Source organism: Lactuca sativa, chromosome 9, assembly GCF_002870075.4.
Source record: "Lactuca sativa cultivar Salinas chromosome 9, Lsat_Salinas_v11, whole genome shotgun sequence".
Classification (NCBI taxonomy): Eukaryota; Viridiplantae; Streptophyta; class Magnoliopsida; order Asterales; family Asteraceae; genus Lactuca; species Lactuca sativa.
Window position 1 is genome coordinate 124,727,460 of NC_056631.2, and position 72,089 is coordinate 124,799,548.

A 72,089-nucleotide genomic window follows, 5' to 3' on the forward strand; every position below is an offset into this window, starting at 1 on the left:
AAGATTCATGGATAGAAGTGTGTTAAATCACTAGATTAAGTGATATACTAAATTAAACGGGCTAGAAACACTTACTAGATGAAGATCTTGAAGAATTCTTTGGATTATACCACTTTCCTTTAGCGTTTACAGCCGTAAACTCCTTGTTTAGGCCGTAAACTCTAAACTTTTGATGTGTCGGGACTTTATTGTTGCACAATAAACCCTAGGGCATCCCCTCTCCTGATATCTCCTAAGTTGTTAATCCTAAAATACTCAAACTTATTCCAAAAAGCTTGAAAGCTTCCAGAAACTGTTTTGACTTCTATTGAATTGACATATTGTGCAGAATAGAAATTTTGAGTTGTCACATCGTACCTCTGAGCCGCTCTAGTAGAGTTAGTGTTCCACTTGTGTTATATGGTTTCCATATAACATCTAAGGGTGATACATTTATCAGTGATAGCACACTGATAAATCTGGATGAACCTAATAACTACAAGGAAGGCATGGCAGGCCCTGAGTTTGCTAAATGGAAAGAGGCTATGGACAGCGAGATTCAGTCTGTGTATGACAATCAAGTTTGGAACTTGGTTGACGATATACCGGGTCATAAGACAGTCGAGTGCAAATGGATCTTCAAGAAGAAGACCGACATGCATGGGAATGTAAACACATATAAGGCGCGACTGGTTTCGAATGGCTTTACTCAAACTCCAGGAGTTGACTATGTTGAGACCTTCTCACCAGTGGCGAAGATTAAGTCTATTATGGTTATGCTAGCTATAGCTGCATTTCATGATTATGAAATATGGAAAATGGATGTCAAAATCGCTTTCCTTAATGGAAAGTTAGCTGAGGATGTTTACATGAGTCAGCCAAAGGGTTTTGTCAATGTAAAGTATCCTAATAGAGTGTGTAAGCTTGAGATATCCATTTATGGATTGAAACAAGCATCTCGCAGATGGAATCTTTGTTTCGATGAGAAAGTTAAAGAGTTTAGTATTTCGAGAAGCAAGGATGAGTCCTATATGTATGTCAAGGCTAGTGGGAGTACAGTTAGCTTCCTGGTGCTGTATGTGGATGACATACTTCTCATAGGAACTGATATCCCAACTTTGCAGGAGGTTAAGTCCTGGCTTGGGAAGTGTTTTGCTATGAAGAACCTTGGAGAAGCTGCCTATATTCTGGGGATAAGGATATTGAGAGACAGGAGTAAAAGACTAATTGGACTTAGTCAAAGTACCTACTTGGAAAAGGTGTTGAAAAGGTTCAGCATGATGGATTCCAAGAAAGGTGACTTACCCATCCAAGGCAATACCAAACTGAGTATAACTCAGAGTCCGAGTACAGAGGTTGAGATAGTTGAGATCAGTCGCGTACCATATGCTTCCGCAGTTGGTTCGATCATGTATGTTACGACTTGTACTCGCCCTGATGTGGCCTTTGCTTTGAGCATCGTCAAGAGATATCAAGGGAATCCTGGTAAGGCTCACTGGACTACATTAAAGAACATTCTCAAGTACCAGCGGAGGACTATGGACTGGGTCCTTACCGTCGGTGAGCGTGATGACTTGAGAGTAACAAGGTATAGTGACACCAGCTTTCAGACCGACAGAGATAATTTCTGCTCTCATTCGGTCTGGGTATTTACCCTTAATGGAGGAGCAATAACTTTGAAAAGTTCCAATCAAGAGACAGTAACCGATTCAACATGTGAATTAGAGTACATAGCAGCAAGCGAGGCGGCAATATGGCTGAAGAACTTCATCGGAGACCTTGCAGTTGTACCAGCTATAAAGGAGCCTATGGAGATTTTCTGTGACAGCGAGAGTGCGGTTGCCTTAGCCAAGGAACCAAGGGATCATGGTAGATCCACACACATCTACAGAAAATATCACTTCATAAGACATTAAATAGAAGAAGGACTCCTCGTAGCAAAGAGGGTATCATCAGAGGAGAACCCAGCAGATCCCCTCACAAAGGGACTGAGCAGGGTTAAGCACTTACAGCATGCGAGGCGCATCGGGATGAAGGACGATATTAGTTTTAATGATTAAATATAATTTTAGAAACTTTTAATAGTTGAAATGTAATTGACATTTGATGATTAAATAAAAGGTGTTTTTTATTTATAAATAATGTTACTATCTTGTGTCAATCATTTAATATTATTTCATTTTACATGTTTTGAATTCCACAATAATTATATTATTCAAACTATCCATAGTCGATCATACTTTGGAAGTAGGTATTGAGGCAAGAATGTCATGAATTTGGCTTGTAGATTGTTTGAAGTGTATTAGACATAGCAAAGTTTGCTACAACATTCATGAGTGCTCATAAGGTCTAAGTATTGGATTAAGCCCATGCTCACTAGTATCACTTCATGGAATTTATCTCGAGTGATCGTGAGATGATAATATCATATAAGTCTTCAAACCAAGATATATGAGCTGTTGACTATGAGTAACTTGATGTTATAAAACGCACTATTGTGTATGATTTAACAAGTAGTCGGTGCAAGCACTTGGAGGATTAAAAGTGATATCTTAGGCCCCTCGATGGTTTTGTTTTGACTTATGTGATGGGCCTGGTAAGAACTCAATTGATGTGTTCGATTAAGTTCTATGTCAAACAAATTGGAAATCAAGAAACAAACTGCTAGAAAATAAGTATGACATTGTTCCATGTATTTGTTTGGCTAATATCTTGAAGAACAGAGGATTATACGATCCCTTATCTAAATGGCATGTCAAAATTTGACAGAGGCTTTTAAGAGCTACGATTGCTAGTCGGTTCCTGAAGTCGTACTGGAAGCTATAGTTATTATACTTATCCAAGTGGGAGACTATTAGATAAGGTGTCTAAGTCGATAACTATAATTGGTATGTACTTGACCCGAGAGTAGCATGGTCCATTTAGGATGCATTTCACCAGAACAATTTGACGTGATGGACTTTTGAGAAGAGGATATTTATGATTTATTAATATATTATAAGTTCTAATATATTAATATGAAATCATATTATTTAACTGATATTGATCAAGAATTAATTTGGAATTAATTTAGTGATCAAAAGAGACTAAATAAATGTACGGGGATTGATTTGGTAATCAATGATTCTTATAGTGTGGGGCGATGGTTATTTAGGATGGGCTATAAGTCCATGGATAGTCCATGGAGGTTTAACCCATGGAGCCTAAGTAATATGAAAGGTCATGTCCATTAGGGTTTATATGGATGTAACCCTAGACTTTGTCACATTATAAAAGAAGCCCCTTAGCTCCTAAAATCGACACTAGTGGTTCAAGAAGATCATAAGAGCCAATTTTTGTGCGAGTCACTCTCTCTCAAGTCATCCATTGTTGGTGGTGTTTTGTGAAGCATTTGAGGCATCACATTTGGGGTTCTAGGCTCTTAAAGGTCCAAGTTAACAAGATACAAGAAAAAGTAAGTCATCTAACTAGTTTTTGTTATTCAAGTACCCATGCTTTGTTTGCTAGTTAGGATAATGCTTTGGAAAATCAAATTGCATGTATAATTAGAGAAAACATAGATCCAAAGCATTTAGGGTTGCATGTGCACCATAAGGTTGTTAGAGTGCTCAAAACTCATCAGTAAGACCACTGAGAATGCCAATAAGGAAAACTCAGAAAGTTTTCTTCTGTCCCAAGTCACCAAAAAGGAGATACTTTCAACCGAGCCCTCATTCAACTCCTACTGCCAACATCATGATAAAATGACCACGCAAAGGGAAACATATAGGTTTCCCTTCCATACCTAAGGCATTATGTTACACCTTAAATGTATGCATTTAGAATTATTTTCAAGGAACCCATTCATTAACAAAAGAAAGGTGTATATATTTTGCTTGAAAGCTTGATGAAGAAGCATAAGAAAAAAATCATATTATAGAAAAAGGCCCATGTAGCTCAGTTGCATACAAATAATGAATGAAAAAATGTATGTTCCAATTTAGATTTCATGTCTTAAGCCCCATCCAGGTAACACATCGGTAGAGAATTCTCCCATATAGATCAACATATAGTCTGTTGTAGGTTTAAATCCTACTCAAGAGAGAGAGAGGGGGATATATATATATATATATATATATATATATATATATATATATATATAGAGAGAGAGAGAGAGAGAGAGAGAGGATATAGAGAGCTACGAATGGGCCTTTCCTAGCTTATTTTTTATCAGTTTAGTCTTTGGAAGAAAGCACTATAGAACAAATGGGTGTTTCGGGTCTAATATAAGTAATTTATTAATGTACAACAATTACACACCTATTAAACTTAAACATGGTTGAGACCCTATAGTATAGCCCAATATTGTTTGTATATATTCCTATTAATGAGAAGATATGTGTTATAGGGAAGATGCATTTTACAACTTGGTATCGAAGCATATTCGTGTATAAGCCCTAACTGCTTATTTAGATTTCCCATTTTAAGCCCCACCAAGGACCAAGTATGGTTCTTGTCAAGAGAATTCAACTCATCTTCCAATGAAGCTCTACCTTTATCTGCCAAACGGTTTAGACACCGATTTCTGAAATGACTTTCTTATTGTAGTTCCAACATGTAATATCCTTTTTGTCTTTGATTGATCTCTCTTTCTTGGCTTCGATCTTCTTCTGCCACTGCTTCCGCTGTTGGAAATTTAAATTGCAAGCTAGAGCTTAGAAACGAATATGCTTCGATACTAAGTTATAATTGTATCTTCCTATAACATATATATCTTCTCATCTACTCTAATAAATAAAAAAAAAAATTCTTGCATGTCATCCTCTCATTCATTTTATCATATATCATTTTTTGGGTAATTTAAATTATTTTTTCCACATGACATTATATGGTTTTTCCAACTTTATTAAATTCTACATAATATTGATGTGCAATAATTGTAATAAATGTTATAATAAATGGATATCAATTTTATTAATTCAATTTTTCCTTCTAATTTCAAAAATTGCTAAATTAGTTTAATGACTTAATTTACTAGAATTCAACAATTAGTACCTAAGACATGGTAAAATTCAATTTGACTTTGATTTTATGGTATGTACAAACAAGTTCTCGAATAATTAGTTTAATGACATAATTATCTTATAGATTATATTAAGTTATAACCAATTTACTTTTTTTTAAAAATTTAATATTAACTTATTTTTAATTTTATTTTATTTTTAGACTACCCTAGAAACAAACTATTAGTTTTACATATACATGAAATGGAAAAATGTTAAATGTGGTTTTGAAAACTTTAATGTCCCATTTAGTATATTTAAAAAAGGGATAATGAGTAAACTAATCATTATAAATGAGCATTTTAAAGAAAATACTTATTTTTTCAGTTTTGAAAAATGACTACTTCCTCTCGAATGCCTCATTTCAGATTTGATCTTCAAATTTCAAAGTTCTTTATTTTCCAAATTGTTTTCCAAAGAAATTTCTATGGTTAGGTCCAAAATATTTATTTCGAAGTGTTTAATGTCATAGTTTTTCAATATAATATCTGATTTCATATATTGCATAGAGTTCACATTTACTATATTTGTTAAGCTTTTTGTTATATATAAGTTAAAAATATTTTTTTGCTCGAAATTTTGGAACTGTTCATCATTTGTTCTTGAAATTCTGAAATTTTTGAGACAATCAGTGTTCACTCTAGTTGTATGTTGCATTGTTTAGGGTTAAAAACATAGATGAATTAAAATTAGTAATTTTAAACAATGGCGGTAAACTTATCAATATGACATCTATTGTTGAAATACTTGCTTATTCATTATTTTATTTAGAATATGTCAATAGTTTTTTATTAGTATAAACCGAAGTATTTATTTATTCGTTATTTCAGTTGTATTTATTCTAAATTTTTTACTTTAAAAATACTTAATGTTTAAACATTTATATTTAATATTTTTTTAATAAACTCACCCAGCTGCGATAACTAGTTAATGGGAATATATACAAACAATATTAGGCTATACACGAGAGGCCCTCAAACATGTTTAACCGTTTACTTATATTTGATAATGATGCTAAAGTTCCATACATAATTTAGTTGTTGCTTACAAGTTAAAAGGTATGTTCTACTAGAACAAATCATTATTTTTCTAATTTGTTTATTTTGTCGAGAATTTGTATTTTGGTTTCCTTTTTATAATAGTCTTTAGAATTGTTGAATCGTAGTTTTTGATGAGTAGGAAAATAAATAGAGCTAATCTCCATTTTCAAAAATCTTCATTTCTTTTTACAAGGTTTGGAATTGGATCGTTCCTCTTTCCTTTTATTAGAGACTAAAGCAGTGGTTCTTTTATCTTGTATTTTCGTTCTAAGTGAGAAACCTTAGTTTCTTTTTCGGGTTCATTTTCATTATTTCTTCCACCAGTTTTTTTTTCCAGCACTACCTTTCATATCATTGAATCTCTGACTTCCGCATATTAATCCCAGACAACCTACATGCTTACCCATTTCCATCACTAATTTTTCGAATAGTCCTGTTAATAAAATTACGCACTCTTTTTTTTTTGGCACCGAATGGAATCCATTGCTGATATACACAAGTAACACAGCTCAAAAATAATTTTGATAACTGAGTGAAGTCAAAGGAATCCTTGAATATGTTTATATATCTATATGTACACTCAATCTGAATGAATCACAAGGAAAACTATGTTTTTATTGTTGTTTACAATAATATGATGAATTTGAATTTCTGTTGCTAATGTCCAAACCTGGAATGACATTGTTTGTTTACATCTTGTGACCAGCATCGGCTGAGTTGAATGTTTTGTACTCGGCTGCAAGAAGATCAGTTGGATGATTGCCATGAAACCCTCCAAACTGATAATACGATGATAATAACCGTGGAAGAATCTCATCAATCTTTCCAGAATGTTCATCATGCCGATCCATCTCAATAAGATCCTACACATGTAATATGTAAAAACCACACATTCAGGAGAATGAGAGGGAGAGGGAAAAAAAGACCAATTTGCCCCACTACTACCTGTACGGCTTTGTTGTTGAAAAGTGGCAAAAACTTATGTCGACAATACAAGTTGAAAAGGGCAGTGAAGATGATGAGTACAAAGGCAAGGGTTGATGCAGTGCCAAAATTTTTCATTCCAAAGATAATTGAAGCTACTGCTTGCATCACTATTAAAGAAAAGATTGCAGCATTATGTGCAATTGGCCAATAACTTCCATTCGTATTGTATCTGGTGATATAGACGTTTAGGAGCTGCAACACATCAAATTCCATACAAATTAAGATCCATGAGTTTCATACCTATCTATTCTAGAACTAGTACTTGGTTTTCATCTAAAGAGCTAAATGCATTTTTTTTGTATCATCTTACTTCCATTTATTTCTATTACAACGTTGTACTTTCAACTTCTTCTTATAAGGACATTGTACATTGAAAAATATATCGAATTTTAGATATGAAAGCATTTGATTAGGACATTATCATTTGAAAAAATTTACCCATATAGAAATGAAAATATATTTAAATTTGGATGGCATTACTAAAATTAATATACAATGTTGTAATAGGAAGAATTGAAAGTAGGATGCTATGATAAACAATTCAATGAAAATACGCTGCCATTTCTTGCATTTAAATATTTAATCCTAATCTAAGTCCACAAAGAATATAAAGAAAAATGTAAGGCAAACTATGTTTTCCTATTTCATACGTGTTTACATCTTGCTTAAAGATCCATGAATACTACTACGTAAACATTGAAGCAAACCATGTTTTCCCATTTCATATTTAAAAACATTTACCATATTTACTGGGTTAAATACAAGAAATAGCAACGTACTTTTACTGATTTGTTTATTGTAGCATCCTATTTCCTTTTCTTCTAATTACAACATTGGCCTTTGAAAAATCTACCTAGTCATAGCAACATCATCCATTACAAAGCAATATTCACTGCTATAGATGGGTAGCTTTTTCAAAATATGTCCTAATAAGAAAAATATTATAAGTCTAATTTTATACATGGTTAGATTTTCAAAGTACAACACTTGAATGAGAAAAAACTGAAACTGCAGTGATCTAATAAAAAAATATATATATGAAATAGGATGCTATAATAAATAAATCAATGAAAGTATGTTTCTGTTTCTTGCATTTAGCCCTATTTTCTAACCCGTCTTAACATCAATTAGTTTCAAATCTATATTTTGTGTTAGTTGGATTAATCTAGACCACAAAATGTCGTTTTTCTCATTAAATGAAAGTATGTTGCTATTTTAGACAAAAGAGACTAAAATGTCATAGTTTTCTCTTTCCTGAGTTGATTCATAAGTATGCTACATAGAACTGGAGTTTATATCAAATCTTAAGAGTTGATTAGTGTTTTAACACATTACTCTCCACTCATTTGTCATAGATTATAGGACATAAAAGAAGAACCTGTATTACGTTTAATGTGCATGAGATGATGTGATTAGGAAAAATATTGTAATTTTTTATCCAACCCAAAAAAATGGGACATGGACTTGCTCTCGATCTTTCATTCATGTGCGCAAAATATGTGATTGCCCTTCTCATCCTCATCTAAATGCAAATGATGAGGTCATTCACATCTTTTTCATAAACAAGAGATTCATTGCCCCAAACTATTTGGGTCAAACAAAAAATTGCAATTTGTTATCTCACCTAAAAAGGTGGGACAAGGACTTGGGACTTACTCTTGATCTTTGGTCTGTGCAAAATACATAAATACCCTCCTCATCTACATCTATGTGTGTAAGATGAGGAGGGCATTAACGTCTTTTTCCGATCACCAATGCTCATTAAGAGGCCATATGTTGTATACCCACAAAGTCATTTAATATAAGCACCAAAGTCTATAGCTTAGATTATTCTAAGGTGGAAATGAAGTGGGAACCTGATTTCTGTAGACAAAATACGCGAAGAAGTAGTAAACAAGCAGGAAAGGTAATATCAATGGTGCCAAAATGCAGAATGTGAATCCAAGGAGTCCAAATAGAAGGGCCCTTGGAACTTCAGTGTGGTAAGGGAAAGTGTAGAGGTCACCATAGCCCTCTTTCCTCAACAGAACAATCTGATAGATCCAGTTAATTATAAGGACAAATGGTTGCATCAATTCATATGCCAAACTCGCCCATCCTGTGGTCATAATGTATGTCATAAAGAAGGGCGCCTGTAAAAAAAATATATGAAACAAAGAATTGGATAAGGGATTGTATTTTGTTAGCTAACTAGACAAAGTAAGTATCAACCTCGAGATTTAGGGTGGGCTGTTATATTCTACTTTCATTTTTCCTATTAAAAATTGTACTTTCAAGGATCTAACCAATTATAGCAATGCCATCGAAATACAAAGCAATTTTCATTGCTATAATTGGAAGGATTTTTCAAATTACGATTTAATAAGCAAAAATTTGAAATGGAATATTGTATTAGAAATAAATGGAATAGTGATGCTATAATACACATATAATTTAATACGTTGTTATTTCTTGAACTTACATGCAAATCTATCAAACAATGTCCATGGGGGGTCGTAATAGTCCATACAAGGCCTTTCTTAACTTACATACTTATGCTTTGTCAAATTCTTTTCATATCGTGGTAGCAGGTCCATATAAATTTCTTACAACAATTTCTTTTCTGTAAACATGCATTTTGTATGTTAAATGCACCAAATTGTAGCCATAATTAGTTTCCAATGATAACAAGATTCTCATTATGTTGGATCATTTCAATCAGGGAAACATCTCAAGGTATGATGTTCTAAAAGGAAGAAATTAAAGCAAAAACGGATATTTATAAGTAATCAATGAAGACACACAGCGAATTGTTCCAACAATCATTTGTGAAGTATACTCAAAGGGCCCATCAATCAATAGGGGAAAATGCAGGAAACAACAACATACTTAAATTTCGTAACCAAAAATGAGCAATGTACTTTGTTTCTTATTGATATTAGCAATGTACTTACATTTTTTTTTTAACATTAACAACCATATCTTCACCAATAATAAAATTATATAACTTAAAATTTGTAAATTTCTTAAAATTTTTATGTTACATATTGCTATTTTCTATAAAGTAATTAAGTACTGCATTATATGTGTAAGGAATTTTAAGTATGTTGCTATTATGTGTAGAGAAATGTTGGTATGTTGCTATTACAGCTATCACATGTTTAAGATCACCTATTGCTAAAAATGGGAAACGGCAAGCAAGTTACGATTATGGGTAAAGAGGTGCACCTACATTGCTATTACCTGTGAAAGGTAAAATAAATTGTCTATATTGGTAAAAAGAATAAAGTAAACGACTATTTCCTACAATTTGCCCTAATCAGTAAATATATGATGGAGAAAATAGATTAGAAAGAAATTTTACCTGCCCAGGGATCAAATTGCCAAGAAGAGTAGCCATGTCTTTTAGACCAGTAACAGTAAGTTTACCCATGCGATCCCACCAACTACCGGTGAAAAGGTTATAGAAGAAAATATTCCAAAAAAAGAAAATAATACATTTGCAGCAAGCACTCTGTTTCCTTGAACTACGGGAGACAGTTCCTTCGAGTGTAGCAAACATCAGCATTATCGGTGGCACGATTAAAACAAAACAAGTCAGCACAAGACTTGGCAGATACCCCGAAACTATATTTGCATATTTCCTGCAACATTCATAAATTACATTGGTTAAAATAAAAAAGTAAGGTGCGTTGTTATTTCCTACAATTAGAACTAAACATATTTACTAATTTCATACGTAAAGTTTTTTTTATGAATGTTTTGTTCTATAATTATACTACACCATAAAATACAAACAGGTTGTGTTTGTTATATGGGCTCATCTTGATAGGACTGAACAAGGTTTTTAGGGTCATCTTCAAGGCCTAAATGCAAGATATAACAATGTATATTTATTTATATATATGTATTATAACATCATACTCCTATTACTTTCTATCATTGCGTTGTACTTTAACTTTTTCTTGTTAAGGCATTGTTGTTTTGAAATTCTATCGATTATAGCAACGGACATTGAATTTTTTTTCTTATTAGGACATTATATTTTGAAAAATTTACTCATGTTATAGCTTTGTATTTGGATGTCATTTGGGTAGATATTTAAAGTGCAATGTTGTACTATAAAGAAATGAAAGTAAGATGCTATAACAAACAAATATGAAAGACATTGTTATTTCATGCCTTTAACCCTATTTCCAATAAGGATAAGGACGGAATTAATGTCATGCAAAGACAAGGGATCGAGAATGAGTCGGTTTTGAATCATGCTACATATGTTTTCATGACAAATTCAAAATCCAACTCTGAATATCATTTATATCTTAACGCAAACTAGATATGGTTATTTTATTTATTTGTTTTAATTATATTTTCTTTGGGGGGGGGGGGGGGGGGGGGGGGGATATTTTTTTCTTGGCGACCATGGCTATAATATAATACATGTTATTTGGTTAAATGCAAAAAATAGCAACATAGTTTTATTAGAGAATCTTACTTTCATTGCTTTTAATTACAACATTATGCTTCAAAAATAACTACCCATTTATAGCAATGTCATTCAAAAATAACTACCAATTTATACAAATGTTGTAATAGAGAGAAATAAAAGTATGATGCTATAATACACAAGTAAATGAAAGTTGCATTGCTATTTCTTCCATTTAGCTAGATAATAATTTATATTATTGTACAAGTGTTTTGGGATCAATAGAAGAAATAGAAATATACATTCCTTTACTCGTTCATTATAGCATCCTACTTTCATCTTTTCTAAAAATAACATTATAGCTACAACGTTTCCCTTATTAAAGCATTGCATTTTGACAAATCTACCTAATTCAACTTTTTTTCGTATTAGGATATTGTGCATTGAAAAGCATATCTAAATAGAGCAATGGCAATTAACTTGATTTGGATGTCATTGCTATACTTGGGTAGATATTTTGATGCATAATGTCCTCACATATTGAAAATGGAAAGTATACAGTAATAACTGATAGATTTTTCAAAGTACAATGCCTTAGCAAGAAAAAAATTGAGAGTAAAAATCTTGTAATAGAAAGAAACAAATGTAGGATGCTACAATACACAATTAAAAGGAAGTGCATTAGCCCAATAATAATTGCATTCTCATAATTGTTTTTCCGGTAAAATCAAGAGATAGTAATTTCATTTGTCTTAGTATATTCTTTCCTTATTAGAGCATTGTATAGTGAAAAAAAATCCACCTAGAGTATTGTACTTCGAGTTTTTTTTTTTTTTTTTTTTTTTTTTTTTTTTTTTTTGTTATTATGACATTGTACTTTGAAAAAGCAAAAAAATTGTAGCAATTAAATTAATTTGTATTTGGATGTAATTTCTATAATTAGGTAGATTTGTCAATGTACAATGCTCTAATATAGAGGAAATGAAAGTAGAATGCCATAATACATAAATAAATGAAAGTACGTTAGCATTAATCCCTGTGTTTTCAACCAAGTTTCATGGAAGCTTACGTACGTTTCTGATATCCCTCTGAGGAATGGAAAAGTGTCTTCGAGTTGATCAAGATTAACAAGACCTTGAACTAATGTTGTAGGCAAAAGAAACCACACACTGAAGATAATGGTGCCTATAAACACCGATGTTTTACGGATCCAAAGCATTCTATAAGGTAGACAAAGGTTTTCCCAGTAAACATCATGTGGTTCAGGAGCAAAGTCTATAACCCATAACATTGGATCATATGATTGGATGGTTTTTGAAGCCACCATAGCTGCATATCGTGTTCTGAAAAACACAAACGCTGCTGCACACTCCTGTATAATCATGGGAAATCATTAAATATAAGAAATACTAATTGTATCTTTTTCTTGATTTATTCATTATAACATCCTACTTTTTTTTTCTATTACAATGAGAAATCAATAACATGATGACTTAATTTGCTACTTTCTACAAGAAGCACTGTCAAATGCAAGATAAACACAAAGTCTAAATCTCATTAATTAACAGGAAAGTTAGAAACTCCACACAAATAATACACTTTCTTTTCAGTGTAATTTCTATAACAATACTTTCATTTCTTTCTCTAATAGCATTATATTTTTAACATTTTCCCTAGTAAGGCATTATCCTGATAAGCCCCAAACCTTTCTAGTCTACAAAAGGAAGAACAAGAAGCCCAAGAAGGATGCAGCCCAGTAATCCCATTCAAATGAAGTCCAATTTACTTTTTAAGCGTTTGTCTTTTATTGTTTTGCTTAGCTGGATTGATATCCATTAAGGTAGTTCCCTCACCATTACGGTAGTTACCTCACCATTTTGTTTAGCCGAATTTATGACATTTCAATATAAAAAAGGAAAAAAAAAATTCAACAAGAATAAACAAAAAAAAAGGTAAATAAGATTTCAGCAACATATAATCAAGATTTCAGCAAGAAAAAAGAAGAAGAGGTTGGAAGGGCAATGCAAGTGCTGCATCAAACAGAACACGCGCATAGGTTTTTTACTTTGAAGACTTCTAAAAAACAAACAACTGCGAGATTAAAAGTGTTGCGTGTGTGCTGCGACGCACAAAAATAAGAGGTCCCAAGAGGTTTTTTATAAAAAAAAACAAACAGCACCTCAGTGTCTAGTCTTTCCTGTCCTAACATGATGAAATTACCAGGAGTAGTTAAGGCACAACCAGTTATAGCACTGATTGATCTCGAAGCCACACAAAATTTTATCGCCACTATGCTGGGTGACTAGATTAGGACTTCTAGTCAAGGACACGGAACCCTACGGGGCACGGATGGGTACCGACGACTACAACAGGTCGACATCATCAAGGAGTTCTTGTCTTTGAGACTAGGAAGTTGAAACATTATCTTGGGATTGAAATGGTTGGAAACCTTGGGAGCTACTCAAAAAAACCGGAAGACCTAGACAATGGAATTCAATATTGGGGGAAAGAGGGTGAAGGTCCAAGGAGACCCATTAGTAGGAAAATCCCTAGGATCTCTAAGGTCTATAGAGAGGGAAATCAAACGCAAGAGTGAAGGGTACGTGGTGGAACTGTGAAACTCAAAAGTCCATGTAACATCTATTAAGGAAGATCCAACTTTTCTTAACCATCTCCAACATCGTTTCCATAAGATCTTTGAGGAACTTGTTGGAATGCCCCCTAGAAGACACATTGAGCATACAATCACTCTTCAAGAAGGTACTCCTCCGATTAATGTATGTCGTTATCGCTACCCCTATTATCAAAAATAAGAAATAGAATGTATGATTCGGGAGATGTTGTCGGTTGGAATAATTCAAGCTAGTACCAGTCCCTATTCCAGCCCGAGTCGTGAGGCTCACGAAATATGCCAATTTTGTCCCCATAAAACATCCATTCACAGCAGCCACTGTTACATACTGTTTTGTTAAATAAGTAGTCTGTATTCATGGGTTTCCCTTTCGATAATCAGTGACCAGGATTAAATCTTCTTGAGCCACTTTTAGACGGAATTGCTCAAATTGCACGGAGTGAACTTGAAACGAAGCACGGCGTACCATCCTCAAACGGAAGACCAACCGGAGGTGGTGAATAGGTGTTTGGAAATGTATCTAAGCTTCTTTTGTTGTGAAAAGCCCAAGAGATGGTCAAGATGGTTAGCTTGGAAATAATTCTTCATTTCATTCAGCTACAAAATATAACCCATTTCAGGCACTTTATGGGCGAGACCCCCCCACCCATCATTCGATTTCAAGTTCAACAAACCCCTATCGATGCGATTGATGATTTGTGAATGAGTTTATTGAGAGCTCAATAGAAAATGCAACAATCAGCTGATAAGAAAAGGAAAGAAATGCACTATCAAGGAGATTGGGTTTATTTGAAGCTAAATCCTTATCGACAACAAATTTTGGCAAAAACAAAGTTTGAAATACTAGTTGGCCGCTACTATAGCCCTTATTGAATTCAGTAGAAGGTGGGGAAGGTGGTGTATACACTCAAATTTCCCCATTGAGCTCTCATACACCCCGCCTTCCATGTGTCGCAGTTACGTCTATGGAACGGTGAACAAACCAACAAAATTACCATTCCAGCTCAAAGAAGATCTACATCTATTGGTTCAACCAGAAGAAGTGAAAGGGGTAAGGCCTTCTAAGGGAAGCTTATCGAATGAAAAGGAGGTTCTAATTCAATGGAAAGGGTTGACCGAGTTTGAAGCCACCTTGGAGGATTGAGAGAGGACCCACAATTTTCGACTTTTCACCTTGAGGACAAGGTAAGAGTTTGGGACGTCGATGTTGATAAGCCTCCAACCTTTCTAGTCTACAAAATGAAGAATAGGAAGCCCAAGAAGGATGCAGCCCAGTAATTCCATTCAAATGAAGTCCAGTTTACTTTTTAAGCTTTTGTCTTTTATTATTTTGTTTAGCTGGATTGATATTCGTTAAGGTAGTGTCCTCAACATTTTGTGTTGGTCAGTGTAGCAGTGGAAACCACCTTTTTGGTCTGGTTTGGTGAGGTGGCACCCTGTCTAGTATTTATATATGTTTTTCTTTTTCTATAAAGGCAGAGAAGAATATTAAAGAGTTGAATCCTTGGATAGCCCAATCCTCTCGAATGATTGGAACTATCTATCTTTGAGTGTTCCCCTTATACATTCTACTGATCTATTGTTTTGGTAATTATGAGAATCAAGGTGCTTACCATTTCCTTAGTAAGGCATTGTATTTCAAATCTGGCCACTTTAAATTTTATTTATTAGGACATTATACTTTGAACAATTTACCTAATTATAGGAGAAACTGCTGCTCTATATTATAATGGCATTGCTATAATTTGGTCGATTATTCGAAGTAAGAATTTATGATAGGAAAAGATGAAGGTAACATGTTTAATAAACAAGTAATGTACGTATGTTGTTATTAAGTGCATTGAAAAAAAAACTCATCCAAAAAATAAGAGTAAAATTCAAGATAAAGCAATATACTTTCATTGATTTGTTTATTATAGCACCATACTTCAATTTTTTTTTTTCCTTTTACAACACTTTACTTTTAAAAATCTACCCAAGTATAGCAATATCGTCCATATACAAAGCAAGTTTCACTGCTATAATTGGGTGGAATTTTCAAATTAAAATGTGCTAATAAGAGAAAAATTGAAAGTACAATGCGATAACTAGATAGATTTATCAAAGTACAATACCTTAATCAGAAAAGATCTGAAAGTATAATCTTCTGGTAAAAATAAATGGAACTAGGAAGCTATAATACACAAATAAATGGAATTAGGTTGTTGTTTCTTGCATTTAGCCCTAAAACAAAAAGATACTCCAATAAACGAGGTACAATAAGAGATATGTTGCTAGGGTTAAATGCAAGAAATAATAGTGTAATTTCATTGATATTTTCATTATAACATCCTACTTTTGTGTCTTCTTATTACAACATTGTACTTTAAAAAATCTACCTAGTCAACGTCACCAAAATGCAAAGCAATTTTCACTGCTATAATTAGGTAGAAATTTAAAGTACAATGATACGATTTTAAGATTTTTCCAAGTATAATGATGTATTAATAGAGAAAAAACTGAAGGTATAATGTTGTAATAGAAAGAAATGATAGTAGGATGCTACAAAACATGATTAAATGAATGTACGTCGCTATTTCTTGCATATAGCCTTATGTTGCTCTTTTAGGTTTACTATTATATTACAATGTATAATGAAAATAAAGAGATTTATAAGTAACCGAAGAAATGCGTTATATTTCTTTTCATCTCAAAACTAAATATATAATGCTTTCTACCGGTAATTAAGTTCACTTTCAATTTTGAAAATTCAGACCTAGCTAGCATATCTTTCAAGATACAAAATTAATATCGATGTTTTAGCTTTTTAGCTGTGATATTTTATTTTATTTTATTTTTGGAAATCTTTAGAAGGTCTGAAAACCTTACTCTACAACTAAAATAGTTTTTGTCAGTTTTACATTTAAAGAACAAAACTGAACAAAACAAAACAAGTTGTAATGCATTTGACATTCATTGGACTTAGACCTGGGCTGATGTCAATAGGACAGAATTTGCATATTTTGTCCCTCCCTAAAAGGTAGGACATGTACTCATCGAAGATCTCTCATCGATGAAAAAGACAAAAATGTCCCCCTCATCCTCATCATAAAAAACTAGCACTAAAATACAAGTCCAGATTGTAACCTAACAAAACATCTTTTTGATAGGACAAGTCGTTTTGGCCATGTTTATCAGCGCCACAAATAAGGGTACATATAAAAAGCATTAGTTATGGAAAAGATTATTCATAATTAATGTATTTTATATTTTGCAACGAGAAATATTATGTATAATGAATATATTTCACATTTAATTACGGTAATATTTCTTATAATTGATGTTTCTTATTTGTGCCCTTAAAGCACATGTTACAAATTTTTTATATTTAATTAAGAATAGGATTTCCTTAATAGTTATCTTTTTATTTTGGTAGGTTTTTAGTTTTGGTAAAGTACGTGTTGACATACATTATAAGTATGCACTTAGGATCCTTTTTATGATTATGGAATAAACATTTTGAGTCTTTGGACTTAGGGACGCCTCGAAATACAGGAACCTTTTTTGGGTTTCTTTCTTTCTTTTTATTTATTTATTTATTTTTATTTTTTCTGTTTTGTATCACTTTTCTTTGGTTTAAAGTAGCAAGTAGTAAAAGAGGATAAAAATTAAAAAAAATAGCATTAAAACATAAGATAATTCAAAAATTCTGACCTCTTTCCCGTCTTTCCCATCTTTCCCATCTTTCCCATCTGATTTTTTTGGAGTCTTATGTTTCTTGACATCAATTTCTGTTTCAGCAGTAATCATTTTAACAGAGTTTACACGGTCTCCACATGTGTCACACCCTTCTCCCGTTCCCGTTCCGTCTGTAGAAGTTTGTTGACCACTAGCTAGGTCATTATACATCTTCTCTGCATCCATCTGCATCAACAAGCTATACGTCAAACATCGCCACTAGGATAAAAGGCCAAAATACATAAAACCCATTATATTACACCCACCATTTTTACTATATTTCACTTTCATCACCTAAGTTTTACAGTATAATTTTTTACATGTTCACCACTTTCACCTGCTATGACCTATCGTAATGCTCTATAGGTCATAATAAAAAAAAATTGTCAAAATTTTCACTAAAGCCACCAAACTTTGACAAAACATACAGAAAATTGTGAAACTTTAGAGTGTAATTTTCTCATTTGTTAAATATTCTTACCATCAATCTCTGAATTGTACCAGATCGATAAACCATTTGGTGTGCCAGGTAACTTGATTCATAATAACTCCCAAAGTGCTTGCTTACAGTATCACTGTATGCTTCTCCAGGACACCATGGGATACCCCGAACAAGAACTGTAAAGTGACTTGGCTTTGTTGGAAACCGGATTACTTGCTCCAGCCTCAACCGTGCTACACTCTTAAACTCCTATAATACCAAATTCTTATCTTTTTAGTCACTATATAAAAATGTCACAAAACCATAGTCTCTACTCTAGTCAGCATTCTTACAATGTATAGAAGAACATAAGCACATATAGATACAACATAGAGCGCGAAGAAATGAGCCCACAGCCTAAGAAGAAAATAAAAACATAAGTTAAAAAAATCATAGGTATGTTTATACTTTTATATATAGATTGATAAAGCATATACCCTTTTGAACCTGCTTGGACATTTCTAATAGTGAACATGTCCATCTGTGCTTCAGCATCCCTCTCTTGTATCGCTTGCCCAAACAAGTTTACTGGAAGCACGATAAATATGCAAAGAACAGAAGCAATAGAAAAAATGCGTATGCTGCAACAATTTCATGGAAAACTTTAATAACAAGATAAACTTGAAGATGAATAAGAAATAATATATAATGTAATATGATATAATATGACCTAAAAACAATCATCTTGATGAAAACAAGGCCATCTATACCACCACAACGATAAATGTCATCATCTGATGCTTCCCATGCCTTAACCAACCAGCCTGCAGATGGGACAAGTCTCTGACCAAAGTAATAAGTCTTTTGTTCTGGCTTCAGCTGTGCAAGCCTCTGCCCAAAGTATACTTTTAAATTAATCGGTTGCTTTCTCAATATCGAATATAGCGAGAAAAATCCCACACAAATCACGATATTGAAACCAGCAGAAGTTAGTAAAGCTGGTAAGATCATCTCCTCGCTCTTGTTTCTTAAACCAATCAACTAACATCAAATGAAAAGCTTCCAAATCCAACTTTTTTTATATTGAATTTCTGCTCACGCCTACAAAACATCCATGTTAGATTCACAAAAACTTACAAACTTACAACAACCCATTACACTAAATCTTGTATGGGTAAATGAAAGAGACTAAATGAGCATTTTACCTTTATATTTTGGAAAATGGAGGAAATGAAGATAAGTAAAGGGTTAATGTCTTAATAAAGATTAAGTGTTTAACCCATTAAGCTCATTAAATAATAATAATAAAAAAAAGAAACAACCCGTAATTCACATTGGAATTCTTCTTTTATCATAAAAAAATAGCACAATTGAGTGTCATGTAACATAAAATAGTCAACATTTAGTTATTTGATGTGAGAATATATCTTAAAGTTTTTGAAGAACCTAAAAACTTATTGGTCAAGGGGGAAAATATCAGCGTTATATTAGCATCTTGAACCAGTTGATACAAGCTAGAATCAATCTTTAGGAAAAAACCAATATTAATAGAAATCTGAAACACAAAATCAAAAGTCGATTTTCACAATCAAATTCTACCTTTATCCAACTTACTTACAATTTCTTAAATATATCAACCCCAATTCAAACTTTTTCGCCACCATAAATTTCGAAATAGCAAGCAACTTATGCATGTTAAATATAAAAAATTCTCGAAGGAAGCAATATTCAGAAGAAAATGCAATGGATATAAAATGGAATTCATAGCCTCATACCTGAAAGGAAGCGATTGATTACTTGCATGAGAAAAACAAGAAAAACAATCAGGTCGAATTTAACCACAATTTCCTTTGAGCTTCCGTTGGGTCGTCCTAACTTCAAATCCAGGGAAAAAGATCGATTGCGATTGTTTAAAAAGAAAACAGGGATTAATGATTTCAAAGAAAATCAAAATACCATGAAATTGCTTTGGAAAAAGCAAAAGTGGAAACAAATTATGCAAGAAATCGAAGGAGAATAAGAACATACGGAAAAGGGAATTGGGGTCAAGGATTTGTTAATTTCCGTTGTTAATCTACAGCGGAAACCCCAAAAGAGAAAAATTGAGAACTATTAACGAAACAAGAAAATCGCGGGGAATCGTAATCACGTTCGAATATCATTGGTTGTCCATGAACACATCAGATTAGGAACATAACTACCAAAAAAAGCCCATCATGTTTGATATATTACAGAAACAACCCTCCAAAATCAAAGTATTACAATTTACAACAATAACATTTTCTTACAAAAATTAAAAGTAAAAGCTTTTACAAGTTGGGTCTTTCTACAAACACCTTACGTTACCCTAGAGAACAATATCATTTATACATACCGCTACCATTGCATGTTTCTATGAAGATAAGACTTTGGACCAACAATTCTATGCCAAGAGGGCTAAAGCAATCATATATCTTTTATACAACTAACGATCTGTCCCACAGTCAAACGAAGATAACTTAAATACCCACTTTAAACCCAAAGATTTTCTTGAAACACAAGTTGAGCTCTCATAAGGTCTATGTCGACAAAAGGTCTCCACAAAGGCCTTCATCCTTTGCGTTGAAACATATAGCATTTCCTCTGATACATTCGCGAAACATATCCGAAACCACCCAGGTTCGCTACAATGACAAGAAGCTCCTGGAGAGATATTCAACCTAATATCAAAAAGAATCTTGTTCCATAGCACGAATTCGGCCTCAAATGTGTTGGAGCTTAACAAATGCCTCAGATCCACCCAACAAAACAATCCGGCATTGCTTCTCAAACATGGAATCCCGATCATTTTCAACTTTGAAACCACCATTTTGTGTCTTCTTTTTAGGCGTTTTGTGTTTTCTTTCATGTAACATTTCATGAATTTCTTGTCACCAAGAATCTTGGAGACAAGATGTTGAGTTTGGGATGAGATGAGCCCAAAGCTAGACATTCTGGTTGCTGCAGATATGACCATTTCATTGTAGGAATAAATCATACCAATTCGAAACCCTGAGAGTCCTAAATCTTTGGAGAGACTATAAACAACATGAACAAAATTCCCAAAATCTTGGAGGTTTCGTTGATGTAATACATCAAGTATGCTTATGAAGTTTGGAGAGGTGAAAACAGTTGCGGAAAATATTTCGTCACTTATAATATGGATTGATTTCGTCATGCAGAAGTTAATAACGATATCAAATTCTTGTTTGCTCATGGTTGTGCCCAAAGGGTTTGAAGGGTTTGTGATGAAAACCCCTTTTACGTTTAGATTAAGTTGGTTGTGTGCTTGCTTGTATGCTTCTTCTAAGGCAGACTTGGTGATCCTGAAATGGTTTGAGCTCCAACACTTGATAGGAACGATTTCGACCCCCGTTCGCCACTTTAAATCTCTATCGTATCTACAAAGAAAACACATGACCATGTCGACGTTAGATTATCTCCGACCATACTTGTAGAGTAACAAAATGAAATCTTATCCGTTCACACTCTAAAACCCAAAATAGTTTGATGTTGATAGATGTTGACACATGTTGCACTATTTATGTTACAACACGCATGCAACAAATTTGATTTCATAAACTGCTAAAATATTTAATATAAACAATAAAATATAAATTTACGCAACATATCTTATTATAAAATTATCATCCAAAGCTTAAAGACGAGTTCAATACTAAAAATAATATTTAAAACATCTTTTATATATATATATATATATATATATATATATATATATATATATATATATATATATATATATATATATATATATATATATATATATATATATATATATATATATATATATATATATCACTTTTGTTTTAGCAAGGTTTCGTTACATCAATAAATCAAGTAGTAATGAATTATATGTAGTTCAACGAAGTTGTATAATAATAACAACAATATACAAAACGGGTCATGTTGGAATGAACATTTTAATCAAAAACTTGAGGATTCAAACATCGAATGTGTGATCAATGTTAAAAAAATGTTTTAAAATAGTAAAACTAAATCGTGTATTGTTATTGGAAAAATAAGTTAATGCTATAAAAATCACTGTGGTCTATATTTGCATGTGGAGTTAATGTTGGAGAATATGGCGTCAAACATCAATAAGTGAACATTTGTTTCAAAAGATGTATATAAGTGTGATTACCCAGGATAATATGGTGTGGGGATAAGGAACGCATCACCAGGTTCAGCAAGACAAAAGATTAGGGTCTCGTTTGCAGAAGTTGAACCAGCAGTAAGAACAATCTTGTTTGGATCCATTCTTACTCTCTTCCCTCTGATTTCTTCCATGAATTCTGCTAATTCCTGAATTAAAAGTAGAAAAAACTATATATATATATATATATATATATATATATATATATATATATATATATATATATATATATATATATATATATATATATATATATATATATATATATATATATATATTGTAATTGAAAATGAAAATAAAAATAAATGTATAATTTATAAAAATCCTAAAAATAAATTAAGTTAGAAGTTTAATTATAAGAACATTAAAAAATTACAAATATGTTATATGATATAAAACGAACTAGTATTATGTTTTTGGATATTTATTATGGGATTTTCTAATATGTGCTCTAAAGGCACATATAAAAAGTATTAATTAATCATAATTATTACCATAATTAAATGTTAAATACATTAATTATAAGAAATATTACCATAATTATACTTTTTAATTAATCACAATTATTACCATAATTAAATGTTAAATACATTAATTATAAGAAATATTACCATAATTAAATATAAGATTCACTAATAATCTCTATAATTGATGCATTTCACATCTAATTATAGTAATAATTATCATTAATTAGTAGTTCTTATATGTGCCCTTAGGCACATATTAGAAAATCCCATCTATTATATATGTATGTGTGTAGGAGACGTACTTTCTTCAAAGTTGGCAAGCCGTGATAATCTTGAAACACAGCCAAGTCCTTAAATATGGAAACTTCTTTTTCTTTGAATCCAGTAACATCTGAGTTCCTTGCTAGCCATGATTCAAGAAGATCCATCGACAACTGCATTATTATATAGAGTTATATGTTTTTTATTGCTAGTAATATATATATATATATATATATATATATATATATATATATATATATATATATATATATATATATATATATATATATATATATATATATATATATATATATATAATATGTTGTTTTTAATGTTAATAAAATGTTTGACGGAAACCGAAATGTCACTTTCAAGAACCATAACAGATTAATGGAGATTGGCCAACGTAATTTCTTTATCAAAACCATCATTATGAACCATACTTCAGAATATTATCTATCATGCATGCCTACGACCTTCATTAGTTCATGTATACAATAATACATACTTGGAACAAAAAACTATACAGTTTCAGTAAAGAATACCTGATTTTCGGCAAGACCCATTTGGATGATACCAGAAGGGTTATGAACATGATCGTAAGGGTTCTTCTCGTATTCTTGTAACCCAACAAAATACGACGAGTCTTCTCCATGCGAATCGCATGAAGCTTTTTTTGACAACATTTTTTCTCAGTCTGTGAATGCTACTTAATTTTAATCTCTGGTTCTTTATGTTTGGGGGACAAAGACTAGATACTTGAAGAAACCTAGGTTTTTTGTTTCTTTTGTTGTGGGATTGTGTGGAATTAGTATGGATATAAGTGTATATATATAGGTGAACCATGCCACTTATCTTGATGTAATAATTACTTTCGCTATATTTACCGTTAAATATAGAATAGAAAGCATATTAAATTTAATAATTTAATGGAATTTACTTTAAATAACAAAGTCGTGATGGAAATTGTTTTTACGATTTATAGCATATTATCTTAACGGTTCAAATAAATGTGTGAATAATGAAAACAAATTCTAACCTACCATTTGTGTTATCTAGGATTTTATTAATTTAAAAAATCGAAAGGGCAAATGATCAAAGAATCATTACATCTATTTCAAATTAAGTATACAAACATATCTGAGTTCCATTAATAAAAAATTAAATATCTTATACTTACGTAAAGTATATACTTCTACATATATAACATGAATTCCAATCAATTAGCTGCACATTATAAATTTTTCTTTCACCATTTTTTAAAATAACAATAAATTTATAATGAATACAAATATATAGATTGAAATTTAAATTCATGTTTTCTACCTTAAATATATAAATAATTTCATATTCATGAAAATGATAACTTATTCAAAAGATAAACATTAAATGATGAACATATTTAAAAGATGAATATTAACACGATGATCATTAATTAGTACGATAAACATATTAAAACTTATGAAAATTAAAACGATTAACATATTCAAACTATAAACATTAAAACAATGAACTATTTCAAATGATAATCATTAATTAAAATGATGAACACTAAAACGATGAACATATTAAAACAAACATGAATATATTCAATTTGTAATAAGCAAAAATTAATATCGTCACACACTTTTATTCTGATTGTCTATAAACATGATACCTTTTTCGATGTTCTTCGTCTTCGTCTTCTTCAAAAATTTATATTTTTTTATTCAAGAAATAGTTAGCAAGCCTAAATAATGTATAATGTACATTTTTATTAATATTCAGTTTGCGGTTTAAAATGAACTTATTAACGTTTATATTCAATTTATAATAAGCAAACATGAATATATTCAACTTATAGTAAGGAAACATGAATTTCAATATTCAGTTTACGTTTGTATATACTTTGTAATTTCATATTAATTTTTTCTTTATAAATTCGTATTCTTTCTTTATTAATAAGAAATCTCTTGTAAAATTCTAAATCTTTCTTACATTATTTTAAAAAAAAAAATCCTAAAAACCAGCAAATTAGTTCATATTAATTTTTTTACAAAATTATTTCTTTATATATTTGTTATTTAAGGTACAAATGAAAATTGAATATTTACTTGTGGACATGTATATTCAACAGGTAGTAAGCAAACATGAATAATGTATAATGTATTTTTTATTTAATATTCTGTTTGCGGTTAAATATGTATTTATTAATGTTTATATTCAACTTGTAATAAGCAAACATGAATATATTCATCTTGTAATAATCATACATGAATTTCAATATTCAATTTACAGTTGTGTACGAACTTATTCATTTTATATTCTTACTTTATAATTTCATATTATAAGGTTTAAATTTAAAATCATAATATATTGCAGCTAACAAATACACATTACATGCACTATAGTTTTTATAAGACCAAGTGTCCATCAAACAGAAAATAAAAATTTAGTTCAGATATATCCAAATATTAAATAAACTATAACCATTAAAGTAAAAAAAGGTTTTGATTCGATTCAACTAAACTATATACTAAGAAAACTAGAGAATGGACTTAGGAACAAAAGAGATAAAGATATATTCACATAGATTTTGATTTCGTCTTTAAATATATGGTGGATTCCAATTGAGTGCAATAAATATAGTTATTATTATCGACTTCTAAAGTATTAATTATCTTAATCGGATTACTAAATTGTATAATTATTAAGACGATTAATACAAGGATCCTCCGGTTAATTATCTAAACAATTATAGTTAAGTTTGTATTACGAGAGATTTGATATATTAAATAACTTCAATGGTCATAAAAGTCAATTATTAACATCATTTGTTTACATATGATTTTTTTTACACATTTAAGTTTGCCATTTTATCACCTAACCCTAGGTTTTGTCAAACAATAGGCCTAACAGTTTATTGTTTATAAACGAATTAAGATTCAAGTTAATACAACTAGATTGGTTGTCTAAATCATAAATAACTCATCAATAGATAATAAAATCAAAGCTTTAATACATAATAATTTTTATCAAACAATCATAACATATTAAACAAAACCAATATTCGAACAACTGACTCGCACCAAAATCGCTAGGTTACATCTAATATGGTGAAAACATTAGGGGTTTATCCCATAATCGATAAACAAAAACAGAAAAACTTAAGAAACGATTTACAAAACACAATCATTAAGCAAATTTATGCGTCGTTCTAACAGTTCTAGCTCCGATTCTTCAAATCTTCGCTTCATGTTGCTTCTCCAACTTCGAAATCAACCTAAAAGGGTTTTTGGACGAATGTAATACCTTTTGACCTCCTCCAACTTCAAATCTTCCCAAGGGTTGCACACCGAATTAGGGTCGAAAAATAGTCTATTTATAGGATTAGGAAAATGTCAACTTTGCGGAGTGAAGATAGAAAGATTATGACAACCATTTGATGCTAATGTAACACCCGAAATCTTGAGGTGCAATTGTAAGGAATGAATCTCATTTTGAGGACTGGACACAACATGTTAGAGGAACCAACACGCCGTGTGTAGTTAAGGAAAAGTGCGGCTCTCATTAAGACCAACATGGTGTGTTGGTACACGACGTGTTGGAAGCTGGGAAGGAAAATCTAATCTTTAGGATGTTGCACCCTATATAATCTCTTTAAGCCCAAAGGGCTGGTCTCTTTACTAGCCTCCATTGACACTAAAACCGTAAAGTTGATCCCTAAGTCTCTTGGTGGTGCTCTTCAGCTAGTAAGAAGTTCTTGGTGCTCATTTTTGGCCTTTGTGAAGGAAGAGGAGATCTTGAAGTTGTCTTGCTTGGTGGATTGGCTTTGGATCCAGAATCATCTTCTTTTATGCAAGCATTATAAGGTATCAAGTTTAAACCTTGACTTATAGTTGGTTATATCCCTTAATTTTGTGCTTTGTTGTGCTTTTGGTCCCTTTTGGGTTGATGAGAGGGTGAAGTTGTTTAAGGGCTTGTTATTCTAGATATGAGTTTGTTTTAGGCTCTTTGAGCATAAAGGTGCAAGCTTTATGAGATTTTTGGTGGCATGCATACATTACGTCAATTATTAAGTCCTTTTTAAGCTTAAGATCTTTATTTAGTGTAACATCCGGATTCCCTGGTATATTATTTTATTATTTAATTTGAGATTTGAGGAGTGACTCGACGAGTTGGTGCCTCAACTCGTCGAGTAGAGTCGCGTTTGGTGACGTGGATTAATGAATGGACACGACGAGTCTGTGAGGCGACTCACCGAGTCAGCGCTGCTAAAGGAAACCCTAATTTCTCGGGCATGTGACCTATTTAAAGGCACTTATAGCCTCCCTTTGCGGCCACTTTCCCTAGAGAAAGACCTTAAACGATCTTTGAGCTTAGAGAGAGAGAGAGAGATCTAACCTTGAGCATTTTGGTGTATCTTTGCAAGGAAAGGAGTAGATTTTCAAGCAAGGAGCAAAAGAAGGTTGTTAGATCTATCGATATTCATCCTAGGGCTTCTGTTAGAGGTATCAAGTTCGAAACTTTCTCTCTTGTGTGAGTAGATCTCTCATTTTCAATATTATGGCTTCTTTTCTTTATATTTTGGGACTTTCAGGAATTGGGGTTCATGAGGAGGCTTGAACTCCAGATCTGGACCTTAGGAGGTCCCTAGCATCTAAAGGTTCTTGCTTTATTAAGCCTTGGGGGAAATTTATCAGTGAAAAACCCATTTAGATCATATTCTTGGCATTTCTTGCCCAAAATGCCATGCATGGATGTAAAGTCTATGAGTTTACGTGATAAATGAGGCCTGAGATTGTGGATCTGGAGTTTGCGAAGTATCCTGCCTTGAAATTGTCTGAATGCAAGTTGACTCTAAATGGACTCGCCGAGTTGATGAGCTGACTCAGCGAGTAGATTAGGGTTGTCTCGATTAGCTGGATCATGCGAGAGGTCGGCAAGTTAGGGGTTAAGTCGAAGAGCTGGTCCTTCATGAGATGGTCGAGTATTGACGGGACTCGACGAGTCGCACGAGTGTACTCGGCGAGTCTGGTCAATTTCGGACTGTTGACTAGAGTTTGACTTATGTTGACTTTAAGGTTTTGTCAAAACGAGTAATGTAGGTCAGGGAAGGGTAAAATGGTCTTTTACCGATTTCTAGGGTTAAGAATGTAAGAGAGATCAATGAATGGTTTAGTCGAGTGTGAGGAGAGTATTAATTAGAGATATTATCCTTGTGATAGGCGGAGGCTAGATTGAGGATTTCGAGTACGAGATTTTACTAGCTAGCTTACGAGGTGAATCTTCTCACTATACTTTACCTAGTATGGTAATTATGTGTGACCAGAGGGTCTTATGTGTTTACGTGATTTATGCATGTTATGGGTGATATGAATTATGTGTTATATTATGTGATACTTAGACCGGACTGGAGGGTCCAACGAACTATGAGGCCGAAGGGTCCTCACTTAGACCGGACCAGAGGGTCCAACGAGCTGTGGAACTGGAGGGTCCCACTGAGACACAATGACTGGAGGGTTTTCTAGAGATATAGCCTAGAGTGGCTAATTATTTGTGCATGGTATTTTGGGGAACTTACTAAGCTTTATGCTTACCGTGTTATGTGTTATGTGTTTCAGGTACTTCTGAGGATCGTGGGAAGGCACCGACGTGATTGTACACACCTGTTCGAGATTATGTTAAGGATTCTGGGATTTGACTTTTGTTGTGGATTTATGTTGACATTGAGACACTTATGATTTTTATGAAATATAATATATGAGTTTTACGTGTTTTAAAAATGAAAAATTGGTTTGAAAAATTACGTCGTTACAAGTTGGTATCAGAGCCTTGGTTTGAGGGATTCGGATGCACCTTCGGGTGGGTATGTCTGGACTCAAACTGAGGATTTCAGAAATTTTTCAAGAGAAACGATTTTTCTAAAATAAGTAAGAGTTTCTAAGAGAAAAATGAGGAAGAGCAGTGTGTACAATCAGCCAACGCCCGAACGGTGATTTTCCCAAAATACCCTTACTTTCAGTGTTATGAGATATGTTACGCATGCTAGAGAATAGGCTAGGTACTTCATGTTTTGGGACTAGAGTGGCCTAATTTGTGATGCCTTAGCCTAGGAGTTACTGCTACCTGTGATTTGCATTGTCCCGATGTTGAATATGGTAGAACTCGACGAGTTGATTCGCTTAATTGTGACTGTGAGTAGCCAGGGAACTCGATGAGTCAGGGGGATGACTCAACGAGTTGAGTCAACCCATAACATTGACTTTGACCAGAACTTTAACTTTGACAAAGGTAAGATGGTCATTTACCCTAAGAAGGATTATCAGTCTTTAACTAAGTGTTATTGTGATAATGATAGCCGAGGAGTCATTAGAGCAGCTATTGGGGATTCCTCACACGAGAGTCCACATCTAGCTTACGAGGTGAGTTTCCTTCAGTAGGAATGGGTCAAAGGCACCAATGCCTGCCTGTATAGAGTAGCTAAGTGTGGGTTGGGCCTGTATCTTAGAATTGTTTATGATTAGTAACTAAGTGTGAGCAGGGCCCGTATCTTAGTATTATTTAAGTATGTTTATGAATTAGTAGATTATGGTATACTTGTTGTTTGTGTGATACTTGTATGTATGTTTAGATAGCAGGGTATGGGCGAGGGACCATATCCTCTAGATAGTCGAGCGTGGGCGACGCCCGTACCTCATAGCCAACTGAGTATGGGTGAGACCCATATCTCACAGCCAGTTGAGTGTGGGCGAGGCCCGTATCTTATAGCCATCTGAGTGTGGTCGAGGCCCGTATCTCATAGGTAGTTGAGTGTGGGTGAGGCCTGTATCTCATAGTAAGTCGAGTGTGGGCGGGGGCCCATATATCCTTGAGTGCAGGCGAGGCCTGTATCTCCTAGCTGTATACTATATGATATGTGTACGATATGTGGTAGTTTGGGGAAACTCACTAAGCATCGTGCTTATAGTTTTCAGTTTTGGTTTCAGGTACTTCTGGTAGCAAAGGTAAGAGCTCTGGATGACTGCAGTGCACACACCATTTGTTTAGCCTGGGATGTTTATACTCTAATATGTTTGACAGATATTTATGATATTTTGAGATACAACCCTTATTTTTTTATAAGATGGTTGGATTACTATGGTTTTATTATAAATAAAAACGAAAATTTTGGATTGTATTTTCGGGATGTTTCATAACGTGTTCAAGATGACAATGCCACAAGCATGCTTTGTCTATACCATTAGAGGAATCAATTTAAAATACACTATTGCTTAAATTGTCTACACACATCACAGTTTCATACTCACCATCACAAGGTAAAGCTTCAAACTAAAAAAATACCATTTTTATAAGAAGAAATTGAGCCATTCAAATTATTAAAAGAATATCTGAAACCTTGTCTAAACAATGCATGAAAAGAAATAGTGTTTCTTGTCATTTCTGACAAGTAGCAACAATTAATTAAATCTAAACTAACATCATTAATAAGAACTAGACTATAAACTCTAATCTTGGTAATAAGTGAAGATCGCATATTCCCCATGATCAAGTTCATTCTACCATGCTCCACCTCCTTACTTCTTCTTAGCCCCTGCAAATCAGAACAAATGTGAAATCCATATCCTGTATCAAGGACCCAAGAATGAGAAGATGATGAGTTCTTAGATGAAATAGTGTATATACATGCAAAAGTTGGCTTCACCTTGCCATATTATCTTGCAGAGACTTCAGGCATCTTCATTTCCAATGCCCCTTGTCATTGTAGTAAAATGAGATAGCCTCATAGGGATCAGAAGAGGGTGGGTGATCAGAACTAGAATTTCCCTTAGGGACACTACTAGATGACCCTGCATGACACTTTTCCTTCCTGTTTTGCTTGGGTGGACATTTCCTCTTTTTACCATTTCCTTGTTCAATGGCTTGGATGGGAGCACTAGCAGGAGTGGAGGCAATACTTTTTCCCTTCATACCTGCTTCAACTGTCTGTGGGAGGTTGTGTAATTGAGCTAAGGTGGTCTCACTATTTTTCAAATGATAGGTCAATATGAATTGATCATAACACCTTGGTAAGGAGTTCAAGACTATGTTAATAGCCAACTCCTCATCAAACAGCACATTAAGCCTAACAAGGCGCTCCATGTCACACCCCAAAACCAAGAACGGCGGAAACGTTCTGGGGCGGAGGATGTCATGTACAGTATCACAACAATGTAAAGTAGTAAACAAGCAACAACATCATCCATTGCATTAATAATATAATTATTATACAAGTGTGTTCTATCAAATTTTGATAAACACTAAAGCATAAATCAAAATGAGAGATGAGTCTTGAACGAGCTCCATCTTCTCTAAACCTTGCATCGGTACCTGTCTATAAATGACCTGAGGATACAAGTAATTTTGAAAGCGAGTATCAGCTTTGAAGCTGGTGAGATCATAAGTATTTTAGTGTCTTAATTTGTATGTAATAAATTGTTTGTAAATGAACTGTAAGTATGGAAAAATGTATATGAACTGTAAGTATGAAAATGTTTGTAAAACAACTGTAAACGTTTGAAAAACCCTAGAAATCCCTATCATTCCTACTTTATATAAAGGTGTCTTCTACCAAGACTTAATTGTTCTCAATGTAGTGTTCTACCAAGACTTAACTGTTCTAAATGTTCGTTTCTTGCAAAAGTGTGTAATTTTCCCAAGTGTAACTATCATTATCAAAATATAGTTTTTACATTAAATGTTTAAGTGAAATGATCACTAAATATATGAAAAGGGGAAATTAATGTAGTACTGTAGTGTTGTATTATAGGAACTACTGCTGTACTCACTACCTTAAACCGGATTTATATTAAGGTATCATGTGATAAATTGCACCATACTATTGACTGGTAACAACGACATAGGAATGGTCGTAAAAACGGAATGACGTTTGGCACCCGCAGACCTGTAGGTCCGGCTGTAGCTAGCAGCAAGGTGTAGGATAGTCATTCCAGTATAGATCTATACGCAAACTCACGCTCTCCCTCCAAGACAATTCTGGCTACAACTCGGGCCATGACATTTAAGGCATGCTCCGATACAGTGGATCACAATTGTTAACGTATTCATGTATATGTAATGTAATGTTACTTGTTCTAGTATCGTTGTATATGTTCTCTTCATAGTATAGTTGTATATGTTCTTCTCTAGTATAGTTGTATATGTTCTTCTCTAGTATAGTTGTATATGTTCTTCTCTAGTATAGTTGTATATGTTCTCATAGTAATGTATGTTCTCTCTATCTAGCAAGTATTGAATCATGAATGAACTGACTCATTGTATGATATCGCATTCTAGTAATAGTTCTAGTATCTTCCTAAACTACCCATATGGTAGTTTACTAGTAATCTAACTGGTACGTATGGACATGGATGTATACCCTTGCTACCCAAGGGCATGGGATGAACTGGAAGGGCCTTTATGACTATATATGTACATATGTTATATAACTAATATTTAAACGACCTTCGGACGAGTACCCGATGTCCCACCAGACCACATCTCAAGCGCGAAAAGGAAATAGGGTGGATAGCCTTCCTAAGTCTTTTAAACATTTCTTATATAACTATACATATAGAGGCATGCAATTTATAATATTAAAAGAATAAAATAAGTTTTGTAAAATCTTAGAACATAATTATTATCTAAGAAAAGATCGACTTGATGTCAATCGATAAAACAGTTTGAAGTGAAAACAGTTTTGAAGTAAAATGATTTGGTAATAGCTTGGAGTAAAACGGATCGGAGTAAAATGGTTTGAAAAGGATCATCCAATGTGTAATGAACAGTTTAATAAGGATTTTTAAACATATAAAACATTTAAGAAAATCATTTGAAGAACTTGTTTGGTAAAACGGTTAATGTGTAGTAAATCATTTGAATGCTGCATATTAATCACATGTGATTGATATAATAACTAGCATAATTCTACTTATTAATCACATGTGATTGATATAATAACTAGCATGATTCTACTTGTATCCCCCCCCCATAAAACATTTAAAAGTAGTTTAAAACATTAATTAAGGGGTATGAACTCACCTGCAGTAAGTGATTGGAATTGAACGGACTGTTATCGTAAGGAAGAATCGGACAAGTGCTTGGTGTCAAGTGAAGAGTTTAGACACACACAATGATCCTAATTACATATGAAGACATATGTATATAAATAATTAGTGATTAAAACACTAATTATACAAGTATAAGGATTTTAATGCGAGGAAAACAATTTTGGTCAAGTGCTAAGAGGCAAATGGGTTGCAACAAAGGAGTGCAATGCCTCTAATGGGAGTTTATGGTCAAATGACCATATGTTTTGGAGTTTACGGCCCAGGGGAGTAAACTCCTGGCCGTAAATTCTCAACAAAGTCCCTAAATGAATCCTAACAATTATACAACTCATGTGGTGAATTGCTTCAAGGCTTAAACAAGTGTTTGGGCTTCCTATTAACTCATTTGAGGATTTCACGGCCCTGGGACCATATCCCATGGAGATTACGGCTGTAATCTCCCTTGGGGGAAGGTTTATGGTGTTTTCAAGTCTCTAACACTTCAAGGTTATGATCTATGTTGGGTTCTAGGCATAAGGAAGGAGTTAGGGTGTCATTTGACCCCTTTATAGGGGTTTACGGCCCAAGAACTTGTCTTGGACGTAAACTCCTTAATACTTGTGATTCCTTATGTTTTCTAGGCTTTAAACACTTTAGGTTATATGTCTAAATTCAAGCCTAAGCCTTAGGAAGTGTTTGTGGCATCAAAACACCCCTAACTTGTGTTTTCGGCCCATGTACCATTTGGCCATGTGTTTGCGGCCGTGAACACCCCTAGGTGTTGGTATTTTGATTTTTTGGGTCTTAGACACATCAAGGTAATGTGCTATGCTAGTCTCTTGGTTAAATGAAGGCATTTAGGGCATTTTGGCACTTAAACATGGAGTTCACGGCCCAAGAACCTCTTTGGCCGTCAACTCACTTTCATCCTTGTTTCTAATTGATTTTGGTGTCCTAAACATGTAATGGAGGCTTCTAGTTTGAGTTCCAAGGCTTTGAGGGGCCTTGGGACACTTTTGGCCCTTAAAATTGAGTTTACTCCCCAAGTGTTCTCGGGCGGTAAACTCCCAAATCATGGGGTTTTGGTCCGATTTTGATGTTTCTAAACACAATCTAAGCTATATAACATAACTAGATCGAAGTACTCACAATTTGGGATAAAAACCCGAAGATCCGTGAGAGAGAATTTGGCTTTTCTCTAATTGGAAATGTAACTAATGAACTATTTGGTTCAGATTTCTATATATAGTCCTGAGATTTTTGGAAGAAAATATTTTTTTTCCCGGAATGAAGTCTACTATCCTAGAGTATTGGAATAACAGTGTTGCACAAAACCCTAGTGCATCCACTCTCCTGATATCTCCTTAAGTGTAAATCCTGAAAAACTGCCAAACTTACACCCCAAGTCTGAATTTTCACTGTAACTGTTCTACTTTTATTGGCTTCAAATGGTTTGTTCAGAATGGAAATTTCGGGTTGTCACATCATCCCCCTGTTGAAGGGAATTTCGTCCCGAAATTAGAATTTTAGGCAAGGAAGTAGGTACGAATGATCGAGTCGTGAGGAGGAAACTTCCTAATCGATTGGTTCTAGCGCACCTAAGTCAAATCGGGTTCTCGGTTGGAATCCCAACAAACCTTCACTAACGGGCGATGGCGTTGCTTCGTCCGCTTGACCTCTCGGTCGAGGGTCACTACGGTTCTAATACGAAGGCGAGGATCTCGACGAGTGGACTTACCAGAGTCCTAACGGAAAGGTATGATTTCACGATCGAGACGCGAAAAGTAGAATGTACGTTACTGAGTTCGCAGAGTAGGTCTAGTGTGCGAGATACATGACTGATTCTGGTAAGAATCTCAGAGGTCCTGTCTATCTTGGATTTAGCTTTCCACGCTTTACGAACCGTATTAAGCCGTTCCCAGAGTGAGACTTCCTAAAGAACTTGGTCAATCACTTAGAATTCCAAAGGTTCTTTCTCTTGCTAAACTTCCTACTCAAGGGCCATTCCTTGCTGGGTCAAGGTCGAAAGGGCTTCTGTAATTTGTGAGGAGTTCTGAATGAACTATGACAGTAGGTTTGTAAGACCTAGAATTTGGCGAATGTCTGTCGGCGTCTCTAGTGCCAACCAATTCCCAATGGTTTCGGATCAATTGCCAGAGTACTCAAGAATTTCCACATCACTAATTGTGTGTCTTAGGAAATTTTGACTCTTCAATTCCAAAACTCGAGTTTAGAGAACTTTGCGAAAAGTATCTCCGAGGGTAATGCTTCCAGAGGTTCCTTCTTACCACGAGGGTAGATAAGTAAGTAATTACATGGAGAAATGACGAACTGATCCAAGTAAGAAAGACGTACCTTACTCATTTAGCTTGTGAAAGCTATGGGTGTATTGGTCGTATCCGAAGGGTATCACTACGGACTCGAAGTGTCCGCATCGAGTTTGGAAGATAGTCTTCCGGGCATCCTTCCCTAACACTCGAACTGGTGATATTCGGATCTCAGATCCATTTATGAAAGTAATTCTTTCCTTGCGTTTGCTCAACCATCTCATCTATGCGAGGCAGAGATAACGATTTCTAATGAAAAATATTGACAGAGTCCTCGATATCCAAGGCACATACGATGCAATCCGTCGATCTCTGGAAGAACAAGACCGGGGTTCTCCAGGGTGAGAAGCCTAGTCTTCTAATTCTATTTCTGTGTAGTTCGCTAAGTTGTCTGTACTGTTCTTGTATCTCCGGAGTGTTTAGACTGTAGGGCGATCCGTTTACGGGAGTCATACTGGGTTCTAAGTTGGTTCACATGACGATGCGATTACTCGTATACTTAGGCAGTTCTCCATCCTGAAGTTCATATTAGAATTCATACATGGTTTCACAATCACAGTCGCGTGTATACGAGTCATATATAATTAAGATTGAAAAGGTAGTCAAATAACTGATTCTTCTTTAAGCTCATATCCCATCAGGGAAAAAGAAGTTAAAGTGGAATCATCAATTCTAAACCTGTAGAACCTTGATTATATATCACTCTTATGTATACATTCCTCAGTGATAGATCAATCGCATGAATCCTTGGAATGAACTTGACGTACTGCACGAGTGGTACGTCGGGGGTTTCTTCGGAAAAGAGAAGAACTATGAGGTACTCCTTGCATGAGTACTTCGGTGTTCTGATATGACGGCTTCGCTGGAAAAACGATCTAGAAGAAAGAGATGTACATATGAAGCTGATTGTTTCTTGATGACGACATGGTTCTGATAGCACGAAAGATAAGGATTTCGTGAGCAACTCTGGTTGACCCTAGATGTACTTCGATTGATCAAGAAAAGAGTAAGAGTATGTTCTCGAAAGGTTGACCTACATCCCTATGATGCAGTCCTAGCACGGAATGGAAGTGTGTTCGCGAAGGTTTGACCTACATCCCTATGATGCAGTCCTAGTAATGAGTAGAAGTAAGTTCATAGAATGGTCTCAAGACGTTTGTCGTTCAAGCCGAGGTATCGTGGGTTGGTGAATAACAGGATCCAACCACTAAAGGAGACTTGGAAATGTCTCCGGAGCTAAATTACTATAGTCCAATGACTTGACTAAAGCATGTTTCAGATAGACTCCAATGAAAGTATCATGAGGGTACTTGAATGAAGAATGACACAGAAGTTAGCCGGCTGTCAACATCTTTGATATTCACGACGTAAAGATTCGGGAAAATGACCTTGTAAAGGTCTTATATCATATCCAGAGAAGATAATTCTTGACAGCATAAGGACCTAACCTAAAGTACTTATAGTATAATTTCATAGAAAATGCCACATCCGGCAAAGACAGAAAACGATTACTTCCTAACAAGGAAAGTAAAGTAAAGAATCTACTACTGGCGACGGTCATCCCTCAGGTGAACTCTCAGTTCAGCTAGTTGACGTTCTACATCAAGTAGGTGTCTTTCGTACACCCTCTGGCGTACTTAGAGCTCTATGACTTCGGATCGTGATTCAGCCAGTGCTTGCAGCAAGGTTTCATGGTTTCTCTCTGATCTCTCGCGAGAATTTTCTAGACGAATGGTGCGGAGGGTATGCATTCTCGCATCGGCGACAACGTCGGTGATCTGATGTAGGGCTGTCCTGCCTTGAATCTCATTTCGGGCCACTCTGCGGACCAAGATTGGCAAGGTTCTGTCTGCTGAGCCCCCACTGCTCATGTCATAAAAGCTTTGGTCACCATCAAATGGCATGGGCTGATCTTGTTCTTGGCTCCATGTTTCCAAACATTCCACCCACTCAGGCGTCGGGCCATGAAAAGCCGGACCAGGGTTAGGAATTGGAACGGGAGCTGCCTGGGGTAGGTTCTCAACCTCTGGTTCGGAATTAGCATCGTCCGAAAGGTTTTCATCATGGTGATCATTCAAAGGGATAGAATGATCATTCTCTAGTTCTTCTCCAAACCAACCAGTTATGACCTCATTCGGAAGGTACTGGTTGTCGTGGGGATGGAGTCTAGCCATGTTATCTACGCGAGAATTGGGGTAAGAAAATAATTATTAGACGAACTATCTAGATAATCATTTAGAAAATCTTCATCAGTTACATCGCTATTTGTGAAGTGCATACCAGTTATATGTAATCGAACCAGGATAGGCCTTCGAATAAGTGACCTTAACTCCATATTCACACAGAATAGGGGTGAAGTAAAATTTTCACAGATTCTCATTCTATAACACCCTAATTACATATAGCCTTAGTGTATCCACTTAGCAACTATCAACTTAGTAATGAAGATCCCCTTTTAGTTCTCAAGTATAACGTACTTATAGTAACACCAAATACTCCTATAGTATTTTAAGTTTAATGTTATGTTCTATTGTTCTCATTGTGGTAGGGTTGGTAAGATTTTAGCATTGTTGCAACCACACAATTAAACTTAGGTACATGTTAGTCAACCCTCGGACAATATAGGTGATCAGGCTATATTTTCCTAGTTTTGACCATATGTCTCTAAGCCCACTTGTGTTGTCCAACAATCGTAATTCTTTTGTACTGTCCTAGTGACACTGATTTTAGTATGAATGCAGGCACGTATACTTAATTAAATATTTTAATATTTAAAGTATAAACTCTTGGTCAAAGTATTTTTAATCCCTTATGTATTTATAGTTAGTATATCTTTTATGGGTTGATATACTTAATTAACTATAAACAATGCTCTGATACCAATCTGTCACACCCCAAAACCAAGAACGGCGGAAACGTTCTGGGGCGGAGGACGTCATGTACAGTATCACAACAATGTAAGGTAGTAAACAAGCAACAACATCATCCATTGCATTAATAATATAATTATTATACAAGTGTATTATTTCAAATTTTGATAAACACTAAAGCATAAATCAAAATGAGAGATGAGTCTTGAACGAGCTCCATCTTCTCTATACCTTGCATCGGTACCTGTCTATAGATGACCTGAGGATACAAGTAATTTTGAAAGCGAGTATCAGCTTTGAAGCTGGTGAGATCATAAGTATTTTAGTGTCTTAATTTGTATGTAAGAAATTGTTTGTAAATGAACTGTAAGTATGGAAAAATGTAGATGAACTGTAAGTATGAAAATGTTTGTAAAACAACTGTAAACGTTTGAAAAACTCTAGAAATCCCTATGATTCCTACTTTATATAAAGGTGTCTTCTACCAAGACTTAACTGTTCTCAATGTAGTCTTCCACCAAGACTTAACTGTTCTAAATGTTCGTTTCTTGTAAAAGTGTGTAATTTTCCCAAGTGTAACTATCATTATCAAAATATAGTTTTTACATTAAATGTTTAAGTGAAATGATCACTAAATATATGAAAAGGGGAAATTAATGTAGTACTGTAGTGTTGTATTATAGAAACTACTGCTGTACTAACTACCTTAAACCGGATTTATATTAAGGTATCATGTGATAGATTTGTAACAACCCGAAATTTCGTATCATTACTTGTAACCCTTTTCGTAATCCATTTCGATCAACCAATCGTCATTTCCAAATTCGTTTCCGATTTAGCTATTTAATTAAGTCATTAAATTATAATTATCAAAAATGACTTAATGGGTGTCCTAATGCATTTAGAAATCATTCTAACATCCCATTCTAGTGATCAGAACATTTCTAGAATCAACCATATCGGGTTACGACAACTTGGCCGGGTGCGACCAAAAGCCCCGTCTAAAGCCGGTATCGGGTAGAATTTCACCGTGTCCAAATCCCAAACACTATTTAAAGTGTTCTAAGCCTTCATTTGAAGCTTTTGCTTCATCTCACTACTCTCTCTCTAACCTCTCTCCTCATCCAAGATTTAGGTCTAAAATCAATGAATTAAGGCTCCAAATCATAGAGGTAACCTCCCTAACTTGTTATTCAACCTCTTAAGCCTTCAAATCTGTGTTTAATTTATCATTTTGGACCTAGAACATGTGTTTACGGCCAAGGAGCATGCTTGGGCCGTAAACACATAAAATCATGGGGTTTTGAGCAATTTAACCCTTCCAAACCGTCATTGGGACTTAGATATGACCTTAAGGCTTGCAACCCGGACTTAGAACACCCTAAACATGGATTTTGAGGGACACATATGAGTTTATGGCCAAGGAACATGCTTGGGCCATAAACTTCTCATTCATGGGGAGTAAACTCATTTAATCATGTTAGAAAGCCATCCAACACCACCAATAGCCTTAGAATAAATCCTAAAATCATCTAAAAATAGTTTGGGGACCTTAAACATGTTAAACACCCTCCAATTAGGTGTTTACGGCCAAGGCACCCCAAGAACATGTTCATGGGCCGTAAACTCCTTTATGCATGTCAAATGATACCCTAAATTCATACCAAGGCTTGGAAAATTAGTTAGAATCACATGTGATTGTCCTAAGCATCACAAAATAAATATGGTTTGAGCTTGGGGGAGTTTACGGCCGTGAACTCCAAGTTTACAGCTGTGAACTCCCATAAGTGATGTATATGTTGAATCAATCCATTCTAAGGCATTAGAAAAATCCATTCTAGCATTTCCCATGTCCATTCAAGCCATTTAGTACTCAAAATCACCCAAACATGAGTTCACGGCCATGAACTCATGTATGTAGGGGATATATGGCCGCAAACTCCATTAGGAGTTTACTCTTGAAGAGTAAACTCAATTCCCAAGTCCCTCGCTTCATTACAAGTCCGTAGATGTCACCCGGGTCACTCCAAACACTTGTTTTAAAGTGTTTTAGTTCATCAGAGCATAATGTTATATCTAATTAGTATTTTTAAATCTAATTAGATATATTTGGATATTATTTCATAACACATAGGAACCTCGCATGTAATCAATCCCTAAACCAACGTTTAGTACTCGAAACAGTCGCATTGCCTCGTCTGGTGAGTTCATACCCCTACCCTTTTTCACTGTTTTTCACTGTTTTCAGGGGGAACACAAGCAAAGTACAAGGAATTACTTGTACTCAAAACTTGTTTTCATGTGTGTGTTTCACATTTTATATGCTTTTAACACTAAATGTTACAACTGATAACCGTTTGAACATGCAGATCACGTAAACATATATTTGTGAAATGGATTTTAAACTGTTATGTTTTATATATATTTCACAAATGGTTTTCCACATTTTATCAGTTAAAAGCATGACATTAGAACCTTTGAACATAAAACTTGTACACTGTTTTGTCCACGGTAACACTCCACAGAGATACGCGAGTGGAGGATTATCATATTATTACTAGTAAACTGTTATTCCTGTATGATTGGAGACACGTCCTCGGTGAACACTCCAAAGAGATACGCGAGTGGAGGACTGCACCCGTAACCAGAATCTCTAGGATAGGGAGCATGACTTGAGTGTATAGATCTATACGAGGCTGACTACCCCACACCTGGCTGCTAGCTACAGCCGAACCGAAATGGTTTAAGGTTGACGAAAGTCATAAGGTGATGTGGACTACTTATTGCCACATCTAGTCTATTGCATGGTTATGGAACTCGCAATTAGGATAACATAAATTCACTTAATAGTAATAATGAAAAACGTAATACATTTCACAAGATAACCAGGTTTCAGTATACATCTTTCACATTGGTAACCAACAGTCAGGAAAGTATGGGACTTTCCTGGGGAACATTGCACATAACCAGAAAAGTGTAACAAACCGGATAACTTTACGTCTTAGAAGGGTAATCATGTTTTTCAAAATACATCTTTTACATTTGATTACCAACAATCAGGAAGGTATGAGACTTTCCTAGGAATACATTTGTACATAACCAAAACTGTATAACAAACCAGATAACCTAACTGTACATTTCACAAGAGTAAACGTGTTTTTAGTGTACAACCTTACTTTACTTTTCATCTTGAGAACCATTAACCAACTATTTAAGAAAATATGGGATTTTCTTGGTGTGTGTAACATTTTCAGAAACGGAAAGGAAACTTGAACATTTTCACAAAACAAAACCGCTTATGAACTCACCAGCGTTATGCTGATTTTCAAACCGCTTGTGTTCTCAGGTCAGCGTTAGAACAGGTACCCGAAGATCCTTTTATCCAAAGATGGAGTGCGCAGAAGACTTGTCTCGTTTTGTTTATATATATATATTATGTATCACAACTGTACAACTTACTTTTGAAACAAATGTAAACTTTTCTAAATGTAATGTAATGGTGGTTTTACTTTACTTACTATGTGCATTGGATTTGATACTCAACGTGGAGTCAACCCCGGAAATGTTTCCGCCTTCGGTTTTCGGGGTGTGACGGATTGGTATCAAAGCCCTTGTTTATAGTGAATAAAGTATACCAAACCTTACATGGTATAAAACTATAAACACTAAAGGGCCTAAGTGCTCTGAATTAAAAGTATCTTCAAACTATAAATATTTTCAAAAAGTATATAAGTATACCGAACCGTCGAGATCCATAACTAGAAGTAGAACAAAACATAAGTAAATGGGTGTTGTGTACTACGGTTAAACCTGGGTAGTTATGTAGTCGTGTCTAGGATCAATATAGTCTGGCCAACTATATTCATTCGAGACACGGCCAACATGTGCTTGGGAGTGACTGTGGTATGCGGCATGCCTAAAACTTACCCTAATACCACAAACATCGAGCCAGTGTCGTAGCGAATCATGAAATACTATGGGAGTATTTCTCGAGCCAATCCTTTATAGAAATCCTCGTTCACGTATAGATCCTCGATCATTCTGTTAGCGATAGTTTACCTGCTTTGATAACTCTTTCCTGCTTTATCGCTTATTCGAAATATATATCTGTCATATCTCTCGATTCGATTCAGAGGACTTATCATCCTCTCTTTCTTGATCTTATTAGATCAAGATGCCTCCCAGAAAGAGACCCAACTCAAAGACCAACAACCCTCCGCCACCACCTCCTCCTGAATTTGACCCCGTGATATTTCAGGAAGCTGTTACCGCCGCAGTGGCAGCTGCTATGTCTCAATTGAACATCGGTGGTTCTGGTGGTTCGGGAGGTGGTACTCAAACTCAGGATCAAGAAAGCCATTAGGGACACCGAAAGGAGGGTTCCTATAAGGATTACATGAATGCAAAACCAACATCCTTCGATGGCACTAGAGGTGTCATTTCCTTATCCCGATGGTTTGAGAAAATTGAATCCATCTTTGAAATCTGTGCATGTGCGGAATCTGATACGGTCAAGTTCGCAGCCTGTACCTTCATTGATAAGGCTATGAATTGGTGGAATGGCCGAGTTAAATCTCTGACCCTACCTGTAGCCAACGCCATGGGCTGGGAAGCCATGAAAGAACTCCTGATAGCCGAATACTGTTCCTGTGGTGAAATGCAGAAACTAGAGCATGAGCTCTAGAACCTGAAGATGAAGGGTTCCGATATTGCTGTATACACTTCTCGATTCGATGACCTCGCACTTCTCTGCCCGAGATTGATCACTCCTGAAAGTAAAAAGATAGAAAAGTTCATCTGGGGGCTAACCCAGCCAACAAAGGGAAACGTCTTAGCTGCACGTCCGGATACCTACGATATTGCCAAGAATTTAGCCCAAACCCTAATTGATCACAGTGATGACGTCGAGGAAACCACCACCGCTTCTGAGCCGACTAAAAGGAGTGGTGAGAAGAGAAAGTTCTGGAAGAAGAAGAAGGGTCAATCTTCCCATGGATCCTCCAAGAGACAGCAAACTGTAGCAGTCCATGCTGCTACTACCCCCGTTGCTGCTGCTTCTGTTGTTGGATCCACAGCTCCAACTCCTACTAGCAGATATGCTGGTAATCTTCCTTTGTGTGACAAGTGCAAATATCACCACAACCCCGGCCCCTGTCGAGAACTATCATGTACCAATTGTGGTAAGAAGGGGCACACGGTCCGATTCTGTAAAGCTCCGGCCCAATCGGCCAATTAATCATCTGGAGCAGGCGTTGGTCAAGCCTGCTATAACTGTGGAGAGGTTGGGCATTTTAAAAGGAACTGCCCCAAGAAGTCTACAGCCGATAACACTAGGAGAGTCCTAGCCATGGGACGGGAGGAGGCAGTCGCCGATCCCACCGTTGTTTCGGGTACGTTCCTTCTCGACAACTCATATGCTAGTATTCTTTTCGATTCGGGTGCTGAAAGAAGCTTTGTTAGTCATTCGTTCAAACATAACCTAAAACATAATCCCTAACCTTTAACTGAAACATTTACCATCGAGATGGCTAACGGTGAGAAAGAAAGCACTAACGAGGTGTTCGTAGATTGTACCCTTACCCTGAACGACCATTCATTTCCTATCGATCTCATGCCAGTTTCCATAAAGAGCTTTGATGTCATCATTGGCATGGATTGGTTGAGTCCCAATCATGCGGATATCCTTTGTTTCGAAAAAGCCATTCATCTCAACCTTCCATCGGATCAAACTCTCGTAATCTATGGCGATAAACTTAGGTCCAATCTTCGTATCATTTCCTGCATCAAAGCTCAAAAGCTCCTGCGAAAGGAGTGCACTGCATTCTTAGCCCATGTAATCAACGAGAAACAGGAAGTTAAAGACCTCACGAGCATCCCCGAAGTCTGTAACTTTCCTGATGTATTTCCCGAAGAGCTTCCAGGAATTCCTCCCGAGCGTCAGGTCGAGTTCTGTATGGACCTAATTCCTGGAGCTACTCCCGTAGCAAAATCTCCGTATCGGTTAGCTCCAGCAGAAATGCAGGAGTTATCCAGTCAACTCAATGAGTTGCTCAGTAAAGGATTCATTAGACCGAGTTCCTCACCCTGGGGAGCTCCGGTATTGTTTGTCAAGAAGAAAGATGGATCCTTCCGGATGTGTATCGACTATTGCGAGCTGAACAAGTTGACCGTCAAAAACCGATATCCTCTTCCACGAATAGATGACCTCTTCGATCAACTCCAGGGAGCCAGTTACTTCTCCAAGATATACCTTCGGTCAGGGTACCATCAGCTACGAGTTCATGAGAGTGATGTTTCCAAAACAGCTTTCAGAACTCGGTATGGACACTACGAATTCGTAGTGATGCCCTTCGGTCTAACTAATGCACCGGCAGTGTTCATGGATCTGATGAACCGGGTGTGTCGTCCCTATCTGGAAAAGTTCGTCATTGTATTCATTGATGACATACTTTTCTACTCCAGAAGCGAAGAAGACCACAAACAACACTTGAGGTTAGTGTTGGAAACCCTTAGATTCGAGAAATTGTACGCGAAATTTTCCAAGTGTGAGTTCTGGATTCGGAAGGTAACTTTCCTCGGTCACGTGGTAAGCGAGGAGGGTATTCATGTAGATCCTTCCAAGATTAAAGCGATAGAGAATTGGTCGGCACCGAAGACACCCACAGAAATCCGGCAATTCTTGGGCCTCGCCGGCTATTATCGGAGATTTATTCAAAACTTTTCCAGAATCGCCAAACCTTTAACCACTCTAACACAGAAAGGTGTACCCTTTTGTTGGAGTGATAACCAAGAAACTGCATTCCAGACGTTGAAGAAAGCCTTGTGCAGCGCGCCTGTTCTGTCCCTACCCGAAGGGACAGAGGACTTCGTTGTCTTCTGCGATGCGTCTAATCAAGGCTTAGGCTGTGTGCTTATGCAACGAGGAAAAGTAATTGCTTATGCCTCTAGATAGTTGAAAGCACACGAGGTCAACTATACCACACATGACTTGGAATTAGGAGCTGTAGTCTTTGCATTGAAGATTTGGAGACATTACCTCTACGGAACCAAGTGTACGATCTTCACTGACCACAAGAGCCTGCAACACATCTTTGATCAGAAAGACTTGAACATGAGGCAACGGCGATGGGTAGAACTACTCAGCGATTATGAGTGTGAAATCCGTTACCATCCCGGCAAGGCCAATGTGGTAGCAGATGCCCTTATCCGAAAGGAGAGTTCAGTCCGCAAAGTGAAGAACCAGACGATGACCATCCATTCCAACTTATCTATGCAAATCCGAGAAGCCCAGCTAGAAGCCCTCAAACCCGAGAACGTGTCGATCGAAGCCTTGAGAGGAATGGAAAAGAAACTTGAGATCAGAGGTGACGGAGTCTACTGTTTCATGAATCGGATCTGGATTCCAAAGTCTGGAGGATTCAGGGAAATTGTCATGGAGGAAGCACACAAAACCAAATACTCTGTTCACCCGGGATCTGACAAGATGTACTTGGATCTCAAGAAACAATATTGGTGGCCAAACATGAAAGCTGAGATAGCTACGTTCGTGGGCAAGTGTCTGACTTGCGCCAAGGTTAAAGTTGAGCACCAGAAACCCTCGGGTCTGGTCCAGCAGCCCGAGATACCCGAATGGAAATGGGAGATGATTACCATGGATTTCATCACCAAACTACCCAAGTGTCCGAGTGGGTACGACACCATTTGGGTAATTGTCGATCGTTTGACAAAGTCCGCTCACTTCATCCCGATTAAAGAATCATTCAAGATGGAAAGACTCACGCGAATCTACATCCACGAGGTAGTCCGACTGCACGGTGTACCTGCGTCCATTATCTCTGATCGAGATAGCAGGTTTACCTCCAGATTTTGGTAGTCCCTCCAGAAGGCTCTTGGAACCAAATTAGACATGAGCACGGCGTATCATCCTCAGACCGATGGACAAAGTGAGAGAACAATCCAAACCCTGGAGGACATGCTTAGAGCATGTGTCATTGATTTTGGAAAGTCGTGGGACACACATCTACCTTTGATTGAGTTCTCGTACAACAATAGTTACCACACCAGCATCAGGGTTGCCCCGTTTGAAGCCCTATACGATCATAAGTGCAGATCCCCTCTGTGCTGGGCCGAGTTGGGGGACACACAGCTAGCGAAGAGTCGAGTCCCCGACAGTGCTCTCACTGGTCCTGAAATCATCCGTGAAACCACTGAGAAGATCATCCAAATCCGGGAACGATTGAAAGCTTCACGAGATCGCCAAAAGAGTTACGCTGATAACCGTCAGAAACCTTTGGAATTCCAGGTTGGAGACCGTGTCCTGTTGAAAGTCTCGCCCTGGAAAGGCACGGTACGCTTTGGAAAGCGTGGGAAACTTAACCCTAGGTACATTGGACCCTTCGAGATCCTCGCCAGGATCGGTCCGGTAGCCTATAAACTTCGTTTACCCCATGAGCTTAGTAACATCCATCCCGTCTTCCATGTTTCAAATCTCAAGAAGTGCCTATCCGATGAAACCCTAGTGATTCCTTTAGACGAGATCGAGATCAATGAAAACCTCAACTTCGTGGAGGAACCGATCGAAATCATGGATCGAGAAATCAAATGTACAAAGCAAAGCCGCATTCTGTTAGTGAAGGTCTGCTGGAATGCCAAGCGGGGACCGGAGTTCACTTGGGAGTGTGAAGACTCGATGAAACAACAGTATCCACATCTCTTTCCAGATCCATGATTTGTATCTTGTATTATATCTTAATTTTAAATTTCAAGATGAAATTCCCTCTAACGGGGGGATAATGTAACAACCCGAAATTTCATATCATTACTTGTAACCCTTTTCGTAATCCATTTCGATCAACCAATCGTCGTTTCCAAATTCGTTTCTGATTTAGCTATTTAATTAAGTCATTAAATTGTAATTATCTAAAATGACTTAATGGGTGTCCTAATGCATTTAGAAATCATTCTAACATCCCATTCTAGTGATCGGAACATTTCTAGAATCAACCATATCGGGTTACGGCAACTTGGCCGGGTGCGACCAAAAGCCCCGTCTAAAGCCGGTATCGGGTAGAATTTCACCGTGTCCAAATTCCGAACACTATTTAAAGTGTTCTAAGCCTTCATTTGAAGCTTTTGCTTCATCTCACTACTCTCTCTCTAACCTCTTTACTCATCCAAGATTTAGGTCCAAAATCATTGAATTAAGGCTCCAAATAATAGAGGTAACCTCCCTAACTTGTTATTCAACCTCTTAAGCCTTCAAATTTGTGTTTAATTTATCATTTTGGACCTGGAACATGTGTTTACGGCCAAGGAGCATGATTGGGCCGTAAACACATAAAATCATGGGTTTTTGAGCAATTTAACCCTTCCAAACCATCATTGGGACTTAGATATGACCTTAAGGCTTGCAAACCCAGACTTAGAACACCCTAAACATGGATTTTGAGGGACAAATATGAGTTTATAGCCAAGGAACATGATTGGGCCGTAAACTCCTCATTCATGGGGAGTAAACTCATTTAATCATGTTAGAAAGCCATCCAACACCACAAATAGCCTTAGAATAAATCCTAGAATCATCTAAAAATAGTTTTGGGACCTTAAACATGTTAAACACCCTACAATTAGGTGTTTACGGCCAAGGCACCCAAAGAACATGTTCATGGGCCGTAAACTCCTTTATGCATGTCAAATGATACCCTAAATTCATACCAAGGCTTGGAAAATTAGTTAGAATCACATGTGATTGTCCTAAGCATCACAAAATAAATATGGTTTGAGCTTGGGGGAGTTTACAGCCGTGAACTCCCATAAGTATTGTATATGTTGAATCAATCCATTATAAGGCATTAGAAAACTCCATTCTAGCATTTCCCATGTCCATTCAAGCCATTTAGCACTCAAAATCACCCAAACATGAGTTCACGGCCGTGAACTCATGTATGTAGGGGATATATGGCCGCAAACTCCATTAGTTGTTTACTCTTGAAGAGTAAAATCAATTCCCAAGTCCCTCGCTGCATTACAAGTCCGTAGATGCCACCCGGGTCACTCCAAACACTTGTTTTAAAGTGTTTTAGTTCATCAGAGCATAATGTTCTATGTAATTAGTATTTTTAAATCTAATTAGATATATTTGGATATTATTTCATAATACATAGGAACCTCGCATGTAATCAAGCCCCAAACCAACGTTTAGTACTCGAAACAGTCGCATTGCCTCGTCTGGTGAGTTCATACCCCTACCCTTTTTCACTGTTTTTCACTGTTTTCAGGGGGAACACAAGCAAAGTACAAGGAATTACTTGTACTCAAAACTTGATTTCATGTGTGTGTTTCACATTTTATATGCTTTTAACATTAAATGTTACAACTAATAACCGTTTGAACATGCAGATCACGTAAACATATATTTGTGAAATCGATTTTAAACTGTTATGTTTTATATATATTTCACAAATGGTTTTCCACATTTTATCAGTTAAAAGCATGACATTAGAACCTTTGAACATAAAACTTGTACACTGTTTTGTCCTCGGTAACACTCCACAGAGATACGCGAGTGGAGGATTATCATATAATTACTAGTAAATTGTTAGTCATGTATGATTGGAGACACGTCCTCGGTGAACACTCCAAAGAGATACGCGAGTGGAGGACTGCACCCGTAACCAGAATCTCTAGGATAGGGAGCATGACTTGAGTGTATAGATCTATACGAGGCTGACTACCCCACACCTGGCTGCTAGCTACAGCCGAACCGAAATGGTTTAAGGTTGACGAAAGTCATAAGGTGATGTGGACTACTTATTGCCACATCTAGTCTATTGCATGGTTATGGAACTCGCAATTAGGATAACATAAATTCACTTAATAGTAATAATGAAAAACGTAATACATTTCACAAGATAACCAGGTTTCAGTATACATCTTTCACATTGGTAACCAACAGTCAGGAAAGTATGGGACTTTCCTGGGGAACATTGCACATAACCAGAAAAGTGTAACAAACCGGATAACTTTACGTCTTAGAAGGGTAATCATGTTTTTCAAAATACATCTTTTACATTTGATTACCAACAATCAGGAAGGTATGAGACTTTCCTAGGAATACATTTGTACATAACCAGAACTGTATAACAAACCAGATAACCTAACTGTACATTTCACAAGAGTAAACGTGTTTTTAGTGTACAACCTTACTTTACTTTTCATCTTGAGAACCATTAACCAACTATTTAAGAAAATATGGGATTTTCTTGGTGTGTGTAACATTTTCAGAAACGGAAAGGAAACTTGAACATTTTCACAAAACAAAACCGCTTATGAACTCACCAGCGTTATGCTGATTTTCAAACCGCTTGTGTTCTCAGGTCAGCGTTAGAACAGGTACCCGAAGATCCTTTTATCCAAAGATGGAGTGCGCAGAAGACTTGTCTCGTTTTGTTTATATATATATTATGTATCACAACTGTACAACTTACTTTTGAAACAAATGTAAACTTTTCTAAATGTAATGTAATGGTGGTTTTACTTTACTTACTATGTGCATTGGATTTGATACTCAACGTGGAGTCAACCCCGGAAATGTTTCCGCCTTTGGTTTTCGGGGTGTGACATAAATTGCACCATACTATTGACTGGTAACAATGACATACGAATGGTCATAAAAACGGAATGACGTTTGGCACCCGCAGACCGGCAGGTCCGGCTGTAGCTAGCAGCAAGGTGTAGGATAGTCAATCCAGTATAGATCTATATGCAAACTCAGGCTTTCCCTCCAAGAGAATTTTGGCTACAACTCGGGCCATGACATTTAAGGCATGCTCCGATACAGTGGATCACAATTGTTAACGTATTCATGTATATGTAATGTAATGTTACTTGTTCTAGTATCGTTGTATATGTTCTCTTCCTAGTATAGTTGTATATGTTCTTCTCTAGTATAGTTGTATATGTTCTTCTCTAGTATAGTTGTATATGTTCTTCTCTAGTATAGTTGTATATGTTCTCATAGTAATGTATGTTCTCTCTATCTAGCAAGTATTGACTCATGAATGAACTGACTCATTGTATGATATCGCATTCTAGTAATAGTTCTAGTATCTTCCTAAACTACCCATATGGTAGTTTACTAGTAATCTAACTGGTACGTATGGACATGGATGTATACCCTTGCTACCCAAGGGCATGGGATGAACTGGAAGGGCCTTTATGACTATATATGTACATATGTTATATAACTAATATTTAAACGACCTTCGGACGAGTACCCGATCTCCCACCAGACCACATCTCAAGCGCGAAAAGGAAATAAGGTGGATAGCCTTCCTAAGTCTTTTAAACATTTCTTATATAACTATACATACAGAGGCATGCAATTTATAATATTAAAAGCATAAAGTAAGTTTTGTAAAATCTTAGAACATAATTATTATCTAAGAAAAGATCGACTTGATGTCAATCGATAAAACAGTTTGAAGTGAAAACGGTTTGAAGTAAAACGATTTGGTAATAGCTTGGAGTAAAACGGATCAGAGTAAAATGGTTTGAAAAGGATCATACAGTGTGTAATGAACAGTTTAATAAGGACTTTTAAACATATAAAACATTTAAGAAAATCATTTGAAGAACTTGTTTGGTAAAACGGTTAATGTGTAGTAAATCATTTGAATGCTGCATATTAATCACATGTGATTGATATAATAACTAGCATAATTCTACTTATTAATCACATGTGATTGATATAATAACTAGCATGATTCTACTTGTAACCCCCCATAAAACATTTAAAAGCAGTTTAAAACATTAATTAAGGGGTATGAACTCACCTGTAGTAAGTGATTGGAATTGAACGGACTGTTATCGTAAGGAAGGATCAGACAAATGCTCGGTGTCAAGTGAAGAGTTTAGACACACACAATGATCCTAATTACATATGAAGACATATGTATATAAATAATTAGTGATTAAAACACTAATTATACAAGTATAAGCATTTTAATGCGAGGAAAACAATTTTGGTCAAGTGCTAAGAGGCAAATGGGTTGCAACAAAGGAGTGCAATGCCTCTAACGGGAGTTTATGGTCAAATGACCATATGTTTTGGAGTTTACGGCCCAGGGGAGTAAAGTCCTAGCCGTAAACTCTCAACAAAGTCCCTGAATGAAGCCTAACAATTATACAACTCATGTGGTGAATTGCTTCAAGGCTTAAACAAGTGTTTGGGCTTCCTATTAACTCCTTTGAGGATTTCACTGCCCTGGGACCATATCCCATGGAGATTACGGCCGTAATCTCCCTTGGGGGAAGGTTTGTGGTGTTTTCAAGTCTCTAATACTTTAAGGTTATGATCTATGTTGGGTTCTAGGCATAAGGAAAGAGTTAGGGTGTCATTTGACCCCTTTATAGGGGTTTACGGCCCAAGAACTTGTCTTGGAGGTAAACTCCTTAATACTTGTGATTCCTTATGTTTTCTAGGCTTTAAACACTTAAATTCAAGCCTAAGCCTTTGGAAGTGTTTGTGGCATCAAAACACCCCTAACTTGTGTTTTCGGCCCATGTACCATTTGGCCATGTGTTTGCGGCCGTGAACACCCCTAGGTGTTGGTATTTTGATTGTTTTGGGTCTTAGACACATCAAGGTAATGTGATATGCTAGTCTCTTGGTTGATGTTGTGCATCCAGTCATTGTAATTAGCGCCATCTAATGTCACCTTTGAGCAGATGTTCAACAACGAGAAATTTTGATTGGAGGAGGAGGAGCCAGAAGCATCATTGGGTGTAGACATCTGTAAAAAAGGAAGGTAGTTTTAGTTAGATAAGAATAGTCCTAAATATAGCAACCCAAAATGAAATATTAAGGCTAGGATCCTACAGAATAATTCAACAATTAGAAAAGGGATGCCATAATCTAATTGTAAATTTTATAAAGGTAGGCAAATGACGATTTACCAATTCCACCAATACAAAATAAAATTTTAAAAGGAAATTAAGTTTTGATGAAATTCCTAGATCTTTTGAGATTCATTGAAATTATTCAATGACATGTTTAATCTTAGAATGTGCTCTTCTATTTGTGACTGGGATACTGAGGATCACAAACAAGATCTGAATAACCATGCAAATGTTCTTGGTAACCTCATTATCATTTATCATCTCAGTTGATGTGCTGGTAAACCACATACGCTCTATCAACAATGATAATTAATGATATACCCATTACAACTCTTTATTAGTTGTAATTAGTGTGCTGGTTAACCATACATGCTCCACTAACGACTCATCAAGTGTAATGTGCAATTTCATGGCTTAGCATACAAAATCACATTTTTCCTTAAGTAACTAGATCTGGGATTTTAATGAAAAAATATTCTACTACTTTTTAATATCGTTATACTTTTAATGATAATTAATTGTCCTATCAAACCCGTTCGACTAATGACCCTCCATTAATCAAGGAAGCGGTGGGTACGAGTAGACACCCATTCAACTACCATTTTATAGGCAATTTCTTTATACCTTATAGACTAGCTTTGTGAATGAGGTGTAGTAGCAGTTCGACTGACTTAGTCTTATACATATAGTAATTATTAAACTTTTAATTTTACATATAATATAAGGTGTATTTTAAAACTATTCAAAATACTAGGTTTATAATTAAATTTCGAAAATTAATAACTAATTTAAAATTAAAATAAACCAAATGATTTAATATTTATCTATTAATTAACAGCTAATTAAATTTATTAAATCAAATAAGGATTAACTAATTAAATTTATCAAATAATTTAATCATAATCCTTACCCTCTAAATTTTTGAAAAATAGGTATATGATGTATCCAATTTTAATTATCTCTTGTTAAGCAAGTAAAATGATAATTACCAAAATCTGAAAAACCCTAACAACTTGCCTAATTTTCGAAAATTTGCTTGGGGAGGAAGCTTTGGGTTTCAAAACTCTAACCTTAAATTCAAAATTTAAAGCCTTTTAGGTTTAATTTCCAGAAACCATAATTTGATCAAATTGAACAATTATAGCAAATTCATTTGAAAACAAACCAATTGCTCTGATACCACTGATGGGTTTTAGGCATAACAAAACAAACTTAAAACTCTTAAGTGTGCATGTAACCTAAAGCAAGATCTTTATTTTCTCTATTGAACCTATAACTAAGAACATAAAAATAAGAACCCTAGAAACCCTAGGTAATTTTCAAAAAACACAAGAAAGGTTTTAGGGTTACATAACTTATTGTTATTATAGTACATAATAGTTATCCTTGACTTGTAGAACCTTTGGAAGCAAACACCACAAATGTCGTGTCTCTAGTGGTTCACACCCAAGATAGCAAGAAGGAGATTATGGAGAAAAGAAAGGGGAGAGCAAAATTTCGACCAGGCCTGAGGAAGGATGTGATGGCCGAAAATCATAAGTCTAAGGGTCCTTATATAGTGCACCATAGAAACCCTAGATAACCCTGATTTGAATTAAATAATATTAATTCAAATTTGGTAATTATCTAGCTTCCTAATTATTCATATGGGATAATATAGAAACCCTAGATGGTCCCCTTGAAACTGTCCACTCTCCCGGTGGAAGGCTCTGGAACCTTTTGTTCAACTATTGAACAATTACACTTAAGACCCTGTACTTTTAATTAATTCCATTAGTCCCGAAATTAATTCCAATTAATTTCTGATTAGTTATTAATTAAATATTACTATTTATAATTAATATATTACTCTCATAATGTACTAATAAATTATTTATTTCAATTTATTAATCAAATAATAAATCAACCTCTCTTCCAAAAAGTCATCTTGTCTATTTGCTAGGTTTCAGAGCAACACAAAAGGTCTGTGCTACTATCAAGTCAAGTTTATACCAATTATTATTATGGCCTTAGACACCTAATCCAACAGATGTAATGGAGAGGCTCAAAATGGATTGCCTTGTGCACTGTTGGTAACTAAGGTTTTGATTTGATTATAATAAAATCAATTTTGCTTGAGGACAAACAAAAGATAAGTGCGGGGTTTTTTTGATATGGCCTTATTTAACTATAAATTTTAGGCCATTATCTTAATATATTTGATTAAAATGTTCTATTTTTAGATATATGATACTTAATATGCTTGAAAATGTTCAGTTACAGTTCATATGGGAGCTGAGATGAAAAAGGAGGAGAACGGAGCTGAAAAAGATACAAAAAGGATGCTGCTGGCAGTTTGATCCCTAGTCAATGTTTTAACCATGTCTCATGACTTGTAAGTCCGATTGACGAGATTCAAAATGTTCTGAAAACTAGACGAAATTTTGGACAACTTTCGTGCTTTGGGAAAATGCTGATTCACGATAACTACGTCGTGGTTATCTCCAACACGACGTTGTGAATGGAATCTTCTCGATTCTTGACGTTGACTTGGAGAATATGACATAAACTTGAGGACCACGATGTAGTGACTAAATTTTGGTAATTATAAATATTCCGAACATTAGGTTGATGCTAGAAGGTAGAGGCCATAGGGCTGCAATTATTGACGAAAAAAACCCTTCCAAGAAACCTTTGGGGTCGATTTCGAAGCTAGAGACTCAACTGGAGCAAGGATTTGAAGACTCAAGCGCTATTGTATTTAGATTTCACTTTGGGTTTGCTTGATGATCGTGTCTTGCAATCGTTTGGTGGTGTTTTTCTTCTTGATTTTGATGAATATGGTGTAAAAACCTTTACTTTCACTAGATCTTGATGAACCCTTGTTGATATGCTTTGATTTTGTTAGTAGGATTAATTGAATTTGGTTTTTACTTGTCTTCGATTGATTGCTTTACCTATCATGTTAAAGTTATGATTTTTATTGTTTATTGCTGAGTAGTATTAGGATTAGACGATCATTCTATCTTGATGTACTTGAATCATATGAATCTATGATTGTTAGGTTTGTATGACTAGGACTTTGATCATAAGCCTAGGTTTTGATAATATGAATCAGTGACTTTGATTTTGTTAAAGAGCATTAAATATTAATGATATGCCTAGAATGATTGTCATGATCATTGACAAGAAATCAGTAGATAATATTGTTCATAGTTCGAATATATTGAATTAATTATGTGCTCATTAATTGCATGATAATTGTGTTAGTTGTTCATTTATTAATAGTACAAGGAAATATGATCAAGATAACTAGTCATATTACAATTTGGTAATCAATTCATTAATCCATTGCACTTCTAATAAATCGACATAAAAACTTGGGGGATTGTATCCTAGTGGAAATACTTCTAATTTATTGTTTCCATTTACTTCTTTCGTTTAATTGATTAGTTGAGCATTAGTTTAATTTTGTTTACACATAAAACACCTTTTACTTTACTATATTAATTTAATTAACATTTGACATATTTGATCCAAACCATCACGTTCTCTGTGTTTGACACCGTTTCTTACCATAACTATATTACTTCACGACTAGGTACGCTGCCTATTTGTGTTTAAGACTAGTTGAGATTAGATAGGACTTTATAAATAAAAAACTATTGCAAATAAAACACAATCAAGCTGTTGGCGCTATTGTCGGGGAACGGTGGTGTTTAGGTTGAATTATTTATTTGTTGATTAAATTTTGTTTATAGTTTAGTTTTTAGTTTTTAGTTTTAAATGGATACTCTTGATGCTATTTTTGAGCATGAGTTGCAGGCAATTGATGATATATTCAATCCCAAAAAAGATTTGGAGGAGCTGGAGAGGTTGCTAGCTGAAGACTCGGACGAAGAACAAGAGCGAGCTAATTTGGAGGAACCACGCCATGGTTTGACCATTACCACGACTTGAATTTTATGGATTCAAGATCACTTGGCCGATTTCTGAAACAAAAATTCAAATCTTACAAATCGACCCAGAAAGAATATTTAATGTAACAGATGGACTGGCAACGAGTAGATTAATAGTTTATTAAGTTGAGAGTCCAACCCAAGACTCGAACAAAAAGAAACGCTTATCGGGAAGCAACCCGAATTTTCAAGTAGTTTGCATTTTCTTTTCGTTTTATTTTTTATTTTTTATTTTTATATTTAGTTTTATTTTGAATAAAATTGTTTTTGATGATTCTTATTTTTGTTGCAAGAAATTTTTAGCAAAGAAATTCATGATGGGCAAAAATGCAAGTGTGGGGTGGAGTATTACGAGAAGATGGTATGAAGTGTGACACACAAATAAGTGTTAGGTATACATTAGACATGGAGCTAAAATGTCACACCCCCAAACCAGAATGGCGGAAACATTCAGGGGTGGATGACTTCACGTAGTATCACAACCATTGAGTATTGTAAAGAAAGTAACACAACCATCACATATATACTGAAAACGTATGTTGTTGCGTTATACATATTAGCAAAAGAATATTACAATAAGATGATAAATGTCCAATCATAAAACATCCTTAGTGTTCCCTTCTTCAAAAGCTGATGGTTACCTGTATTACTGATTCCCTGAGAAATACAAGTTGTTTCGAAAAAGTGTCAACAATTAAGTTGGTGAGTTCATAAGTGGTTTGCATTGAAAAGTATGTCCTTTTTGATAGTAACTCGATGAACGAGGGTTTCAGAAAATCCAATATTTTCTATAAATGATTTGAAAAGGGTTTCCCGTGTTGGAGTGCATTAGTCTTTTCCATGCTTGAATAATAGTGATAAAATTTGTGTTAACAATAAAATGGAAAACTGAAATGCATATATGAATCTCGTAAATCTAACTTGTTTTTATACTTTTATGTGAGTTTTATAACCATGCTATTGACACTGATGGCCTGTAACAACGTTCTTCAGGCGTTGGAACTGTTATGACATTTGTCACCCCAGGCCTGCCGGCCTAGCTGTAGCTAACAGCTTAGGTGTGGGATTGTCAATCCCGTATAGATCTATACACAAGTATCACGCTCCCCCTACAAGGGATTATGGTATATAATACAGGACTTAATAATGCATACTCGAACGTACGTGAAGCTGTCTCACATTACTTGGTATAAACAGATTTACGATGATAAAGACTTTACTTCATTTGAAAGTATTTCATTTGTCAAGATGTATATGTAAAATGTATGAATAACTTGTTAGCTATGCTCGTTATAGCTTCTCAAAAGTATGTTTTCATTTAGTAAGAATAACTTGGTGATATAATAGCCTTCTAAGCATAAAGATGTTTATAAAAAACGATACTTCGACTTATAATGTACTTGTATTCCCCCCCTAAAACATGAAAAGAATTGAAAAGTAGGGGTATGAACTCACTCGTTAAGTTTGAAGAGAGAGGCTAGGGTTGAGCAGAACTTCGACCGCGGATGGTTGCGTCGTCGGGCTCTTCGGGGATCTCTGCAGCGTAAATCTTTCGTCGGGGGCTCGAGTGCGGAAACTGAGGTGAGGGAATGGTCTCTGGCGCTTGGAAGGGTGTGAGAGTATCTGGAGAATTTGTGAATGTGTGCTTAAACTCGAGCTTGTGCCTTCTATTTATAGGGCTGGAAACCCTCGTACGCGGCGCGTACCTCCGGAGTACGCGGGGCGTAAAATGGCGTCATGGCTTACGACTCGGGTCTAGCTAAGCGTAGCTTGGGCGGGTCGATGGGACTCCTGGGTCTAGCCAAGCGTAGCTTGGGCGGGCCGATGGGACTCGACTCTGGGTCTAGTACGCGGGGCGTACTCCCATATTACGCGGGGCGTAATCCTGGCTTCCGACTTCTAAATTCCGTAACTTTCGTGTACGAGCTCCGTTTTTCGCGTTCTTTATATCCACGCGTAGGTGAGATTATGCTCTACAACTTTCATTTAGACTCCGTTGGCTAGTTTTGACTTTATTTTTAATGATATAATTTTAATAGGCCGGACCTCCTAAAGTTCGTTAAAAATTCATAGGTTCTTTATTCGACGTCGGTTTTCGTCTGTCTTTTTATCGTTTTATTACTACTAAGGAGATCTTCAACTTCCGTTTAGGTGGCGATAGCTAAATAACACACGATCTTCAATACGAGTTTTTAGCCCTCTTCTACTGTTACGAAACTTTGAAAATCCGTAACTTCTTCATACGAGGTCCAATTTGGGCGATCTTTTTATGTACGCTCACCTTTCAACGAGATCTATGACTTTGGTTTAGATACTTAAGGCTAAAATGCATTTTATTGAGATTCTACTTTTTACGTCAAATAATGTTTTAACGTCGTGTCGTAAATATATGAGTGGTTATAATTTCTTCAATATAACCCGGTTTTGAGCGTTCTTTATGTTCTTAGAAACTTTGGCATGATATCTAATATTTGATGTATCCCAACTTAGATACTTGAACACTTTATTTTCGAGGTTAATTTTGTTGCCTTTTAGCTTTCGAGTGTTTACAATGCTTTATGGGAAAAATAGGGTTGTCACATAAAACCAAGGAGATATTTTGAGATTTTGATGCTACATATGGGAATAAATTGATACAAGGGACCGATTGAGAAATTAGCTACTTCCTGAGTGGTCGATTTTTTTAGCAATAAAGAATTTCGATTTTCATGAAGATGTGACGTGAGCCTAGCTACCACAAGAAGCGGTTTACCATTAAATCGCAAGTATTTTCCCAAAATGACAACCACAACCCAAAAATTCTCACTGTACGTTGTAACAATGGTTTTCTTGCAAGTTCCATTTTTTACAAAGACCATGCCGGGGCCAACAACTTGCAGCGATGTGGAAGCTCCCTAGTCAAATTTTCGAGCTACGGATATTAGTTGTTCACCTACCTTTATGCCAAGTGTCCAGGAATTTCAAGAAGGATGTTCAATTCCAGGAGTATTCCAGCAGACATAGTCATGCTTAGTATCGATAAGCTACCCCTGAAAGTCATCCGATCTCATGACTACATAACCAAGGAAAGTTTGTTCATTTTCTCCCTCTTTAATTTTATGTTCTTTTAATTGTTTAAATATGCTATGGGGATATTGTATCATTTAAGTGGGGGTAGGGGTTAAATATAGGAATTCAAGCTTACTAATACAAATTGCAAAAGGTGACTAGGATTTTAAAAAATTATTAGGAAGATTTGAAGTAATAATCTAAAAATTGAATCTGGTTAAAAATTGTTATGTTGAAATCTAGGTTGCAAGTGTTGTGTGGGATTATCCGTTGTTGTCACACCCCCGAACTGGAACGACGGAGACGTTTGGAGGCGGAGAACATCATAAGTAGTATCGCAACACATGCATCATAGTAATCAAAGTAACAAACAACCATTGCATTAACATTAAAGTGTTTACAAAGTATGTGATTCACAAAAGATTGACTCCAAAAGTAAATAACAAAACAAGACATGAAGCTACTATACTCCATCTTCTGGATCCCAGTGCGCATACATGTCTACTAGTTTCCTGAGAATACAAATTATTTTGAAAGAGTATATCAACATTTAAGTTGGTGAGTTCATAAGTATTTAACTGATGAAAGTAAGTTGTAAGTTCTTTAGAAAAGTTCGCCTGTTCCTCCAGAAAATCCTATATTTTCTGATGTGATGAATGATAAGTAAAAATGACGATACAATTCCTTCTATGAGTATTGAATAGATAAAGGTTATATACAATTCAGAGTAAACAAACAATTGGTTGTGTGAATCTGCCCTAAGCCCAAAACCAAACAAGGAACAGAAAGTAAGGCGGAAATAACACATCCAATTGTTTGTTAGATCTTCACTGTATATAACCCTGGTGTATTCATTTGGTGCTTACGGAGTTAACTGTAATAGTTCTTTATATTTGATGAAAACATTCTTTAAGAAAATCATATATTTCCTTTAGTAAAAATGGCAACCACGATAGTTCCTTCTATAATCACTTAGTTTATACTAGCTATATATAATCTAATATCGAACGGAAAGTTAAATGGGTGAATCTGCCCTAAGCCCACAACCAAACAAGGAACAGGAAGTAAGGCGGAAAGCACACATCCAACTACCTATTGGATATTAATTATATATAACCATGATGTATAAACTAAGGTATTATAGAATTAACCACTAAAGGTCCTTTAAGTTATACTGGTTTAATAAAATGAATTAAACCTTTTACTGATACGTTTCTAGTTTAGCCTACTAAATGTTCTATCTGAAAAGTATGTTTTTGTACTAGAAAATGGTATATTGAATTTGTATGCTATGACCTGACCCATACCTGATACTCCTTATGATTACTAGGTGTATACAGGATATATATATATATATACATATATATATATATATATATATATATATATATATATATATATATATATATATATATAGCTAAGATCGAATAGAGAGTAGACTCTGTGAGTCTGCTCTAACCCCACAACCAAACAAGGAACAAGGAATGAAGCTGAAAGCACACATCCTATTGCATGTCGGATCCTGTTAATATATATCCCTAATGTATCCACTAAAGAATCATAAAGTTAGCATTATAGGCCCCCCTCTAGCTGAATGTACCAAGACTCGACTGTTCTGTTTGTTTGTCTTTTGAATAATGTATGTTTTCCCAAGTTTATGACTATCTCTTACTAGAAAATAGTTTTCATTAGCTTTTATCTGAGAATATCACTATGAATGTAATTTGAAAATGACAGTGTACAGTAGTTTGTATAAAGTAACTACTGACGCACTAAATACCTTAAAACCCTAGTTGTTAATTAAGATTAAAATGTGAGGTGGTTGTAACCATACTTGATTGACTAGTATAAGACACGAAGTTCCAAAAACATCGAAATGGTATGATTTTTGTCACCCGTAGACCTGCAGGTCCCACTGTAGCTAGCAGCAAGGTGTAGGATGGTCAATCCCATATAGATCTATACACAAACTCACACTCTCCCTCCAGGAGACTTTGGTTACAAAATGCGAGAACAAGTATATTTCTATGTTGTGAAGTAGTGGTTTCACATTATTGTTATCTTGTTCTTGTTATAGTATGTTCCTTTCTATTCTTGTTATAGTATTTTTGAACCGACTCATGTATGAACTGACTCTTGTAAGAACTGACTCATGTAAGAACTGACTCATGTAAGTTTACCTTGATGATACTTGAGAGAGAAAGGGTAGTTCATGGGAGGAGTTTGGAGAAATGAACAAAAATGAAGCAAACACTTATATATACTAAAGGGTTCACGGCTAGAAGGGTGTTTACGGCCACGCTTGGGTTTACGGCCGTAAACCTCTTTGATGGGTTTTCTGGTTTGGGTGCAGCCTTCTGATCTCGAGCTAATACTTCATAACACTTAATCCTTAAGTGTACCAGGCTTAGAACTCATTAAAATGACCTTTAATAAGGCCAAAAGGCAATGTAAATAAGTCTAACTTTTGGTTGATTAAATTTACTTGACAAGATAGAAATTTACGGGTTGTCACATCATCCCCCCGTTAGACGGAATTTTGTCCCGAAATTAGCTTTCCTTTTAGTACTCCTGGGGTCGTGCTCCTTTGAATGGCATAATACCCACTCATAGACCTGGGTAACTTTGCCCTTATGCTCATGATAAGATTCATACATAGTCCATCTATCATTACCTCATGTATACAAGTCCTATATAATTGTGATTAGTAAGACGTTCGGATGTGCGACTCTACCCCAGGTCCACAACAAAACAAGGAACAGGAGATAGGGCGGAAACACACACACTAAATCTGCATAATCATAATTATATACCACTCTCACGTATACACTTAATAGTGATAGGTGGGTTGTATTCGTCCTTAGCCTCTGTGCTTGAACTTGATATGTTGGACAAGTGGTAGTTCGGGAAGGTCTGCTGAGTATACGGTGGCAAGGTTTTTGGAGGGCAATGTACTCCTCGCATGAGTACTTCGGGGTTTAGAAGACAAGAGACAATACCGAGGTCTAGGTAGGGTTGTCGTTACGAATGACGAGGGTTTCATTAGTTTGGCGGTTAAGGTGTTGGGTTTACAAAAGACATGAACTTGGTATGGTGAGGACCACGCCAGTCCATGATGAATGATGACAACAAAATTTTTACAGAAACAAATGTTAGGCCGATTTGAAAGAAACATTTTTTTATATGATGGTGTAACCGGAGTGTGCTCTACAATATATTTTGTGAAGAATTTCTAGTGCTTTCAGTTTTCCCCTTGATATTACCACTGCCACAAATCGTACCGCGATAAGCGAGTACTAACAGTGAAAGTGCTTGGATAACTTGTGTCGATACTCTATATTATGATCCTCCTTGGTACCTCTATGATGGCCTAGCATATACAAGTTATGTATAATTAAGATGAATAAGACGGTCGACTGAGTGACTTTGCCCTAAATCCACAACCAAACAAGGAACAGGAAATGAGGCGGAATCACTCACTCTAAGCTTGCAAAATCTTAGTTATGCACAACCCAGATGTACATACTAAGCCATCATAGCTCACCTGTACGGATCTTTAGTTCTCTTATGAATGTTGTGACTTGTTCAAACAAGTGAGTTATTATAATTACTTTTAATTTTTCCCCAAGTTTTAATCTTATTTTAAATATAAATCAAAATTTTATAGTAAATTTTATTTCGAAGACATACCGCTGTTTGTTCGTGGCTTCGGGGTAGTTTTTCCTGCGGTGATCATTAGAATTCTTCTATCCGCGCCTGAGTTCTTCATTATTTGGCAGTCCCTCTTATAATACCCAGTCTCTCTACAACCATAGCAGGACTGGTTTACTTCTACTCCGGGGACTTGGGAGACCGGTTTTGCTGGCACCCTGCAAAAACGGGTTGTGTGCCCCTTCCTACGGCAATTTATGCATTGCATTTCCCGACATACTCCGGTGTGGTGGTAGTTACACTTTGGGAGAGTTCTAGCATATCGACTGGCAGGTGCTGGAATGATAGGTGTTGTAGCGGCATATACAGTAATCATTTGTTGCTCCTGCGGGGTTTGCTGTGTTGTTCGCTCCTTCCTCTTGTTCCCCGACTTTCGTTTATAGTCCCCTCCCATTGATGGCTCGGGAACAGGGACCACCACGCCATGGCGGACTCCATGGTCAATGAGTCTCTGGGCCAGGCATTTGGCGCTATCAAATGCAGTTGGGTTAGCAGACAGTACATCCCCTTGAACCGGGGGAGATAACCCCCAGATGTACCTTTTCGTCTTCTTACTCTTTGGGGTAACCATCTCGGGACACAATTCTTCCAGGTCGCTAAACCTGTCAGTGTAGGCCACTATGTCTGAGCCGACCATGGTATGCTCCCATAGCTCTTGTTCCAGTTTCTGTACTTCGCCCCTTGGGCAGTATTCTTCCAACATCATCTCCTTCAGGTTCTCCCAACCCATAGAGTTAGCCACTGATAAGGTCAGTGACATAACATGGCCATTCCACCATGTTAGGGCTCTGTCGGAGAAGGTGCAGACAACAAACTTCACTTTGCTCCCTTCTGGGCACAGACAGATTTTGAAGACTGGCTCTGTTTTCTCGAACAATTGCATTAGAGCAATGACTCCTCCATTTCTATTAAAGCGTTTGGGTTTGCAGTTCATAATGTCCTTGTACGAACACTCCCGTGGGTGTCTGTGGGTGTCCTACATTTGCTGGAGGTGAGCCCCTTCATGTTGCATCTGGTGCAATGCAGCACTCGACAGACTCCATGATGTTGGTAGTTGCATTTGCTGCAGTGTGGGAGGTTTCCGAAGTAGGGTGTGCTTGGTGTTGGAATAGCAGGGCTGACTGGGGTGTTGACTGCCCTAATTCGTTGCCTTTTAGTAGGTCCTTGGGTTGAACAAGTTCCTTTGAACTTTCATTTCATGAGGTTAGGTTGGGGATCAAGGGTGTCCTTTCCAGTAGGCACTTGTTGTTGAGGTTGGTTAACACCAAGGTTTGGCGTGCCATTAACACTTCTACTCGCATTTGTGTTGTTAGCATTAAGAACAGCTAGGGAGGCTGCTACGGCTGCTGTGACAGTAGCTTGGAATGTAGCTGAGTTGATCTGGAGGATTGGGGCCTTACTAGTGGGTTGGTTCTGCTTCTTCGGAGGCATGATCCGCTACATGTCAAGAAAAGAGTTTTTGAGCAACAATGGTTGCCTCTGGATGTATCCTAAACGTTTATCTATGCACTAAGATTTCTCGTTTTGCTCATCTGACTCTCATTGATTCGACCCACATCCCCATGATATGGTCTTAGCAAGGATAGAAAAGATTTGAGCACACAAAGTTCACATACAATAAGTGTACGAACTCCTGGTTGCTCACCTCATCGGGCTGGCTGAGTAATTCTCATATTTTCGTCGGCTCTTGATGATATGGAGATTTGGCTATAAGGGTAGTTCCAATGAGCAAGTCGATATAGGATTCAACTTGGCACTCGAAAGAAATCCCTGGAATGTCTTTGGGGAAGACATCGGGAAAGTGGCAGACTTTGAAGATGCTCATGGGGTCCTTAACTTCTTGTGTCTCATTGTAAACATGATCCAGGAATGCATAGCATTCCTTCCGCAGATGCTCACAGGAAATGATACGAAGGTTCGAAAAATCTTATCACCGAGACTAGTGAGGATTTCGTTGAAGGGAAGATTGAGACAAATCACTTTCTCGAAGCAAAGGATGTCAGCACGATTTGAGGCTTAACCATTTCGTGCCGATTAGGATATCGAAGCTGATACGAAATTGATGGGGAAAAGGAATAACCATCTAAGTATATCTAATGATTCACGTTTTGAGGAAAAAATACTGATGGGACCTTGATAAAGTTGCTTACTTTTCATGCTATCGATCTAAGGTACACTTTTGACAATGAAAATCTTTAACTGTAATATGATAGTTGCCACCATTGTCGATATCAAGATTACACAGAGTTTGAAAAATTTGACCTAGGAGTAGGTGTACCACATACCAACAGAGGAACAATTTGACGACATAAAGAACTAGCAAATCGGTACTTGCAAGGGATGAATGCCTACAGAGAAATGAGCTACTTGGAACATAAATAGGAAAGCTATTCTTTAGACCAAAAGGAAAAACAAGTAGAATATTTCCTGCTAGCGACGGGCACTTCTCGAGCAGAACCTTAGGTTAGTCAACTGGCACTCCATTTCAAGCAGGCGACTCTCGTATACTGATTGGCGTGCTCGAAGCTCTACGACTTCAGCTCGAGTTGCAGCTAGCTCTCGCTGCTGGGCTTTGTTGTCTCTCAAAATCCTCCCATAAGCAACCTCAAGACTGCAAATGCGGTTTGTGTTGGCATCCGATTCTGCCTCGAGTTCTACAGTTCGTTGAATGGCCGCCACGTTCATTTCGACATTGCGGGCCACTCGGTGGACTATGATTGGAAGGGCTCTGTATGCGGAGCCTCCTCCATCTACATTGTAGAAGCGGCGATCCCCATTATACGGGTGGGGTTGGCCTTGTTCGTGACTCCTGTTGGAATAGTGTCTAAGGCTACAACTATATTAGGCAAGTATTTGATCCGATTGTGCATGGTCCTTTTGGGTTGCCTTCTCCATAGCAACATGACAGGATGATTTATTATGAGAGAATAAATATTATTAATATATTATGAGGATAATATAAGGAATAGTAATATTGTTATTTGATTAATATAAGTCATAAATTAATTAGAATTAATTTAGTGACTTAAAGAGATTAATTAAATAAGAGGGTATAAACTGTCAATTGTTTGATAGTTACACTTTGGGCTGTAAATCCTTCTTGGATAGGGTTGGACGATTTCTAGGGCTTGGGATAAGCCGCAAATCTTCCAAGGGCTTATATTGGAAAGGATTTGGATTGCTTTGAGTAAAGATTATCCAACTAGGGTTTAAGGGTGAAACCCTAGGAGCCTTACAAGTATAAATAGACCCTTGGGGAAAGGGAAATCGGCACCTCTGCAAAAGCAAAGAAACCCTGGCCGATTTCTATTCCCTCTCCTCTCTCTCAAATGATCCTCTTGTTAGTTGGTGTTTGTAAGCCATTAGAGGAGTGACATTTGTGACTCTAAAGCTCCAAGAACAAGAAGATCAAACAAGTGTTTCAAGGTATACTTCTAACTTTGATTTTGTATTGTTCTTATACTCTATTAGATATTAGAAGTCTTGGTTCCAATGCATGTTTAATTAGAGAAACCTAGATCCAAGCATTAGGGTTTGCATGTGCACATAGGAATGTTCATATGGCCAAAACCCATCAGTGGTATCAGAGCCTAGATTGGTTTCTATTAAATTGATGCTTGATTGTTTGTTTCTTGTTTGCAAAATTCGAATTTTGTGGTTCTGTGTCATGAACTCGACGAGTTGGCCTAACTCGACGAGTCCAGTTGGGAACTCGACGAGTCCGAGCGTCAGGAAGGGCCAAAATCGGGATATTTTGATATTTATCTTATGGAAACTTGCCTTTATCATATTAGATCAACCCTAATCCAATTTCTTGATATATATGACTGTAATCTTGATCAAATTAAAGATATTTATCAATTAATAAAATATTTAATTTCCTTATGTGATAATTAATTAATTATTTTGATTAAATTGGTAAATTATTTTTCAAGATATCATTAAATAAATCAAATATGGATAATTATGGAATTAATTGTTAATTGAGATTATTTGTTATTTGATCCTCCATGTTTTAAATGTTTAAAACTTGCCCTCAAGTTTTGAAATATATGTTTTGTGATTAAAAGCTTAATTTAGACAATTTAAATTTCAAACCCTAGAATTTTACAAGTTTAAAAAATTCAACCCTATACTAATTTAATATTACAAGATTAATATGTATGTATATATATATATATATATATATATATATATATATATATATATATATATATATATATATATATATATATATATAACTAAAATGCTAGTCTTACCGTTAGTAGGCCTCATTCACGAAGCCGATCTATAAGGTGGGTATAAGGTTGCGGCCTATAAAATGGCGCTTAATGGGTGTACACTCACACCCACCGCTTGATTGATCGGTGGAGGGTCGTTAGCCGAACGGGTAGGATAGGGCAACCTCATCCTCTCATTAAAAGTATAATATGAAATACAAAGTAACTACATGGTTTTTCAAAAATTTCCCAATCTTCGTTACTTTGGGAAAAGTGAATTGATGCAATCCCATGAAGTTACACTTTGCACCCTTGCTAAGAAGTTAGTGGAATGTCTGTGGTTTACCAGCACACTAATTGGTTCTAAGCAAAGGTGGCAAAGGGTGATTCATTGTTTATCATAGTTCGATGGAGCATGTGTGGTTTACCGGCACATCGAATAGGTGATCATTACAATGAAGGCACCATGTAAATTTGCATGGTAATTCACACCCGCTTTGTGATCCTCGGTATCCCAGTCACAAACAAGAGGGGTATATCGAGATTTAAACATGCCATTGAAAAGTTTCAATGAATCTCATCTAGACCTAGGAATTCTCAATACATTTAGAACTTAAAGTTATGTTTTGTGGTGGAGAATTAGTGAATCGTCATTCACTTACCTTCAAATTGTTTGCATGTTAGATTACGGCATCCCTTTTCTAATATGTAAATATTGTTGTTGGATCCTAGCCCTAATTTTCCTATTGGGTGATAATTGGGGATTCATATTCTAATCTATCTTTGTCCTTTCTATTTGTAGATGTCAAGCGCAAACAACGTTGCTGCTAGTTCATTCACATTGATGAGCCTTTGTCAAAAGGTCACTTTCGATGGGACGAACTTTAGCGAATGGATAAGATACATTCGCACTATTGCTCGCTATGAGGACAAGGAGTATGTCCTCGATGAGAAGCTCGAGAAAATCAACCCTGAAATTGCTACTCTGGCTGAAATGACCGCTTTTGAAACTCACGAGCATGATGCAACGAAGGTACATTGCATCATGATAGCCACTATGAACTCTAAATTCCAAAAGTCCTATGAGGACATGTACCCGTACGAGATGCACCAAGACTTGTTGGAGAGATACCACCAAAACGCGAGACAAGAGCGTTATGAGATTTTCACTAACATGATTTCCGCTAAAATGGGTCATGGAGAGTCTCTTACCGTGCACCTGCAAAAGATGCAAAGGTATGTCGACCGTCTTCGCAAGTTGAATGTTGACTTTGGGGAAGACTTGGCGATCGACATGGTGCTTCACTCTTTGCCTCCAAGTTACAATCAATTTAGGATGGCCTACCACATGAACAAAGAAGAGGTCACCCTAAGCAAGCTCCAAGGTCTCTTGAGGGTCGCTGAGAGCAACTTCAAGGACAAGTCTATTGCACCAACTCCCAATCCACCCGCTGCTCCTGTGTTGGCTATTGGATAAGGAAAGGGAAAGAAGAGGAAGGCTTCATCGAAGAACCATCGCAAGGTTAAGCCCCAAGATGGTGCCTCTTCTAGTGGGACCAAAGTTGATCCTGCTAAACCCTGCCCTAACCCAAAGGAGGCAGAGTGCCACCACTGCCACAAGATAGGACATTGGAAGAGAAGCTACCCAGAGTACCTGCAAGCCATCAAGGAAGGAAAGATCAAGCTGTCTTTCGTAGGTATATACAGAATTAAATCTAACGATTCATCTCATGCTATTTATTAGGTTCTTGATACCGGTTGTGGTTACCAGATTTGTTCTAATGTGCAGGGACTAAGAAGAAATAGGGATGTGGAGGCTGGAAGAATAAATCTAATCATGGGGAACAGAAGATCGTCGCCTGTGACCAAGATTGGAGTGTATTCTTTAGTGCTTAGGAATGGTTTATCTTTAGATTTGAACAATTGTTGCTATTCGGCAAAAATGGCTAGAAACATCATTTCATTTCATTTCATGGTTTGTTTAGACAAGGTTTTAGATTTTCTTTTAATAATGAGAATGGTTCTATTTTGGCTTATCTAAATGGTGTCTTTTATTTTGAAGCTATACCATGTAATGGAATTTATGAAACCGTTATGATTGTAGATAACTTAGGAAATGATGTTTTATGCATGGATTCTTCCAATAGTATGGATAGAGCATCCTTGTGGCATTGTCGTCTTGGACATGTCAACAAGAAGCGCATAGCCCAACTCCAAAAGGATGGAGTGTTGGAGTCATTCAACCTTAGGGAAGATGACACATGCGAGTCTTGTTTACTTGGAAAGATGACTAAGTCACCATTCACAAGTACATGTGAAAGGGGTGAGGGTCTATTGGACCTAATACATACCGATGTATGTGGACCGTTTAGATCAACCACAAAGGATGGGAACCGCTTCTATGTGACTTTTACCGATGACTATAGTAGATATGGGTATATCTACTTAATCAAGCAAAAGTCAGAAACTTTTGAAAAGTTCAAAGAGTTCAAGAATGAAGTGGAGAATCAATTGGGCAGGAAAATCAAGATGCTTCGATCCGATTGAGGAGGAGAGTACCTAAGTCTTGAATTCCATGATTATCTCAAGGAGTGTGGAATAGTTTCACAATTGACGCCACCTAGGACACCACAATTGAATGGTGTGGCAGAAAGGTGTAATCGAACCTTGTTGGACATGGTTCTCTCTATGATGAGTCGTGCTTCACTATCAATCTCTTTTTGGGGGTATGCCTTAGAGACTGCCGCCCATATCCTTAACCGAGTCCCTACTAAATAGGTTGCCAAAACACCTCACAAGATGTGGATAGGGAAGGCTCGCTTGTTGGCACATATCAAGGTTTGGGGTTGCGAGGCTTTCGTAGGACGAGATACTCACGACAAGCTCGAACCTCGTAGTGAGTGATGTATTTTCATCGGCTACCCGCAGAAATCCTTTGGATATCTCTTCTATAGAACGAAGGACAATGTTGTCTTTGTTGCAAGGAGAGGAGTTTTCCGAGAGCGAGAACTCATAAGCCAAGGAGACAGTGGGAGGCAAATCGAGCTTGAAGAGATTCAAGAATCGATAGATGAAGGAACCTCTACCGCTGGCACTCAACCCGAGGAGGAAACTCCGGTTGAACCGATTGACGAATCCTTACCTCTTAGACGTTCCGAAAGAGTTAGAGTTCAACCCCAGTTTTATGGTTTTCATATTACTACCGAAGGGGACACGTATATTAGTGATGGTACACTAATAAACCTTGATGAACCTAATAGCTATAAGGAATCCATGGCAGGCCCGGAGTCTGCGAAATGGAAAGAGGCGATGGATAGCGAGATCCAGTCCATGTATGATAACCAAGTTTGGAATTTGGTTGATAATGTGCCCGGATGTAAGACCGTTAGGTGCAAATGGATCATCAAGAAGAAGACCGACATGGATGGAAAAGTACACACATATAAGGTGTGATTGGTTGTGAAGGGCTTTACTCAAACTCCAGGAGTTGACTATGATGAGACCTTCTCACCAGTTGCGAAGATAAAGTCTATTAGAGTAATGCTAGCTATTGCCGCATTTCATGATTATGAGATTTGGCAAATGGATGTCAAGACCGCTTTCCTTAACGGAAAGTTGGCTGAGGATGTTTACATGGCTCAGCCAGAGGGGTTTGTGGATCCAAAGCATCCGAATAGAGTGTGTAAGCTTGAGAAGTCCATTTATGGACTTAAGCAAGCATCTCACAGATGGAATCTTTGCTTCGATGAGAAAGTCAAAGAGTTTGGATTTGTACGAAGTGAAGATGAATCATGTGTATATGTCAAAGCCAGTGGGAGTGTAGTGAGCTTCCTCGTTTTATATGTCGATGACATATTACTCATAGGAAACGACGTCCCGACTCTGCAGGAGGTTAAGTCCTGGCTCGGGAAGTGCTTCGCTATGAAGGACCTCGGAGAGGCTTCTTATATTTTGGGAATAAGGATAGTAAGAGAGAGAAGTAAGAGACTAATAGGACTTAGTCAGAACACTTACTTAGAGAAGGTACTAAAACGTTTTAGTATGGAGAACTCGAAGAAGGGAGAATTACCGATACAAAGTAATGCCAAGTTGAGTAAGACTCAAAGTCCGAGTACCGAAGCTGAAATAGCAGAAATGAGCCGAGTACCATACGCTTCCGCAGTTGGCTCAATCACGTATGTTATGACTTGTACTCGCCCTGATGTAGCCTTTGCTTTGAGCATGGTTAGCAGATATCAAGGAAATCCTGGCAGAGCCCATTGGATTGTGGTTTAGAATATCCTTAAGTACCTTCGGAGGACGAAGGAATGGTTCTTAGTCCTCGGAGGGAGTGATGACTTGAAGGTGTGAGGGTATAGTGACGCCAGCTTTCAGACCGACAAGGACAACTACCGTTCGCAGTCGGGCTGGGTCTTTACCCTGAATGGAGGAGCAGTAACTTGGAAAAGTTCCAAGAAGGAAACCATAGCTGATTCAATGTGCGAATCAGAGTACATTGCAGCGAGCGAAGCGTCGAAGGAGGCGATATGGTTGAAGAACTTCATCGGTGATCTTGGAGTTGTACCTGCAATAAAGGAGCCCATGGAAAATTTCTATGATAATGAAGCAGCGGTTGCCTTGACCAAGGAACCGAGGGATCATGGTAGATCTCGACATATTGACATAAAATATCACTTTATTAGACATCGTGTAGAAGAAGGACAACTCGTAGTGAAGAGGATATCATCAGAAGATAACCTAGCAGATCCGCTTACGAAGGGACTGAGTAGGGTTAAGCACTTGCAGCATGCTAGGAGTATTGGGCTGAAGGATGATATTAGCATAGATTAGATAGTAGTAGAAACGTATAATAGATAAATGAAATTG

At 36.3% G+C, this 72,089-nt stretch overlaps 2 protein-coding genes and 1 long non-coding RNA gene across 4 annotated transcripts; 1 reads left to right on the plus strand and 2 right to left on the minus strand.

The window, feature by feature from the left end:
* Positions 1-6,594: 6,594 nt before the first annotated feature.
* LOC111899204 (CSC1-like protein RXW8) lies at positions 6,595-20,360 on the minus strand. 2 transcript variants are annotated; one of them, XM_023895075.3, is made up of 12 exons: positions 20,252-20,359; positions 19,999-20,098; positions 18,954-19,324; positions 18,721-18,864; positions 18,577-18,640; positions 18,284-18,493; positions 17,779-17,988; positions 12,527-12,825; positions 10,392-10,671; positions 8,905-9,180; positions 7,007-7,240; positions 6,595-6,924 (listed from the first exon to the last, which is right to left on the minus strand). In XM_023895075.3, exons 3-12 carry the CDS (start codon positions 19,232-19,234, stop codon positions 6,751-6,753), a joined length of 2,172 nt encoding a protein of 723 aa, XP_023750843.1. In that variant the 5' UTR covers positions 19,235-19,324; positions 19,999-20,098; positions 20,252-20,359; the 3' UTR covers positions 6,595-6,750. The 2 variants fall into 2 exon arrangements, with proteins under 2 accessions (XP_023750843.1, XP_023750842.1); XM_023895074.3 differs by having other exon boundaries at positions 19,999-20,360.
* LOC111899206 (uncharacterized) lies at positions 14,076-15,578 on the plus strand. The gene is made up of 2 exons (XR_002852819.2): positions 14,076-14,213; positions 14,467-15,578. It is a non-coding gene; the product is annotated as an uncharacterized LOC111899206 (long non-coding RNA).
* Positions 20,361-20,687: 327 nt separating the features above from the next.
* On the minus strand, positions 20,688-23,917 carry LOC111899208 (1-aminocyclopropane-1-carboxylate synthase 3-like). The gene is made up of 4 exons (XM_052767398.1): positions 23,689-23,917; positions 23,185-23,316; positions 22,404-22,564; positions 20,688-21,642 (listed from the first exon to the last, which is right to left on the minus strand). Exons 1-4 carry the CDS (start codon positions 23,827-23,829, stop codon positions 20,688-20,690), a joined length of 1,389 nt encoding a protein of 462 aa, XP_052623358.1. The 5' UTR covers positions 23,830-23,917.
* Between the last annotated feature and the right edge of the window lie 48,172 nt (positions 23,918-72,089).

Excerpts from the sequence above, each read along its gene's own strand:
- LOC111899208 (XM_052767398.1), bottom strand. The coding sequence starts at position 23,829 with ATGTTGTCAAAAAAAGCTTCATGCGATTCGCATGGAGAAGACTCGTCG. Across the intron at positions 22,565-23,184 it reads GCTTGCCAACTTTGAAGAAA|GAATTAGCAGAATTCATGGA; the intron begins GTACGTCTCCTA and ends CTTTTAATTCAG. Across the intron at positions 21,643-22,403 it reads CCCACACCATATTATCCTGG|ATACGATAGAGATTTAAAGT; the intron begins GTAATCACACTT and ends TTTTCTTTGTAG.
- LOC111899204 (XM_023895074.3), bottom strand. The coding sequence starts at position 19,234 with ATGATCTTACCAGCTTTACTAACTTCTGCTGGTTTCAATATCGTGATT. Across the intron at positions 17,989-18,283 it reads GTACAATTCAGAGATTGATG|ATGGATGCAGAGAAGATGTA; the intron begins GTAAGAATATTT and ends TTGTTGATGCAG. Across the intron at positions 10,672-12,526 it reads CTCAGAGGGATATCAGAAAC|GAAATATGCAAATATAGTTT; the intron begins GTACGTAAGCTT and ends TGAATGTTGCAG.